Below are 72,089 nucleotides of genomic sequence, written 5' to 3'. Positions count from 1 at the left end.
CCAAGAATTGCATTAATATTTTCAATATAGAAGTTACATTAATGTTTATTTTTATTGAAAAAAAATTCAGCCTCCTCCCAGCCTCCCATTACCCTCCCCCTTCCTCTGCAGTCCAAAGAGCAGTCAGGGTTCCCTGCCCTGTGGAAAGTTCAAGGTCCTCCCCCCTCCATCCAGGTCTAGGAAGGTGAGTATCCAAACTGGCTAGGCTCCCACAAAGCCAGAACATGAAGTAGGATCAAAACCCAGTGCCATTGTCCTTGGCTTCTCATCAGCCCTCATTGTCTGCCATGTTCAGAGAGTTCGGTTTTATCCCATCTTGGGGTTGGCAAGAGACTTGAACATAGAGGGGCTCCCAGGTGCCCAGGGCGATGTCCCCAGTTAGTTCCTTGGGCAGCTGAGGATAAGGAATCTGAAATGGCCCTATCCTATAGCCATACTGATGAATATCTTGCATATCACCATAGAACCTTCATCTGGCGATGGATGGAGATAGAGACAGAGACCCACATTGGAGCACTGGACTGAGCTCCCAAGGTCCCAATGAGAAGCAGAAGGATGGACAACATGAGCAAGGAAGTCAGGACCATGAGGGGTGCACCCACCCACTGAGACAGCGAGGCTGATCTATTGGGAGCTCACCAAGGCCAGATGGACTGGGACTGAAAAAGCATGCAATAAAAACATTAATGTTTTACATTAATAAAAGATCAATTAATATATTTAGACAGAAAAGGGGAAATGATGTGGATTCTCCTCTGTATGCTGTGAATATGCTTTATTATCATTGGTTAATAAAGAAGCTATTTTTGCCAAGGCAGGAAGAGATATATAAAGTGAGTAGGCAGAGTCAGAAAGATGCTATGTAACTGCTCAAGAAACAAGATGTAACAAACCATGAACCTTGTTGTAATATATAAAATAATAAAAATGGGTTAATTTAATTTGTAAGAGTTAGTTAATAAGAAGCCTGAGCTAATAGTTCAAACACTGTTGTCATTAATTGATGGAGGAAGGTCATTGGTTAATTAATAAAGAAACTGCTTGGCTCTGATAGGTTAGACCATAGGTGGGTGGAGTAAAGAGAACAGAATGCTGGGAGTAAGAGGAAGTGAGCTCAGATGCCATGCTCCCCTCTCCCCGGGCATACTCAATGAAGCTCCAACCCAGGATGGACATAGGCTAGAATCTTCCCGGTAAGTGCACCTCGGTGCCACACACATTAATAGAAATGGGCCAGGCAGTGTTTAAATGAATACAGTTTGTGTGTTGTTATTTTGGTGTATAAGCTAGCCAGGTGGCTGGGAGCTGGGTGGCAGAAACACAGCCTGCAGCTCCCTCAACAATTAATATAACTTCTGTGTGATTATTTGGGTTTGGGAAGCTGGAAATGAAAGTGCAGTCTCTAGCTACATATTATCTATAATAAGAAATAGAAAACTTGAAAACTTGCATTGAAGAGCTTGCATCAACAGTTAACAACAGATTTCCACTAGGAGAAATATTATATGGTAAGGAGCAGTATAAAAGCATTAAATAACAAACATTTCATGACCAGATAGTATTTACCATAAAGCTGGAGTATTTAACAGAGTTTCAAAGAATTACCTCCAATAGTACAAAGAAAATATTCTTTAAAATCCTGCTTATAAACTTATTTTATAGAGTGAGAACTATCCTGACACCAAAACTAGATAGATTAACAAAAGAAACAAAAATTCATCCTGATGTATACCAACATCATTGATGAATGTAGATGAAAAAAATCACCAACAAAATACTAGCAAATTAAATTAAGCTTACTTCAAAGAATCATCACAGTCTTGTTGGCTTTTACCAGATATGCAAGCTTGTTTCAAAATACATAAAGCAATATATGCAATCTATCACATAAATGAGGCAATGAAAAAATCAATTAGTCCTGCCAATAGATGTTAAAATTGACTTTGACATGGAGGAAGCAGGCTTAAATATGATTCCATTATAATATGACAAACATATATTATACTATTATAAAGAGAAAAATATCAGCACACTCTCATAAAAATCGAGAGCAAGACAAGGTGTCTACTTCCTTCATTCTTTCTGAATATTTGAAGTCTCAGCTAAAGAGAAAAACAGAATTTTTAAGAGAGTCAAATAGAAAAAACATAAGTGAAAGCACTTCATTTGAAGATTTTGATCCAGTGAATAAAATCATAAAACTCCTCCCAAAATATCCTTAAAACTGTAAAACATATTCAGGATTCTAAAAAGTGGTAGGATACAAAATTAAACCAAAAAAAACAAGTAAGCTTTCTGTGTAGCAATCAAAGCATATTCAAATAGACATCTGAAGCTAATCAAATTAACAAAGTACACACACACACACACACACAGAGTCAAATGAAATTAACTAATGAAGTGAAAGACAATGAAAAGTCTGACACTAAAATAAGAAAATTGAAGAAAACACTGTGATATGCAAATATCTTACATTTGTATAGAAGAGAAGATTTTGAATTATGATACATTCTATACAAAACAACCCACAGATTCAATGCAATACTAATAAAAAATCTCAGACCTTTTTTATTCACGAATACAAAAAAATTTACAATGTACAAGAAAACACATAAGACACCAGATAACCAAATTATTCCTGAAGAAAAGAACAGAGCCATAGGCATTAAATTAGTAGACCTCAAATTGCACTGAAGAGATATATGGATATTAAAACAGAGAACTCATATGAAGATATGTACACAGATTTAAAACATAGAATATGAGACCCATGGATAGGAAAGTAAAACTCTAGCTCCATGATATTTTAGAAAGATGCCAAAAATATTCATTAAAAACAGGAGGATGTCTTGCAGTGGTGTAGCATGTTTTTAATCCGTGCACTCAGTAGGCAAAAGCAGGCAGATATCTGGAAGTTCAAAGCTAGACTGGTCTACAAGAACTATTTCCATGACAGGCTCCAGAGCTACAAAGAAACCCTGTTTCAAAAAAATACGAACAAACAAAGAAACCAGGGAAACATCTTCAACAAATTTCAGTACTAAACCTAAATATTAACAGACGGGAAAATGAAACTCATTCCTTATCTTTCACATTGCATGAAAATGAACACCAAATGGATCAAAGACCTCATCATAAGACAGAATGCTTGACATTTTGAGGGTAAAAATAAAGAAACCATATTGACATATAGCTACAGAGGAGATTTGTAAGTACCATTTCAAAAGCACAGGGAATAAACAAACAGCAAATGGAGTCTCATCTACCTAAACCTTTCTTTACAACAAATGAAACTGTCAAATGAATGAAGAGATAACCCACTAGGCTTTAAAAAATGGCCCAATTAATGAGGGATTAGTTCCTTCAATACATAAGTGTAGTAATAAGAGCAGCGGGGCTGCATCCCCAGCACCCCGGCCGCCTGGCTAGATTATGCCCCAAAATAACAACACATGAACTGTATTCTTTTAAACACTGCTTGGCCCATTTCTATCTAGCCTCTTCTAGGCTAATTCTCACATATTAATTTAGCCCATATCTAATCATCTGTGTGTAGCACCCCAAGGTGCGCTTACCGGGAGGATTCTAGCCTACGTCCATCCTGGGTAGGAGCTGAATCACGTCTGTCTGCCCAGGAGAGAGGAGCATAGCGTCTCTCTCTGAGGCGTCTTACCTCACTTCCTCTTCCTCCCAGCATTCTGTTCTGTTTATTCCACCCATCTATGTTCTAAGCTATGAGGCCAAACAATTTATTTATTACTTAACCAATGAAATCAACAGATTGATATATGACACTCCCACATCACTTCCCCTTTTTCTTTTTAAACAAAAAAGGAAGGCTTTAACTTTAACATAGCAAAATTACATATAACAAAACAGTTATCAAGTAAAAATTACAATAATCTTTATCATAACCAAGGAAAACTATAACTATAACTAACTATTCTTAACTCCATCAAAGACTCCAGAAAGATGCAATACTACCTAAGCAAAAAAGAAAAAAGCAATTTTCAAACTCTAGAAATGACAGAGACATCTCGCTGTCTGGACAGTCACCCAAAGTTCCTCTGTACAGCTGGGGCATCCATCATCAGCCTTCAGGCCCATAGTTTCCAGCAGACATTTCCATGAAGCAGGAAAATTCAAAGTCAGTTCAGTCACTATTGTTGTGTCCTGCAGAATGTCTTGCAGACTCCTTCATGAATCAGGAACCCTGAAAGATCATCTCACCTTTAAGCAAGTTCAGTAGTCCTCTCTCTGCGGGTTCTCTGTTTCCAGCTTATGCAATAGTCCAGGCAAGAGAAGTTTCTTGCCCAAATGACTATCAAACTCCATAAGGATCCTCTTCGATGCCCATCTTCTTCTTGAAGTAGATTGGTGCTGCCAGGAGCAGAGTGTCTCATTGTCATGAAAAGTCCTAAGTTATTAAAACATTAAATGCCATATTCTGCAGTCTTTGAAAGATATGAAGAATGTCTATCTAACTGAAATGTATCTCTATATATCTAGAAAATCTAACTAACATGATTATAAGCTTGACTATTACTGATGATTATCCATTAACCTATATTTCTTAATTATACATTACAATTTTTAATGAACTACACAATCACAATATCTTAATCAATAGCAGAAATATGCATATTCATATAACAAAATTGACCTTAAATCTCTATCAATAAAGTAAAATCTATACTAATACAAATTATTCATATCTATATCATATCCTCCTTTAAATGTTAAAGAGCATTTATAAACCATATTTGGGAACATGGGTGCAGTTTTTTCTCTCCAAACTGCTTCCTGCTGAATAGGGGTGTCGTTAATTAGGTCTTTCATGGTATAACCTCTGTGCTAGTTTCATCTCAGTTGGCAGTTGAGTGAAGCAATTTTCTGAAGATGTTCACAGCAACCCTTCAGGAGGGCGTGGTCCATCATACCATATAGGAATAGAAGAAATAAACAGGGTCTCATCCTCTGTGAAAACAAAATAAGAAACTCCTTTCCAAAGCATCAGGTCCTTAGATCCAAATTTCAAATTCAAGGCATTTTCAAAATATCTATGTAGGATTAGTTCAGCAGCATTTATAAACAAATACCTTTTAGCAGCTGTTGCTCCTTCCTCAGCATTCAAACAATTCAAAGAGAGCATAATAGCATACAGTATCAAGATTCTCTGTGTATTTTCCATCTTTGTTTGTTTTATTTTAACCTCTATTTTGTTTATTTTTATTTTTTGCTTTTTGAGACAGATTCTCTGTATCTTTGACCTGGAATAACTCTGTAGACCAGGCTGTCCTTGAACTCTCAGAGATCTGCCTGTCTCTGCCACCAAGGCATTGGGATTAAAGGCGTGTGCTACCACACCTTGAAGTCACAGAGGTCAATCTCCCTCTGCCTCCCAAGTGTTGGGATTAAAGGTGTGTACTACCACACACAACAACTCTCTTCCTTTTTTGTTTTTTACTTTAAGAACTTCAACTTTTAGTCTGCATATATTTTTAACACTCTTTAAACCATTTAGAAATTTTCTTTGTCTTTGAATCTCTCTTTACTGTATATCTCTCTTTTTCTGACCACACCAGCCTTTAAATTACTGAGCAATATGGGTAGGATTAAAGCCGTGGCTTTGCCAGCTAGATCCAGTCCATTCCTTAGCTTTCCAGCCCCATGGCTGAGGTACTGGCTGTAGCCATGTTTACTGCTACAACTCTGGCATTTCAAGGTCCCTGCCAGCAAGTAAGTTGCAGCATTATGTCTACAGACAACACACAAGTCCTTTCTCTGTAGTCGGCCCTCCTGCCTCAAACAGTCAGAGTTTGCCCTGGCAGGATCGCCCAGAAAGCCAGCATTTTAAAACAGTCAGTTTTTTCCTGCTGCTGAATCAGGAAAATTTCAAAATGGAGGACGTACCATTTTGTGCTAGATCTGGGGCCGCCAGGTAGGAGCGGCACTCAGCACTTTAATTCTGAGACTGAGCGTGCAGCACAGAAATTCTTTTCATCCAAGTTACAGCCAAATCTGACAGGCAGAGCACTGCGCAGTCTGAAAACACGTCTCTATATGGAGGCAGGAATCTGCCATGCTCTTCTGCCTGCCTAAGCCTGATTCGGCAGTCTGCCCAGGTGCAGGCGGGAACACTGAACCACCAGCATGGTCTCAGAGCCCTCTCCTTCCTATCCCAAGTGGGAACACAAACATCCAGTCCCAAATGCTTTAAAGCCAGAGTTTACGCTGGCAGCACAGCCCCAAGAAGCTGCGCTTTAAAATGACACAGCGTTTTTTCTGCTGCTGTTGCCGAATTAGGAAATCTCTCTACAGCACGCCACCAACAAACAGCAAAAATCTGTGTTAAACTCTCTCTCCCTTATTTTTAAGCCTTCTCAGGTTTTTAAGTGGATTTGCTAGCCAGGCGGCCAGGGTGCTGGGGACGCAGCCCCACCGCTCTTATTACTACACATAAGGAACTTTAAAGACTAGATGACAAAAAAGCAAATTACTTATGTAAAAAAAAAATAACAAAATCTGGTCCTTGAAAGAAATAATATAATTACAAAAAGAAAAGGAATAAAGAAAAAGTCAACATCCTTAGCCATCAAAGAAATACATTTTCAAATTACTCCATGATTCCATTTACCAGTCAAAATGGAGATAACTAGCAACAGCAATGATAACAAATGCTGCCATGGATGTGAAGGAGGGAAAAACTTATACAACTGTGTGTGGAATGTAAACTTCTTACAGTCACTTAGAAAATCAGAGAATGGAAACTGTTCAAAGAATAATATATGTCTACAACATCCCCCCACCCATGTCAGACCTTGTTTTTGTGAATGTATCTAAGTGACACTGTATGATACAACAGAGAGTGACCTGCATATACATTTTCTTTCCTTCCCTATTTACAATAGCTAGAAAATGGGAACTGAGATGCTCTTTAACCTATGAATAGAAAATGTAAATGTGTTATTAATTTGATATTGCAAAATACTGGTAAATTAATAATGAGAAAACTGTGGGCAATAGCAATTTCAAATTAGGAACATAATATATTTTTAAAATATGTCACTCAGAAAAAGGAAGTGGACATCCTCTGACAGCTGACCTCCTTGGCAACAGGAAGTATTTTTAATGTATAAAAACAAAAAAATGGATGGACCAACATTGGCCAAAGGATAGGTTGTGCTGAAAATATGTTCAATTACTTTTTTTTTTCCTTTTGGTGAAATACGACGCAAAATCACAGTATGAGTAAGAAAGATACAGTAAACCATGATCCACAGCATGAGAGATTCAATGACCTACAAAACTGTCTCATATTCAAGCAACATTTAAACACACTGGGGTCCTCTTTGCTACCTAGTTTCCCTAGAGCTATGGATTGTAGTCTAATTATCCTTTTCTTTACAACTTATATCTACCTATGAGTGAATACATACTGTATTTGCCTTTCTAGGTCTGGATTACCTCACTCAGGATGATTAGTTTTTGTTCCATCATTTACCTGAAAATTTCATGATGTCATTGTTTTTTATAGCTTAGTAATATTCTATTGTGTAAATGTAATACATTTTCTTTTTCTATTCTTTGGTTGAGGAACAGATAGGCTATTTCAAAGTTCTGGCTATTACAAATAATGCTGTTATTAATATTGATCTGGCTTTTTGAAGTTCATCCCTATGATGGGATGCCTTGCTCAGCCTCCATTCAGGGAAGAGTGGCTTCAACCAGCCCCAACTTAATATGCCTGTCTTTGTTGATTCCCCATTGGAAGCCTTTCCTTTTTTGACCAGTGGATGAGCAGTGAACTGGGGGAAGGGCTGAAGATTAGTTGGAAGAGGGGAGTGAGAGAAAACCATGGTTGGTTTGTAAAATTAATAATAATAATAATAATAGTAATAATGATAATTACCCATAAAAAGAAAGGCAACAGTAATATAGCTGATACTGCTGAAAACCAAAAATAAAATAAAATAAACTCACCGTAAAAACTTTTATTTATAGCAGATATTTCCAATAAGTAACTTTGAACTGTATGATTTTATCTAAGTGGAGCTTTGAAAGAACATCTATAATTCCGATTATTCAGAGATAGTTTACCTTGAAATCAATCAGTGAGTCTTTGAAATAATATTTAACACTAACATTTTAATTTTACTTTCTAGAACCCACTCTGGCCAGAAGTGGCCAAATTTGTTTTTATAACCAGAAGGGTAAAGAGAAATAGTAGTTAATATTATACTACAACTAAATTCATTTTTGTTTGATTTTTGAAAAGGGGAATTCTCAAATTGCTAATCACTGATTATTTAGAATTTCATCTTAAAGCCGTATCTCATGATAAGGCTTTATGACATTCCTGTAGTCCCAGCTGCTTGGAAGGTTAGATAAGGAGGACAACAAGTCCTGAATGAGTTCAAAAAGTTCCTGAGTGATTTAGTGAGCACTCTCTCAAAAACAAAAAGGAGAAAGAGACCTAGAGATTATATCTCATTGTAGATTGCATATCAATGAATTATAAATTACTCTGCTGAAGGACCACACTCTTTCTTTTTCTCTCTCTGTTTCTCTATCTTTTTCTCACTCTCTCTCTCTCTCACACACACACATACAGACACACACACATACAGATACACACATATACAGACACACACACACACACACACACACACACACACACACACAGACAAAGAGAAAGAGAGGAGCCAAATTACAAAATACCAACTCATGCTTTCAATTGACAGCAAAGCTAAAGAGAAAACATAACAATAGATGCTATTATTTGTTCGTAGACAATTGTAGCAAAACCTGAATGCTAAACTGATGTAAATAAATTTCCTTGGCCGACTCCTATTGTAGATACCTATTAAGTTTGAAACAAAGTTAAAATAACAACAGTGGGATTAAATTAATTATTTTTTTTCCTGAATTGAATTGAGCATGAGAACTTGGACCACTTTTCATTCTTAAAGTTCAGTTCAATTTGTAAAAGACACAGATTTCATTCTTTGCTTAATAAAAACCACAAAATATTTGGGTTCTTTCTTCTTTGCCCACTTTGCCCCTTTGCTTTCTTTTGAGGAATATTTTTCTTTGCTTGAACTCTAATTTCATTAGCAGTATTTTTTATTACCTCTTTTGAAAATTGAAATTGAATTACATAATTTTTCTCTCTCCATTTTCTCTTTTCAGCTTCTCCAAGCTACTACCCCAGGCCTTTGCACACTAAATTTGATAGACTCTTTTCTTCCATTATTATTGTTGCTTACATAAATAAGTATGTATGTATATTTATGTACAAATATATAGAAAATACAACCAGCAGATTCTGTTTTTGTTGGTATGTAAACAATTTTAAGGCTGACTACACTACCTGAAACTCCTTCTCCTCATAGCAATCTTTTTTGGGATCAATATTGGAATTCTATCTCATCTATGTTAACTTATCCATTGTTATTGTCATTGTTTGGTCTCATTTGTGCAGTCATTCATAGAAAAAATTGTTTCACAGAAGACTTCCTAGTATTCTGATGCTTACAATTTTTAGACCCACCCTTCTGTTCTGTTTCCTGAGCCATATAGGCAGAAGGCATGATATGGACATATCCATTAGGACAGGATTCCCTGTTGATCTCTGCATTTTGTCCAGTTGTTTATTTTGGTAATGGTCTCCACTTGCTGTAAGAAGAAGCTTCTTAGATGAGGTGTCATATGTATGTTTATCTGTATATGTCAGTATGTTTTAAAATGCACTAAGGGTTTATGCTGATTCAGCAAAGTAGTAGATGCTTCTCTAATGTCTGTGACATCACTATCCCTGGAACATATTCTAAGTGTCCATTACCAGGCATGATTTATCTCCTGATGTGTGTGCCTCCAGTCCAATTATGCACTCACCATTTGCTAGTATATGTGCAGTATGTTTATAATTCGATAAATAAATATTTACTAACCACTAAAAGAACACCAATAATTGCAAATTTAGTGGTTTTAAACAATCCAATAAATTTATTACAATGAATCCTTAGGCAAGATATTTTCTTGAATTCATAATGCAAAGATCATAGCATTACCATTTCCATTAATTTCGGGGGCTGGAAGAAAATATGTATTTCCTTGCTTTTCCTAGATTCTTTAACTACCTTTTTATACTCAAATCCTCTATATTCTTTATAGCAGTGAATCATAGTATGACATTTCCTATGATTTGATTGAACACCTTCTTCCACTTATAACGTAATCATATACTCAAAATCCCATATGTTGTATGAAGCAGCTTCTGAGGATAATGATTTTAATCTTTCAGGATCGATTATCAGATCTTTCACAGGCCATGATATGCCCTCTGAAAATCATGGGGTATTCACATGCAAATTAAGTTTGCTCTACAGGAGATTTTAAAGATCTCAACCCTTATTGAATCCAATCAAAGTACATTTTATGAATTGTAAAGTTGAATTCATATCCTCAAAAATTTTTAAATTAGACATGATGGAAACAAAGAAGGGTATATGTGCTATTGAAGAGATTCATTAAAAGTGGGATTCTTGATATAATTAAAAAAAAAAAAACTGATCCCCACATACAATGGTAAGAAAGGTTACAATTGTGCTCATCTTAAGATATTAACAAAGTTTTTCATAGTCACACTTTGAATATTTCCTATAGATTAAACATTACTGGCAAAAAATCTTAGTTTCTTATGTCAACCAGATATACTGAAAATTTCCAGAATTATCAGTTAGTAAGAAACCAGTATTCACTTTTGATACTTTACTTCAAAATATTCTTGGTAAATTTTCTTAAAAGTTGTTTACAAATCCTACTGTTCATTAACTGAAGAACACAGATCTGCTAAACAATTTGCTAATGTATAATGTCTTTTTCCATCACTACCATTTCTAATAATCTCAAATCCCTTAGAATTCTCATTAAAATACCATTAGTATATATTAACAAACAGCTGACAAATATTTCTCTCATTTCTTTATTTTGAAAGTTCAATGAGACCATTTACTATGTTTTATCCAATACATAATAATTTAAAGTATTTTTTCTTAATTTTAAGATTATATTATAATTATATAATTTAACTTTTTCTTTCCTGTCTTCAAATCCACCCATATATTTCTTCTTGATGTCTTATATTTTCAGCCTTCTTTTTCATTTACATTTTTGTATGCACATATCCGTATATACATATTCATTTATGTGTATGCATATACAGATATACATTCATATGTATGTCCATAAATACATAATTATAACCTAATCAATATGTATAACATTACTTTTATATATGTGTTCAGGGCTAACATCTTGGAATTGGATAATCAATCATTGAAATGCAAAACTAAACAGAATTTCTCTTAATCTTTAACAATTGCGTATAAGTATGATTCAGTATTAAGTTGTCCACATAGGTTTGCTTATTATTATAAAAATACTGTCTACCGCCGGGCGGTGGTGGCACACACCTTTAATCCCAGCACTCGGGAGGCAGAGGCAGGCGGATCTCTGTGAGTTCGAGGTCAGCCTGGTCTGCAAGAGCTAGTGCCAGGACAGGAACCAAAAGCTACGGAGAAACCCTGTCTCGAAAATCAAAAAAAAAAAAAAAAATAATAATAATAAAATAAAGAATACTGTCTACTCAGTTTGAAGCTACAATGTTGATCTCCTGCTACTGAGCAAATACTCTCACAATTCATTTTCTTACAGTAACACAGATGCCTGAGACTAGGACAAAGCACACCTCTCCAGTCTGTAATCAAGAATCAACCTAAAACCAGTCTAAATATGGAACCTACATTTTTCTGTAATTCCAAGGGAAATCATTGTTTTCCATGTCCTTTTCATATTTTATTTGTTCTCCTTAAAGACAAAGCTTGTGAATACAATGTACATTAATTCTGATTCATTTCTCCTTTGTGTCACTTTTTACACATATTGTTAATCCTAAAGATAAGAGGAGAAAGACCACCCACCCAAAATAAATAAAACAAGATTTTTTTTTATTTTTATGCATAGACTATCTCTCCCTAAGGCAAATGTCAAGAGATGAGCAATGGACAAAAGGAAAGATAAATAAGCATTTCTGAATTGGGAATTTGGAAGACAAATGGGTAGAGTTAAAAAGTCATAACATACATATGAATAAAAAAGTTGCTCATAAGTTTGCATTCCCACCAGCAATGGATGAGTGTACCCCTTTCTCCACAACCTCTCCAACAAAGGCTATCATTGGTGTTTGTTATTTTAGCCATTCTGACAGGTGTAAGATGGTATCTTCAAGTTGTCTTGATTTGCATTTCCCTGATCACTAGGGAAGTTGAGCATGACCTTAAGTGTCTTTTGGCCATTTGAAGTTCTTCTGTTGAGAATTCTCTGTTCATCTCAATGCCCCATTTTATAATTGGGTTGATTAGCCCTTTACGGTCTAGTTTCTTGAGATCTTTATATATTTTGGAGATCAGACCTTTGTCAGTTGCGGGGTTGGTGAAGATCTTCTCCCAGTTAGTGGGTTGCCTTTGTGTCTTAGCGACAGTGTCCTTTGCTTTACAGAAGCTTCTCAGTCTCAGGAGATCCCATTTATTCAATGAGGTCCTTAATGTCTGTGCTACTGGGGTTATACATAAGAAGTGGTCTCCTGTTTGGAAAGCAGTATGGCGGTTTCTCAGGAAATTTGGGATCAACTTGCCCCTGGACCCAGCAATACCACTCTTGGGAATATACCCAAGAGAGGCCTTATCATACAACAAAAGTATATGCTCTACGATGTTCATAGCAGCATTGTTTGTGATAGCCAGAACCTGGAAACAACCTAGATGCCCTCCAATGGAAGAATGGATGAAGAAAGTATGGAATATATACATATTAGAGTACTACTCAGCAATAAAAAACAAGGACTTCTTGAATTTTGCATGCAAATGGATGGCAATAGAAAACACTATCCTGAGTGAGGTAAGCCAGACCCAAAAAGAGGAACATGGGATGTACTCACTCATATTTGGTTTCTAGCCATAAACCAAGGACATTGAGCCTATAATTAGTGATCCTAGAGAAGCTAAATAAGGAGAACCCAAAGAAAAACATATAGGCATCCTCTTGAATATTAACCTTCATCATCAGGCGATGAAATAAGACAGAGACAGAGACCCACATTGGAGCATCGGACTGAAATCTCAAGGTCCAAATCAGGAGCAGAAGGAGAGAGAGCACGAGCAAGGAACTCAGGACCGCGAGGGGTGCACCCACACACTGAGACAACGGGGATGGTCTACTGGGAAGTCACCAAGACCAGCTGGCCTGGGTCTGGAAAAGCCTGGGATAAAACTGGAGTCTCTGAACATAGAGGACAATGAGGACTACTGAGAACTCAAGAACAATGGCAGTGGGTTTCTGATCTTACTGCACGCACTGGCTTTGTGGGAGCCTAGGCAGTTTGGATGCTCACCTTACTAGACCTGGATGGAGGTGGGGGTTCCTTGGACTTCCCACAGGACAGGGAACCCTGATTGCTTTTCGGGCTGGGGGGGGACTTAATTGGGGGAGGGGGAGGGAAATGAGAGGCGGTGGCGGGGAAGAGACAGAAATCTTTAATAAATAAATAAATTTAAAAAAAGAAAAAAAAGAAGCTTGGGTGAAACAGCAAGAAAAATTTCTTAATAGGACTTCGTTCTTGACATGCTTGAAGATTAAAGAAGAAAATGTGACCATATTTCATTTTAACAATATAATTTTCTATGTTTATTCAAAAAAAAAGTTGCTCATAGTAGCCTGCTGAAACAAAGACATGATTGCAAGGTGGTCATAACAAGGTAGTCATAAAAAGGTGGTCATAACAACTTCCTGACTCAAAAGTAGAGTTACAAAATGGTCATAACAGCCTCATGAAAATAGCTGAGATTTCCTGAAAGTCCACAGCCATTTGTAGTTAAGGTTACAAGTGGGGCATGAGGCTGATCTGATCCTGGAGAAACTGATTTAATCATAAACAGGTGTGAACCTAGTTTGTCTTCATAAAATGGTTTTTAAGCCCAAGATGGAACCTGGATGTTAATCTATATGAAGACGATTGTAATTACATTAGGCATATTCAGACAACCCAATATGACTTACCATCTTACATTTCTGTCACAATCACATTTTAAAAATTATGGTACCTTATAAAGTAGTATATAAGTGAGGTCATGTGTTGGTGATGTTGGCATACTTAAGGGAAATGTTGTTAACTCTATAACGTCCCTTAAAAATTGTATACCTGATTTATATGACAGATAGATATGTAGACCTTGCAAGAACTAGAATATCTGATTTTACTTAAAAAAAAACTATAATCATCTTTCTATAATTACTTCAAATTTCTCAGAGCCTATATCTCTGCTATAACTTTGGTCCACATGCCATATATCCCAGATATTACTCAAATGGAATATTTTGCTTTACTATTAGAAAAAAAAATCTTACAGTTTGGTCAACATTACTTATATAATGACTATATATAGTTATTTTAAATAAATAAAGCATAATGATTTAACTGTCATTGGCAATATCCTGTTATGTTTAATAGTTTATAGGACCTCATTGGTCCTAAACTACCAAAAACATAATGCTTTACTGACATTAAGCCTTTGGTTTGTATCTAAGAGGGGGAAATATTTTTTTTACTAGATAGTTATTCTATTAAAAATCCTTTTATACATTTTTGTATGTATTTTAGTATGTTTATAATTCTTCCATTTTGAAGGCAAGGAATAGAAAGGAGAGAGTACTGGAAGAGATGATTGGAATGGGGGGGGGCATTTTAGGAGTGATGTGAAAACTTAGCACAATGGAAACTGCCTAGATTATCCAAGGATCACCCTATCAGTGACTCATATTAATGAGTATTAGAGAGACTGGACTAGTCATCCTCTTCTGTTACTAAGCAAGTCTTCTAGTGATGGGACAAGGACATCAACCCATCTACAGACTATTTCATCTACAATTGCTCCTACCTGCAAGATATGCTGGGGTAAAAGTGATTCAGAATTTGTGGGAGTGGCCTACCAATGACTGATTCAACTTCAGGCTTACCCCAAGAGAGAAAACCCACACTTGACTCTGTCTTGAGAGACAGGAACCAGAGGCTAGATAGCCTGAAAGTCTAGGATAGAATCATTTACAGCTAACAACAACAACAACAACACAAAATTAATGAAATGATTCCTTACACTATTCTGCTATTACACTATTCTCACAGACCAAAACCCAGCAAAAGCATTACTTGAAAGGTTTCATTCAGCAAATGAAAGTAATAGATACAGAGACCCACAGTCAAGCATTAGACAGAGCTCGGAGAACTCACAAAAGAGGGAGAGAAAGGAATATAGGGGTCAGAGGGGTCTAGGAAGCAACAACAGCATAGCTGACAGAATCAAGTAAGTAAGAATCATACAGTCTCCCAGAGACTACAGCAACCATCAGGGAGCCTGTATGAATCTGAGCTAAATCTTCTGCATATATGATATCATTGTGTAGCTTGATGTCATTGTGTGATTCTGTGGGACTCCTAACAGAGAAAGTAGGGCTTGTCTCTGACTTTTTTGCCTGCTCCTGGGACCCTTTCCTTCAGTCTTGACACAAAGCTAGGTCCTTAGTCTTATTGCAAGTTAGTCATGATCAGCTGATATACCTGGAAGACCTACTCTTTTCTGAAGGAAAATGGAGGAGGGGTTCTTAGTTCTGGAGGAGAAAAGAAGTGGGGAGAGTTCTGGGAGGATTGGAGGAAAGGGAAACTGCTGCTGGAATTCAATATATGAGAGAAAAATAAAACGAGTGAATGAATAGATAGATAAATGAATGAATAAGTAGAAACAAAAATAGTTAATAATCTCTTATTTTATTACCTTCCCTACTGAGCACCCTATGCCTCACATAAAATAATTTGATCAATTATTTCTATTTAAATTTTATAGCAGTGCACTTGGTTATCCATGTGTTATAATGGCAACCTATGGCACCTTACTTATTTACTGATCTATATGACTATCCCAAATGTAACACAAAAATCTCACACTTTGTCCAACCTTAACAAATAAAAAAATGTGATATTTTTCTGGTGTAGGAGGTTCTTCTGTCTATGTGTTGCTTTCATTGGTTGAATAAAGAAACTGCCTTGGCCTTTTGATAGGGCAGTCCTTAGGTAAGTGGAGTTGACAGAACTGAACACTGGGAAGAAGGGCAGACAGAAAGCCACCATGGAGCTGCCAGGTCAGACATGCTGACTCTTTCCCAGTAAGCCACAACCTCATGGTAAACACAGATTATTAGAAATGGGTTAAATCAAATTGTGAGAGTTAGGGCCAGACAGTGATTTAATTAATACAATTTCTGTGTGGTTATTTCGGGTATAAACTAGCCGAGTGGCCAGGATGAAAAACAGGCCTTCCTTCCATCAACAATTTTTCTTTTGCTTCTTGTTTTGCCTTAAGGATAATATTTTTTTTTAGTTGCATACATTCTGTTTAACTATGAATTACATGAGTTTCTTAATATCCAAATAATATTTCATTGTGTATAATACTATGCTTCTGTTATACACTATATTTTGATAGAATCTACACACTTTCTGTCCCTGGTTATTGAGAATAGAGCAACAAAGATTATGGATTAGCAGGTATCTGTAAAGTCCTTTCACTGTATGTCCTAGAAAGTTATAGATGGGCTCTCTGGTAAGTCTATCTCACATACAGCCAACTTCTACACTTATTTCTTTAGGGGGCTACACTAGTTTGCACTCCTATCCTCTGCGAAGAAGTATTCTTTCTCACATAGTGGCAGCATTTGTTCTCACTTCTTTTATTTTTATTATTGTGTTTGTTGGTTTTGTCTTATATTAGTCATTTTGAATTTAGTAATATGAAATAAAAGTAGCTTTATTTTGTATTTATATAATGGCTAAAACATGTTTATTTTATTTTTGATATTATTATTACAGCATTTCTCCCCTCCCTTTAGTCTCTCCAAATACTTTCCTAAATCACTTTTGATTATCTTAAAATGCATGCCATTTTCTTCCTTAAATTTTATTGCATGCATGCATGAACACACAAACATGCAAGCACACAAATACATACATTTTAAAATATGCCATAATCAGTTTGTATAATGTTACTTGTATGCATGTAACAACTGATAATTTGGCTTTTGGACCTGACAACATTTTTTATTTTATTTATTTAATTTTTTTTACCATGAAATTGAGAATTTTATTTATTTATTTATTTTTTTGTTGAAAAAACTTTCTGCCTCCTCCCTGCCTCCCATTTCCCTTTCCCTCCTCCCACTCCTCTCTTCCTCCCCCCACTGCTTTCCCCCTTTCCTCACTCCTCTCCCCCTCCCCCTACTCCATTCCCCCTACCTCTGAAGAGCAATCTGGATTCCCTGCCCTGTGGGAAGTCCAAGGCCCTCCCCCCTCCATTCAGGTCCAGGAAGGTGAGCATCCAAACAGGCTAGGCTCCCACAAAGCCAGTTCATGCAGTGGGATGGAAACCTAGTGCCATTGTCCTTGGCTTCTCATCAGCCTTCATTGTCCACCATGTACAGAGAGTCCGGTTTTATCCCATGCTTATTCAGTCCCAGTACAGCTGGCCTTGGTGAGCTTCCAATAGATCAGTTCCACTGTCTCAGTGGGTGGGTGCACCCCTCGCGGTCCTGACTTCCTTGCTCATGTTCTCCCTCCTTCTGCTCCTCATTTGGACCTTGGGAGCTGTCTGGTGCTCCAATGTGGATCTCTGTCCCTATCTCCATCCATCATCAGATGAAGGTTCTAAGGTGATATGCAAGATATATGCTTCTCATTTATTTGAATTTCATCTTTTGATAATTCTACTTACATTTATGATTTATTTTTAAATTAACTTTTTATTTTATTGATGTAAACTTTTATGTATTTCTTGTGTGTTTGAGAGGCAAACACTCTGATAGAAGTAAGTCTGCAAATCTTTATTGTTGTTGTTTTGTTTTTTCTTCTTATTCCGGATACTGCCCTTCAATTATGGCTTTCCTTGCTGTGAAAAAGCCAAAAGTTTCAGGATGTCCCATTTGTTAATTGTTCGTTTTTATTCCTGTTCTACTAGTGTCCAATACCATATATATTTTATTTAATTATTTCCTTTCTTTCTGTTTTTCCAAGTTTTCCTTGCAGCATTTTCTTAGGTCTTTTTGTGCTTGTATTTTGAAAGGTAGAACTAAATCAATTCTTTCAAAATTCCTGCCTATTATCTATATTTTGTTTTCTTTTATAATTGATTTATTGACTTTTTTGAGATCCAGTCTTACTTTCTAGCTATGGATTTGATGGAATCAATTATGTACACCAAGGTGACCTGAAACACATGGAGGTCTTCTAATATCTGCTTTTCAATTGCTGGAATTAAACATTTACATGAAAACACCCAGATGTCTTATAGTGTTTTTCAAAGACAGCTTATGTTTAGGTATATGTATCATTGTGTCTTTATATATGTGAATATGTTGCATATTAGGCACTTGAAATATTATTATCTGTAGAATTCACACTTTTCCCCCGGGCTTTGAGGTTTCATTATTGTTGTTGTACTTTGTTATTTATGCTAGTCAGTTTCTGTAACTCTCTGGTCTTCATAAGATTTTCTTTCAGTTCAACTTGTATAATATCATTCTACTTGTATTTTTATTCTGTTTTCCCAATTTGTGATATATGGATTGGAAAGAGGAAAATGGTTAATAAGGATGGAGATAAAGAACTATTCCTTCCTCCTGAAGCTAAATTAAGTTGGAATAACAATAAGGTAGCTACAACTCAATGTCACCTTTCTTTTTGACACTGTGTGAACGAAACTAAATTGATAATACAAGGACAGTGGTCCTTGATATTTGGAGGACAAGAGGCTCGTTTTTGGTATTCCCAACATTCACAAATTCTGTGTAGGTATTTTAAAGGACACATGAGTAGCTGCATTCCTAGGGGAGAAAGGCAGGGGCTATGTAACTGCTTCTGCTTCATGACCTCAAATTAACCAAGGCTAACCTCAATTTATCATCCAAGATTTCACCTTGTATTTGTGAGCTATTAGTAGACTCAGAGTTGCAAACTTATCAAACATGACCAATGTACTTTTTCACTAGATAACAGGACAGAAATGGGGGTATATCTGATCTACAACATTTTGTTATTTCAAGAATTAACTCTAAGAACTTCATTTTTAAAGAATTACTATTAATTTATTTTTATTTCTTTTATAGTCAGAAATGCTGCTTTATATTTGCCTACCTTTAACATAAGATTTCCCTGCTGGATTTAAAATATTTACTTTTTTAGTGGTAAATAAAAAACATGAATATATCAAATGGAATAAATAATGATGGGACAATTCCTAGAAAAACCTATATTAGTCTATTTGTGTTTATAAAAGATAATAGAATACATCTAGATTCGTATTATTTTTCTTTCATAATCATGCTTATGCATAATAATGTAGATAATACATAAGCAACAAAATAATTTAAAAAATTGTATTCCATTGAAATTTTATTCATTTTTTCAATTTCTGATTATACCTTTATGCTATTATATCTTTCCAACTACAGCTAGTATATCCAACTAATCTAGCTACCAAATTATTGGCATCTTTTTAATTTTAATTTACAATCCTAAGCACAATTAGTGCTGTTCATGCATATATTAATGTATGGCCATCATTTGGTATTGAATAAAGGACTAGATGGCATATTCTCTTTTTAAAAAGTATAACTTTTTTTAAAACAGAGGATTAAGAAAAGGGATTGACAAGGAGATTTGCTCAGCTATGTTCATAGCAGCATTATTTGTCATAGCCAGAACCTGGAAACAAGCTCAAGTTCTCTTGACCAAAGAACGCATAAGAAAAATGTGGTACATTTACACATGGAGTACTACAGAGCAGAAAAGAATGACATCTTGCATTTTGCAGGAAAATGGATGGAGCTAAACAAAACATCATTTTGAGGGAGATAACCTAGACACAGAAAGACAATTATCACATGTACTCACAAGTAGTTTTAAATATAAAGCAAAGAAAACCAGCCTACAAATCACAATCCCAGAATTTAGACAACAATGAGACATACATACATCGAATCTACATGGGAAGTGGAAAAAGACAAAATCTCCTGTGTAAAATGGGAGCATGGGGGGAGGGTTGAAGGGCTGGGGATAGTCAGGGAGGGCAGCAGAGAAAAATGTAAAGCTCAATAAAAATTAAAAAAAGAAAAGGGATTCATCAGGTATGTGAAATTAACAATTGAAAAAAATATAGTTGAAATATTGAAGATTCACAATCTATATATAAATACATCTGAAAAGGAAAATGTAAACATAATGTAGAATGAACATCATATGTAAATCTACTTGAATGAAATGCAAAGAACATTATGACGTAGTGTCAGATAATTTAAAATTTTTAAGATTAAAAGTTGTCTATGTTTCAGTTTCAATGAGTACCCCATTTTGAATAAAATATTCATTATTTTAATAACAAGCAGTACATTCTGTAACTAATATAAACATATACACATATATTCTGTATATCGATATATAATAGCCCACATATATACATATTAATATATATACAATGAGAATAATGTAAGTAAAAACAACAGCAAGCATAATGAGGTGAAATTATAGTTAATGAAGTACTGTCTTTATGATCCAGTACTGGGTGAAGGTGGGGAAAAGGGTAAAGAAGAATAGAAGAAAGACTAAGAGGCAGCATAGCAACAAATGCATGTGATAAGTTGAGTAGAAAAAGGAAAAAATTAACTACTGATAAAAATACTGAATATGCATCCTATAATATACATATGAACATTTATATTATGTAAGGAAATTTCATAAGAAAACCATTTTCAGCAAAATATGAAATTGATTAAAATATGAAGGAGAATATTTTAAAATACATAGAAAATTAAAAATTATTACCAAAGGGTGTCATTTCTTAAAAGCAAATATTAGATATTTATGTTCAGTGGCACAAATATGAAAAGGTTACTGAAACAGGTACACATAGAATTGTAAGTTAATGACAATAAAAGCACAAAGGAGCTTTATATCTCACATTACTCAGTCAGTATCTCAGCAAAATGTAAATCAGCAAAGTGATAGTGGAGTGGGGAGGGAGAAGGAGGAGCATAGAGAGACCATGAGGGATCTGGAAGGTTGATTTGGCTGAAGAACAGAGAGGGAAAGCAAGAAAGAGATATCTTGAAAGAGGAAGCCATTAAGGGGTTAAGGGGTTAGCGAGTAAACAGGCACTAGGGAAATTCCCAGGAGTCCACAACGATGACCCCAGCTAAGAATCTAAACAATAGCAAAGAGAGTACCTTAACTGCTCTTCCCCTGTTATCATATTGATGACTCCCTTGTCACCATTAAAACCTCCAATCAGTAACTTATGGAAGTAGACAAAGAATTCTGAAATTTTACATGTGTCATTTTGAGCATATGTTTATTGGCTGTGGAAAAAAAATCATTAACTTTCATCATACTCTAAATGGTACACAAACCCAGGGATGTTTAGACTATGAGTTAATGGATGATTTTAATATAGAATTTACTTATGACTATATTTTGTCATTGTTACTTTAAATATTTCATGAAAAATAGGCTTACAATAATGTTAGTATAGAAAAATTGTATTGGGAAGTCTGTTGGAGCAAATTTAAGCTATGGATGCCATTTACTGAGTAAAATTGTGTATGAACATAAAATAAACTAGGAACAAAGAATACACTTCACAAATTGATTAACAGGCCGGGCGGTGGTGGCGCATGCCTTTAATCCCAGCACTCGGGAGGCAGAGGCAGGCGGATCTCTGTGAGTTCGAGGCCAGCCTGGTCTACAAGAGCTAGTTCCAGGACAGGATCCAGAACCACAGAGAAACCCTGTCTCGAAAAACAAAAAAAAAACAAAAACAAAACAAAACAAAAAAAAGATTAACATCCAGATTATCCTTTGTTGTAAGCTAGTATCCACTTATTAGTGAGTACATACCATATTCATATTTTTGGGTCTGGGTTACCTCAGTCAGGATAGTGTTTTCTATTTCCATCCATTTGCATGAAAAATTCAATATGTCATTGTTTTTTACTGATGAGTATGTAGTACTTGATCCTAGAGAAGCTAAGTAATAAGGAAAACTCTAAGAAAAACATATATTGATCCACCAGGAGAGTTGAAATTGATAAGATCACCTGACAAAATTGGGAGGATAGGGGTGGGGTATTAGGGAGGGTAGAAGGAGAAGAGGAGGGAAGAAGAGGAAGGTTGAGGAGAACTTGAGGGAATGGGATTGTCGAGATGGAGTAAGGGTAGAGATGAGAGCAAGGAGATACCTTGATTGAGGGAGCCATTATAGGATAAGCAAGAAATCTGGCTCTAGATAAATTCCCTGGAATCCACAAGGATAACTCAAGCTAAGACCCTAAGCAGTAGAGGACAGGGGGCCAGATATTGACTTGTCCTGTAATCAGACTGATGAATAACTTAAATATAACCATAGAACCTTCATCCAGCAACTGATGGAAACAGAGGCAGAGACCCGCATGGATGCACTGGACTGAGCTCCCAAAGCCCAGATGAAGAGTGAGAGGAGTGAGAATATGAGCAAAGAGGACAAGTCCATGATAAGGTCATCCACTGAAACAGTCTACCTGAGCTAATGGCAGCTCACCAACTCCAGTCTGACTGGGAAGGAAGAGGCATAGGACCATATTAGACTCTCTGAATATGGGTGACAGTTACAAGGCTGGGGCAGACTGCGAAGCCACTGGCAGTGGCAACAGGATTTATCACTACTGATTTTATAGGCTTTCTGGAAACCCATTCTCTTTGGGTGGATACCTTGCTCAGCCTGGATATAGTAGGAAGAATCTTGGACCTTCCTCAAAGCAATGTGCTTCACCCTGTCTTGATGAGTGGATGGGGTTGGGTGGGAGGGGGAAGGTGGAGATAATGGGAGGAAAGGGGGGAGTGGAAACTTGGATTGGTATGTATAATGAAAAAGATAGTTTTTTTTAAAAAAATATAAATAGATAAATAAATCAATAAAGGGAAAAAGGAACACCACTTCTGGAATATTCACAAAATTAAAAGATCCAGGTTATATTGTTTTTCCTTTTGGTGTCATAAAATATTCTAACATAAGATACTCAAGTTAGAAAGACTTCATTTTTACTCAAAGAGTAAAGATAAAGTTCACCAGTAAAGCAAATTTATTTACAGGACCATGAAATAGCTGGTCACATTGTATTCACATTTATACAAAAACAAAGGCCAATGGATCCCCAAACTTGCTGGCTTTCTCCTTTTAATGCCATCCAAGACCCAATCTCATGAAATAGTGACAGGTACTTATAGTGTGAGGAATTATTTTATAATAAAATATAGATGATCTCTTGTTTTGCATACACCCTTATCATCTAGATGATATACTAGAATTCGTTCTTATGTTTAGTTTTCATTTTTATTTTTTCTCTGTAAGGTCACTGGCTATATGAAACTACTCGGTATAGAGAGTAACACATCTTTTACAGGTTATGAATGCTGAGCCACATACATCATACTAGTAGGTTTTTTTATTAATACAAAATAAATATTTAACGTATCATTCTCTCTGTAAGGTGAAAGTCATCTTCACGTGTTTCCTGATCAATGAGGAACTTACTCTCAAAATTGCTTTTCTTTGCTTGATATATCTACGAGACTGAATTTACTACTCATTTTCTTAAATTTGGTCCATAAATATTAAGAGGAGAGGGGAGGAGAACTTGAAGGAACAGCATTTCTGACATGGGGAAGGACAGAAATAAAGAGCAAGGAAAAAGATACCTTGATTGAAGAAACCTGACACTTGATATATTTCTAGGAATCCACAAAACTGACTCTTGCTAAGACCCCAAGCAATTATGGAGAGGGTACCTGAACTTCCCTTACCTTCTAGTCAGATTGATTGATGGAGGAAGGTCATTGGCTAATAAAGGAACTGCCTTGTCCCATTTTATTGGTTAGAGCATAGGTAGGTGGAGTAAACAGAAAAGAACGCTGGGAGGAAGAGGAAGTGAGCTCAGACTCGACAGCTCTCCTCTCGGGAGCAGACACCTCAGCAGAGACGTCACGCCCCACTCCAGGGCAGACACAGGCGATGAAGCTCCGACCTAGAATCTTCCCGGTAAGACAGGTGCTCACAGATTATTAGAGATGGGTTGATCGGTATATCAGAATTAGCCAGTAAGGGCAAAAGCTAAAGGGCCAGGCAGTGATTAAATGAATACAGCTTGTGTGTTGTTATTTCGGGGCAAAAGCTAGCCGGGCAGGCGGCTGGGATGTTGGGGACAGCCTGGCCATCCTTATTACTACAATTGATGACTATCTTAAATGTCATGATAGACCCTTCATCCAACAACTGATGGGAACAGATAGAAGAGATCCACAGTTGAGCACTGGACTGGAGCTCCCGAAGTCCAGTGGAAGAGTGGGAGAAGTGATAATATGAGCAAAGGGGTCAATGCCATGATGGGGATACCCATTGACACAGCTTACCGAAACTAATGGTAGCTCAACGATTCTGACCTGACAACAGGGGTACCAGGATAGGACCAAACTAGGCCCTCTGAACGTGGGTGACAGTTGTATGACTTGGGGAGAGTGTGGGGCCTCTGGCACGGAGACCAGGATTTATGTCTATTGCTTTTAATCAATTTCTCAAACACATTTTCTTTGGAGTGATAACTTGCTCAGCCTAGATGTAGTGTGGATGGCTTTGGTCTTGCTTCAAGGCACTGTGCTACATTTTGGTGACTTCCCACAGGATGGCTTATCCTCCCTGGGTTGAGGGGAAGGTAGAGAGAGTGGGAAGACAAGAGGGAGTGGAAACTGGGATTGGTATGTAAAGTCAGAAAAGGTAGGTTTTTTCAAAAAGATAATTAATTATAGTATTCTCATTTGGAAATAAGGATCACAAAGAACACAAATGTATGGAATATATACACACTAGAGTACTACGCTGTGGTAAAAAACAATGACTTCTCGAATTTTGCATGCAAATGGATGGAAATAGAAAACACTATCCTGAGTGAGGTATCCCAGACCCAAAAAGAAGAACATGGGATGTACTCACTCATAATTGGTTTCTAGCCATAAATAGGGGTCACAGAATCTACAATTGGCGAACCTAAAGAAGCTAAGTAAGAAGGTGAACACAAGGAAAAACATATCGTTATCCTCTTGGATAAGTAGACAAAATTGCCGGGGAGAAAAGTGGGATCTTGGGGGTGGGGTGGGAAGGGGGTAAGGGGAGATGGGGAGAGAAAAGGTAGAAGGGAAGGAGGGGGGACTTGGGGAAATAGGAGGATCGGGATAAAGGAAGGTTGGATAGGGGAGCACGGAACCACAATTCTTAGTTAAGGGACCCACTTTAGGGTGGGCAGGAGAATTGACCCTAGAGGGGCTCCCAGGTGCCCAAGCTGAGGTCCCCAGTTAGTTCCTTGGGCAGCTGAGGATAGGGAACCTGAAATGACCCCATCCTAGCGCAATACTGACGAATATCTTGCATATCATCTTAGAACTTTCATCTGGTGATGGATGGAGATAGAGACAGAGACCGAGACCCACACTGGAGCACTGGACTGAGCTCCAAAGGTCCCAATGAGGAGCAGAAGGAGGGAGAACATGAGCAAAGAAGTCGGGACCGCGAGGGGTGCACCCACCCACTGAGACAGTGGAGCTGATCTACTGGGAGCTCACCAAGGCCAGCTGGACTATTACCAAAAAAAGCATGGGATAAAACTGAACTCTCTGATCATGACGAACAATGAGGGCTGATGAGACGCCAAGGACAATGGCACGCAGTTTTGATCCTACGCAATCTGCTGGCTTGGTGGGAGCCTAGCCAGTTTGGATGTTCACCTTCCTAGATATGGACGGAGGGGGGAGGACCTAGGACTTAGCACAGGGCAGGGAACCCTGACTGCTCTTTGGACTGGAGAGGGAGGGGGAGAGGAGTGGGGAGAAGGGGAGAGGGGTGGGAGGAGGGGGAGAAGAGTGGGAGGAGGGGGAGGGAAAGGGGAGGCTGGGAGGAGGTGGAAATTTGTTTTTTTTTTCCTTTATTCTTTTATCAATAAAAAAAAAATAATCAAAAAAAAAAATCAGATCTGGCCACAGAATGCTCTGTGGGTTCTCTCTTTTTTGTTCCTTTTCTAATTCTCAATAACCTTTAATTTTCTCTGGAAACCAGAAGAAAGTGAGTTGAACTGTGTTTATGATGTCATAGCTCAATCACTGCTAATATAAAATAATATTCTGTAATTTTTATGAATGGAAAGAATTTTTTATGTTTTATAAATCACAAAATTGTTATTTTCCTCATGGACTGTTTAAAATATCATAGGGTATAAAACATTTTTTTGTTTGCAATATCTACATATGAACAAATTGCAAAGAAAATAAAATCATTGACCTTACCTAATCAAACTGGTTCCCCATGTTTTCTTTTTCTTTTTCTTTTTTCTAAATGGTGACTTTGGAAGGGACAACGACCTGAGCCACCTTCAGTTTTTCATTTATCATATAATTTATATGTTTCCATCACTGGATTGTTCTCTAATTTAGCAAAATAGATTACCCCCTGCATTCTGCAGAATAACTTCACACACGTGTTCAAAAGTTCTAGGACTGTTCACTCATTCGATTGTGATGTCTTGGTGAGTTAAGAAGCTTACTATGCAGGACTGAATACCTGAGCTCAATGCTCAGACCCAAGGAAAGAATCAAATACATAAGCTTATCTTCAGAGCATCACACACTAATTATCACACCATTATCTCTTTATATCTCTCACTCTTTGCCCCTCTCTCATACATAAAAATAGTGAGTTGTACTTTTAAAAATACATTTTATTAATCAATACAATGTCGTTTTAATCATGTGTCCTTTGGCTTTTTTTCAAATAACATTTTAGTTGAATAGAAAGGTGATAGTTGCTATTGCTTAGCACCTGCAAGGATAATCCAAAATTGTAACAAAAAACAAGAAAGATTTCTATGTCTGTTTATGGAATTAAGCAGGTGGTTCTCCCCAATGTTTATCCTTTGTTTTCCTTTCCTGATACTCTGCCATTTTCCTCATTCCTAATCTTCAAGCTTCACTTGGAGGAGTGAGAATAAAAGCATGGCAGGATACAAAGCCCACTCTATATTTGCAGTGCACTGGGCCATGGCCAAAGCACTCTAGCTTTCAATAAATCAAAATGAAACTTATCCCCAGGTGCTTGTGCTTCTCATCCACTTGTGGATGTGAAAACTTGTCTGACAAATTGATTCTGTTTAATACTTGAACATTATGAATGGGTTGACATAGCCATTTATGGCACAAGTGCCATTAAAACAGAAAAATGTTGGTGGATTTATGAGAGTTTAAGATTATATAATTAAGATTACATATCTTAGGTAACAGCATTTCCATTCTTATTCATGCAATGGAAGCAGAACTTCTTGTCTGAGCACAACAGAAATATGCTAATTTGTATTTGGATGAAACATCTAAAATCTAAGAAAGAGAACAATAAAATAATGTATACTTTCATCTTATTTCCTTTGGATGCTAAATCTGGTATGGGATTATTTTAACTGAAAAAATTACCCCAGAAAAATGCATGTTTGCAGAGTGAGTGAAAATTTTTACATTGATTAATAACTACCAAATTCCCATAATCTAAAAATATAAGAAACTATTTCTTGTAAAGACAATACAATTAGTATTTAAAAGCCAAATGATTTATTTACAGCATTTAATATAGAATTTAAAGCTCAGAGTAAATTACTATTTAAGAGGAAAACTGAAAGGATTCACAGAGAAAAAGAATAGCTTTCTGTAAGACAGTTATTTTTGAAAGCTAGAATAATGACTTAACACAAACGCCACTGTACTTTGTGGTTTTAAACTAATTTAAAAAAATCAGAAAAAGAAAAAATAGCCAAGCAATTACATTCCAGAGACCCAGTTCCACAAATACAGAGTGTACTTCTGTAATGGTCAATTTCAATTTTCAATTTTATAAGATCTTGGAGTTTAGGGAAGCTTTTAGGAGATCTTCTTTATTAAATTGCTTGAAACGCTAAAGCCTGTACACTGTGGGTGGCACCATTCCCTGGGGTGGGAACCTAGCTCTATAGGAAGAAGAAAGCAGTCTGAGTGTTCACATTTAACATTCTTTTATCGTTCCCTATAGATGCAATATTTTTTCCATCTCCCGTTACTATGTACATTCTACCATGATGAAAAACAAATTCAAACTATGAGCTCAAGTAAACCTTTCATTCATTAACTTTCTTTTCTCAAATTATTTTTATGATTCCAACAGATGTAACAAAGAAGTTACGTTTTTGAAAAGAAAAGGGAGGGAGAGTGGACCTTGGGGTAAGGGGAACTAGTGGGGAGTTAGAACGACTGGCAGGAGAGGAAACCAATTGGGATGTATTGTATGCAAGAAGAACCTATTTTAAATTTTAAAAATTAAAAATAACTTGTATGGCTTACTTTAGGAAAGTAGAATAAAGAGAAATTAAATACAAATTAAACAGAGAAAAGTGTATTAACAATGGACAACAAACTGCTAACAAAGAAAACAAAAATCATTATATTCAACTGCAATAATAACAATGAAAAACAGTTGCCTTGACAAAAAGTAAGGATATTCTAACTAAACAAAATAGGAAAAAAGTCAAAAATTATTGACACCATAAAAGAAAATTGTAGAAATATTAAAGATCAAGATGAAATTGGAAGAAATTGGAAGGAAAATCAAAACTACCTTGTATAATTTTGGTGCTTAATTCTTCTTCTTCTTCTTCTTCTTCTTCTTCTTCTTCTTCTTCTTCTTCTTCTTCTTCTTCTCCTTCTCCTTCTCCTTCTCCTTCTCCTTCTCCTTCTCCTTCTCCTTCTTCTTCTTCTTCTTCTTCTTCTTCTTCTTCTTCTTCTTCTTCTTCTTCTCTCTCTCTCTCTTTCTCTCTCTCTTTCTATATATATATGAGTGTGTGTGTGTGTTTGTGTCTAAGGAGGGTATTCTTTAATTTATTTTTTGTCTGCACATAGGAAAACTTTTACTTGCCTGCTAATTGCCTGAATGTGTTCATCACAGTAGGAATATATTTTATAAAATCTGTTTTGTGTTGTATGCATAGAATCACACATAATGCAAGGATTCCCTCCTTTCATTTTTCTTTTATTTATTTACTCTTTACTTGTTTTACTTACTTTTTACTAGCTAAGATGTGCAGAAATATGTAGAAAGGGAATTAGGGGTATGAACAGTCTTTTCTTGTTTTTTATTTAACACATATGTTTTGAGTATTCTCCATTTATTAAGGTGATGACTGTGTACTTTCTGTTTATTGTCTTACTATATTGAAATAGTTCCCTTGTACCTCCACATACTACAGTGTACTTATGATAAATACATGGTGAATTTTATTAAAACCTTTTCTGAGTCTAATGAAATGATCAGGTGATTCTGTATTTTGTTTATGGATGACATGGATTATTTTATTAGTGTTTATGTTAAGTCATTCCTCTATTTATGTAATGAAGCAAACTGATCTTGGTGGATAATCATTTTACATGTTTTTAAATTCAATTTGCAAATATTTTATTGCTAGCCTTTATGTCTAAGCTCATTCTAGATAAAGGCTTACAATTTGGTTTTTTGAGGAGTCTTTTTTTCTGAATTTTGTTAGTAGTGTAATGCCAGTGTCATTAAAAGAATTGGGAACTGTTCTTTTATATTTTATTAAATAATAGGTGTGATGGTGGTAGTTGTTCTTTGAAGGCCTTGTAGTTTGTGTTGAATCTACTCTTCTTACCCCAGTCAGAATGGCTAAGTTCATACAACAACAAATGGTGTTGTGAATGTGGGGGAAAGGGAACATTTATTGAGCCTGAGTGGGAGTGCAGACAGGTCCAGAGACTGTGGAAATCAGTGTGGAGGTTCTTTAGAAAGCTCCAAATATATCTACCATCTGATCCAGCTATACCATTCTTGGACATGTACTTCAAGTACTCTATATCCTGCTATAAGAGATATCTGCTCATCCATATTCATTGCTGCTGTAATGAAAATAGTCAGGAAATGGAAACAGCTTAGATGCCCATCATCTGATTAGATAATGAAAATGTGTTGTAAATGCACAAGGGAGTTTTATTCACCTAAATGGTTACTGATTTATGGAAATCTTCCATTATGTCTTGTGTTTGAAGTAGTTGTACTTCTTTACAATTTCATTTTAAATTTTCCTTATTTTTTTCGTAATGCATTCTAGATTGACAGCTGGTGAGATGACTAAACCTGACCACCTGGATTCCATGCCCAAGATACACATGACAAAAGAAGAGAAACAACTCTTACAAGTTGTTCTCTAATTTTCACACCTACATTTATACACATATGCACACTAAATAAATAAAAAATCAAAGAAAAATTACAAATTATCAATATAGTTCTATAAACTCTTTACAGTTATATGTGGAGAATCAATTGTTTATTGTTATATAATCTATTTAAAGAATTTTATAATTTATGTTTCATTCATCCACTAAATTGGCATGTGCGTATTTGCATGTAGACTTTGTAACCAAGCAGATTTTATCGACATAAAATTGTGTGGTACACTGGATGATGAGAAGCCAAGGACCATGGCATGGGGTTTTGATCCTACTTAATGTGCTGGCTTTGTGGGAGCCTAGCCAGTTTGGATGTTCACCTTCCTAGACATGGACGGAGGAGGAGAAGGGTGGGAGGAGGGGGAAGGAAATGGGAGGCTGGGAGGAGGGGGAAACTTTTTTTTTCCCTTTTCTCAATAAAAAAAAACTGTGTGCTACTAGAAAATTATTTATAGTGTTACTTTTGATATTACTGGGCTATAGAGAAAGAATAGAAAATTTATTAACTTTTCAAAGATAAAACTGTACAATATAATATCAATGGCAGCTTATGCATGTAGAATTGATGTCTCATTTTACAGTGTTTTAAATAACAGAATATCACTCCACAATTTAAATGATTTAACATGAATTAAATCTTTGCATATAATCTAAAGACAAAATTAGATGGGTGGAATATATTTTGTTTGTTTGACAAAACTTCATATAAATTATTAAGATTTAGTTGAACACTGGACCCTTGTGAAAAAGCTGATGTTTGATTTTTTTATTATTGTTTTTTGGCTTATTGTCTAAGTGGAACTTCCTGGGAAAGCATTCTTTTTAAGACAAAGATGAAGTTTTCATATTGTTGATATTAATTGGATTTCACTTTAAGTTATGGCATATTAGAAGATCTCAGTCTTACAGAATAAAATTCAGGAAGCAAAGATGAAAGAAGGGAAATATAAAGGTTTTCATATTAGGTGAGATTTATTAACCAGAGTAGGTAAAATTAGAAATCCACATTATATTAAAGAATTAAGAACATGACAGATAAAAAATAATTGTTCATATATTGGAATAAGTACATGAAATACTGTGGTGTAATTATTTTTTGACAAAGTTAGATTTGAAAGGCAAATTTCAGAAACATTTATAAATTCAGTATTTTTAACTGGTCATGTTTGTATACAACTGTTCTCCTTGGTAGAGGGGAAAGAAACAAATGAAGCAGGAGTTAAAGTTCATTTATAAAAAGGGGCTAATCTGAGTTACATTACACCTTATCTCAGTAAACAATAATACTGCTGTTCCAAATATTTGGGTGAGTGAGGCTTTTTACATAATTATTATTGATACTATTTATTTGATTACCTGAAAAACAATAAAGGCATATTAATTCATAATTCTTTAGAATACTTAAAAGTTAACTTTGTCTAATTACCAAATATTTGACAAATTATTACAATTCTCATTCTCCATTCTACCAATTTCTTTTTTATCTTACTGATAGTCATGTAGCAAAATGAGATGTTTGACAATTCCTTGTGCATAGATATATCCCTTAAGGGAAGATACAGATTATTTCTCTAATGTGTTCTGTATGTATCTAGTTTTTTAGAGAAATTATAGAAGAAAGATTATTGACAATACTCTATAAAATATCTTAAGCACAATAAATGATAAGTTTTAACTTTCACCCTACACAAAATGTAAAAATTGATATTTACAAATATTGACCTAAAAAGTAGATGCCTTTTATCAAGATTTGTAAGCAGTAATTGTTCAATAAAGCCATTATGATAATTATTTATTTTACTATGGGAAGTAAAATACATACACCTTTAACTCTTGTGCTAGATATTGAATATTTTGTAGTTCTTGATATTCAGGGATTGTTCTGATGTCTGTCTTAAATATATTATAATACATTTATATTTATATTACAATAATATTTACTTAATGACTCATAATCAGTTTTAATAAGTATGTTATTATGTCTTGTTTTTGCTTTTTATTAAATTCAATATTTTATTGTTTATATAATAAATTAAAGTTATGTCTTGGATCTATAAAATGTTTATATAAATTTTGGTAATGTTTAACAGAATACATGTATATACAGAAATAAATATGGAAAATACATTATCAATTGGCTCTGTAAATAGTATACTGTTACATCGACAAAATTAAATAATTCATTGGCAATCTAGTTATATGAAAATTTTTTACTTAATGTGTCAATGATAGCATACAACACATTATAATTCGTACAAATGGGCTAACAAGGTTGAAATATACATTTGCATCTTAGAACATTTTACATTTTAAGATTATGAAATATATTAAATAATCAAAAAAGAAAATAAATTGTAAGATTATGAAATTTTTTAAAGTAAAAAATAATTTTAATGATTAAACTGATCCTGTCACATAATGGCATTGAAATTTAAAATATATGTGATCAAATTGAAAGACTTATTCAAGAGAAATTAAATTGTATATTACATTACATTTTTTAGAGCTATTGCTATATTGAAGAACTAAAATCCTGTCTAACATATTTTCTTATTTCAGACAATAAAAGTAGAAACATAAAGGTTACTTAAAAGTACTACATGTGATATACTTTAAATGGATAATTTTGTTAAATTTTGGTAATCAAAAACTTAAGTGAAGTATTTCTAGCAATATTTAAATTTTTATTAGTTTTCCTTGGATTTTTTTACTGGCACTTAACATCGTTCCTTAAAGTAATTTAAATTACAAAGTCAATTCTTAACTCCTATTTTTCATACCAACCCCATAAGATTATAATGAAATATGAAATTATGTTACATGTTCTGTTAAGTTTGTCTTTAAATATAGTACTTTCAGAAATTTTCCTGAGGAAAGTAAAATAAAATAAAAGCAGACATGATAAAAAATAAACTTTTAGAGCTCAGATGCATCAGTAAAAAAGTGCTTGCTCTACAGCCATGGGAACTGTCATTCAGCTCCACAGCAACCACAGAAAAAATAAGTGTGGGTGTATGTGTCTGTAATCCCAATTTGGGGTCAGGGACAAAAGAGTGTCCTGGATTCTCATGGGTCAACTAGCATGATGGATATGATGCACTCCAGGATCTCTGAGAAACTTAATCAAAATTAGGTGAAGAAAAATACAAGACCCTTGACCTTGACATCTCGACTCTAAACTGCACACATACACACACACACACACACATACACACACACATACACACACATATGTTAAAAGTATAAATAAATACAAATAAAAAGGATGGTGAATGCCAACAAGAAAATGTGTACTTATTTATAAACACACTGTCAATTTTTTTAAAAGAAAAAGTACCACAAGGACATGTGTTCAACCATTTTCACAGCAGCATTTTTCTCATAGCCAGAACCTAGAAACAACCTAAATGCCCCTTGACCAAAGAATGGAGAAGGAAAATGTGGTACATTGAGACAAGAGAGTACTTCACAGCAGAAAAAAATAACGACATCTTAAAATTTGAAGAAATGAATGGAACTTGATGTGGGATTCCCCTCTGTATGCTGTGAACACCATTGGTGAATAAAAAAAAAATACCGCCTTGGCCTGTTGATAGCACAGAACTTATGTAGGTGGAGAAAACTAAACTGAATGCTGGGAGAAAGGAAGCTGAGTCAGAAGAAGCCATGTAGCGTTGCTGGAGACAGATGTCAGAACTTCCCCCGGTAAGCCACTGCCACATGACAATAAGCAGATTAATGGAGAAGGGTTAAATTAAGATGTACGTGTTAGCCAATAAGAAGCTAGAGCTATTGTGCCAAGTGATGATTTAATTAATATGGGTTCTGAGTTATTATTTCAGGGTTGAGCAGCCAGGAATCAACAAGCATCCTCCTATTACAACAGGAGCTAGAAAACATCATATTGAGTGAGGTAAGCCAGGCCCAGAAAGGCAATTATTATATGTACTCACTCATAAGTGGTTTTTAAACATAAATCAAAGAAAGCAAGACTACAAATTACAATCCCCAGAGAACCTAGATAATAATGAGGACCCTAAGAGAAACATATATGGATCTAATCTACATGGGAAGTAGTATAAGATAAGATCTCCTGAGTAAATTGGCAGCTTGGGGACCATGGTAGAGGGTTGAAGGGAAGGTGAGATGAAGGGTGAGGAACAGAGAAAAGTGTATAGTTCAATAAAATCAATAAAACAAAGAAAAAAATGCTATCTTACAAAATGTTGCAAAGAGAAAATAAATTACACTGTTTAGGATCATTCTATCAAATTGTCATTTCCATATATTAATAATTCAATCTATTTTTAAATATATATATATATCCCATTGATAGTACAGTTCTCTGATTTTAAGGAAGTGATTTCCAGTTTTATTAAATACCAAATCATTTCAGGTAAAATATATACATTTCATGGGAATTTTTCCAGTAAATAAATTTGCAGTTTCAATCTTAGTTGGTACCACTGAAGTAAAGGAAGCTAGTAAAATAGTACCAAACTCTATCCCAAAAGATGCAGCTGTGTACCTCTTATGAATCTCTCTATAAGACAGCTAAACTGCCAAGTGCAGGCTTCTGTTCCCGGGCTGGGCATCAAGCAGAAAGGCTGTTTCTGTCTTTCAAAAGTCACTATTGCTCAAAATATTCCATCTCATGGGGAATGTGATGTCGTTTTTGGGAATCATACTAAATTCTAAATTTTGTCACTTTAAGATTAAACTCTGCTTTAAGAGATAGATATTGGATGGACTATTTTGCTAATCTCTTCTGTGTGTATGCATATGTTTGTTTAGTGTTTACATATTTATCATTTCTCTATATTGAATGATCTTGGAATTAAATAGCATTAAATTCTCATAGATGAATCAATTATAATGACTTCTTATGTGATTTCAAATAAGAACATCAGTTCTTCATAGTACCGTGGACAATTCAATTCAATGTTACTCGATAATAAATTTAAGAGTATACTTAATAATATGCAACTGTATAAAACACTTTTCTCTCATGTTAGATGGGTAAAACATATGCATGATTGTATTTTTGTATTGGTCTTATTGAAATTTACAGATTAAGAATTTTTCTAATAGACTTGTGCAAACTCAAATGGCAAGATGCAATGTAAAAAATACTTTATGAAAATTAATATATGGCCTGAATTATTCAAAGAAATAATAAATAACACCAAGCTAGACCTGACCTATCATGATCATTCTGAGAAAGCCAAATCTACACATTTCCAGCAAATATTCCCTACAGTTTGGGACTATTTATAATATTTGGTCCATTAACAAGAGTCAGTCTGTCTTCAAATCATACATTTTTAGCGGTTGTTATTTTTTACATTCTTCAGTGCTTAGTTCCTGTACAGATTATAAATTCCACAGTATTTCCAAAGTATTAAATTTCTCATTTTAAATGTTTATTGATATTTATAATCAAAATGAAAATTCTCTAACTATCAATTATCAAGTACTAACATTTTTATTAGTTTATAACTTACTTTCTGAAAAAAATAAAGTTTAAATGAGGCTTGTCAAATTAAGACTATATCTGGTCATTGTCAACTACACAAAAATTTTGATAAGCCTAATGGATATACTCTTCTTTTAAATATCTATTGCTTGTCCATTTATCTTTACAAAAATTATAAAAGTGGATAATTAATTGCAAAATATGATATCTAGTGCTATTCATCAATAAGCAATAATATAACTGCAGTCAGGACTTGATCATAATTCTAAATTTTCTTTAGGTCTCCATAAGATTATCAGTGCCCCCAAACAACAGGAAGTAGCCTGGAAAACTATGCCCACATTCCCAAAAAAATGGACTATGGATATTTGCCTTTGTTCTGTATTCTGTCAATCATATTTTGAATAAATGCTGATTGGCCAGGCAGGAAGTATAGGCAGGTCAACCAGACAGGAAGTAGAGGTGGGGTGATGAGAACAGGAAAATTCTAGGAAGGAGAAAGCCCATTTCTCTTACTCCTGCCCAGACTCCGAAGAAGCAAGATGTAAGATACGCTGCTGAGAAAGGTACCGAGCCGTGTGCCTAACATAGATAAGAATAATGGGTTAAAATAAGATGCAAGAGTTAACAAGAAGCCTGAGCTAATGGGCCAATCCATTTTATAACTTATGGAGATCTCTGTGTGATTTCCTTTGGGGCTTATTGGCTATGGGGTACCGGGTGGAATGGAAACCCCAACAATCACCCCCCTCATGTTACATATAACCACATATACAATGTTAGAAATCAAAGCTTGTCAGACTCAGTAATTATTGTATTTGTGCTCTCTGAAGTTAGTAGCTTAAAGCTCTAAACAAAGCATAAAGGGATATGTCCATGCTCTCATTTTCCCCCCAAAGTATCAGGTTCTTTTGGTGTAGGTCTTTGATCCCAGTTACTGAAAATTCTGTGACAGTGGGGCTTGTAAGTTCATGGTATTCCTGGGTGATGGAGCTGTTAGTGGAACCTGAGCAAATCAGCATTACAGCCTGGCATGTCATTGTTTTTAATTAAAGGATCTATAAAAATGCAAAACTACTTGTAGTTCAGTGGTGAAGCACTTGACTAGCGTGCATGAGCCATCTATTTCAATCCTCAGGACACAAAAGCAAAAGTATTAGACAGGGGAGAAAAGGCTAAAAGAAAGACTGAAGGGGGCAGTGCGGTATGGATGAAGAAGTAAAGTTTGGTTATTGAGGTTTGAAAAAAATTGTTAACACATAAGCTGTTTGCTGTAAATCCTACAGGCTTATCTAACTTGTGAGTATTAGTTTGGAGAAGATAAAAAAAATACTAAGTAATAAAATGAAAGTTGAGAAGCTTTGATTGGTCTAAGGAAGAAAAACAGCCCTGGATAAAGAGATACTGATCAACAACAAAAAGAAAGAAACTGTGCATGTCTGCAAAGAGAGCTGAGAAACAGTTCAACCCAAAGTTGAAACTCCATTCCAAAACTTGTTCTTACATAGCTTTAACAACTAAATGAAGTAATTTTAGATTTTTTTAAATGAATTCAGACATAATATTGTATATAAGTAATTAAAATTAACATTATCCATGCTAGTTAAGGAACAATAAATGACACTTAGTTCAAGTATGAGGCTGGAGTTCACAAGTGAACAAATATTGCATTACCCAAACCTTTATGTTTGAGTTCATGTAAGGATGATGGTACTTGCAGGAACTTTCCTTAATGTTTCCAAGAACTGTGCAGTTCAACCTCTATATGCTTAGCTAGCTGAAGGGACAACTCTTAATAAGACAGTACTGCTTAGAAGAGAACACACAGAGATATTGACACTTGATAAAAGGGTAATTACAATCACATGACAGGAAGAAAAAAAGTAAATTCTGTACCAGGAAAATTGGAATTTTGAAAAATTAAAGGCACAATGTAAAATTAAAGATGCTATACTTACAGTGGAAAATGATAACTTACTGGATGATAATGACAAATTGGTGAATCTATTTGACCATACACAAATGTCAGTCAAAAACAAATTATTTTGCATTCTATGTTCAACTTAATTGGAAATAGCATATATGTCAGCATTAATTTCAGAGATCTCTGGACCTATATTTGAGTTTTTAATTTAAAAGAAAATATCAATGAGAGACTACACAGATACTAAGGTAAGTTTCTTAATTAAACAATAATTTAGAAAAAGTGATATTTGCTAGTTGGCAATATGCCTATAGGCTCCTTCCACTTTCTGTTTATAATTTTTACTTTTTCTCTAATAAAGAAAGAATAGCCTTTAAAAGTAGTGATATGTAGTCCACTGCATTTGCTCATTCCCCTCTACAACAATCTCCCTAGTGTGGTATCAACTATGTTATGTCTGCCTTGGGGCTATGATAAAGGAAAGAGGGAAAGAAAAAGGACTGTATAGAACAAATATATATTGTAAATGCTTGCTTCACTGTGACTGATGATGTAGCCTATTAAACTTAAGATTATATAAAGGGTACAATTGTAAAATGGCTATTAAGGGAAATGTAAACAAGGGTTGAAGACATGTCTTTTTTGGATTCAGAATGGTTTGAATTTCTCGTTTTGTTATATACATCCTTGGGGACTGTATTTTTTTATCTATCTATAAATGAAGATAATAATGGTACCATTCTAGAATTTCTGTGTTTGTACTGGAATTGAATCAAAAGTATTAGTAAAATTCTTTAAATAGTAGGACACTTAGTCCTTCAATTCGGTTTATTTTAAAAGTGTATATTTTAAATGTGATTTGACTTGGAATTTTCAGTGACAGAGAGCTCGACTGCCATCTGGAAAACCTTTGATCCAGTACCCAACCGCAGAAAATTAAACTTTATTATCTAAATAACTGTCAACTGCAAGCTGGAATATAAAATAAAATTGAAGTTGTTATGATTAATCTAATTTACATCAAGTAAATCAATGTAAATATTGTATGTATGAAGCATAATTTGTCTTGAAAAATATACTTAGATAACTACATTTTATGATCCAAGATGATCTTTCTGAGTTTTTATGTTTAAACTTGTGTTAAGTATATTATTTAAGATAAAATGTATGATTTACAAAAACTATTATTTTATATGTGGTGCTAATATTTGCTACATGTCATTTGCATATACTTTCTAGCATGCAAATAATCAATAATATATAATACTTATAAATTAAATTGTGTGTTTGTTATAATATTAAGTAATCAATGATATAATGAGCACAAACTTAAGCTAACTGCTATTGTGATATTTATAATTGAGCTTGGAATATAGTATGAGTTATTACTTTTAAATAACTATGATGCTAGGTAAAATTCCTTATAACATTCCAATTATTTTTCTTCCTTATCTTGTTTAGATTTCAAAAATTTTAAATTGTATGTTTTTGTGTAATTATAAGTCATACATACATAGTAATTACTGTAATAGTGCATATAAATAGCAAAAATTACATGGACTTGTAATGATCTGTGAATTTCCATAATCAACATTACTGGCTTATGTGCTTCTCAAAATTATTTATGGAAAACACTCATTAACAAGCAAAGAACTTTATTATGTAGCTATAAATCATAAGTGTTTATGAGAAAAATTCTCTCTATTTAGAAAGATAAGAATATATATATATATATTATCAGTAAAAATAAAGTTTTTACTAATATATGAATTATAAGATATAAGTATTTCAATTTCCTGAATAAATCATTAATCAGATATATTTTAGTATCAAGAAAAGCAAGTTATACATTAATAATTAAGTACTTATATAACTACAAAAACCTAAAAACATATTGGCTTGAATAAGATCATGAAAATTATTTTGCATATTTTCTACCTCTGCTTATATGGAACTGCCTTTTGAAGCTTGAGGTCAAAATGAATGACACCGTGAGAAATCGCAAAATTTATTGTAGTACCTTTCAATATAATACTTAAAGTATGTATTTCAATAAAAGAGTAGTAATTTTCATTGTTGATCCATGTAGTGTTCAGCATAAGCTCATTCAAGTTTTTTTCCATAGCTGCCAGGGGAGTCTGTTTTCACTTTCTTTGCCTTTAGCTATTTTTCTTCCCTTTAAATTACAAGGATATGTATTTACCTCAAAGTTAAATATACCATCTAATTTTGGAGCCTTCCTACTTTTCAAAAGCTGTCTTAGTCCTTCCTACATCACTATCTGTGACTGTCACTTTCTACCTGGAATGCTAAAACCCTGTATGTGAATTTAACACTAGACAAAAAGCATTCTCTAGCTGCTTTGAACAGAATCACTAAGGATGTAGTGTCTTGACCATTGGAGTTCCTTTGCCCTTGGTTCAAGTCTGTTATATATCAATGTATTTTTTTTTTTAGTCTTGTCCAGATTGCAACTATTTTCTGTAAATAGATAGATGAATAATTGATCATAACTCCTACAATAGATAATTATGGGTCATAATTATCTGAAATGTGATAATTTAATATCAGTACCATCTTTTACATGGATGTGGTTCTTTTATCACATAAATTGAAACTTTAAGAATTTAGCTTGTCTAAATTTACTTTGAATTAATTTTGTGCAAATTAATTTAAGATAGGTATAATAACTACACTATGTGGTAAATGAAATTTACATATATAAATAAAGAGCTTCAGAAAAGTAAGTTTCCAAACTCTTCATTTCCTTCTAATAAATAGAAAAAATCTAAAAGAAGCAATCATTATACTTATACCTTTTATTGACAGATAAAGAAATGGATCTGGAGGTGATGAGAGGTGGAGAGGAGAAATGGGAGGAATGGAGAACAGGAAAAGTAATTATGATCTACTTCATAAGTAAGAAATCTATTTTCAGTAAAAGAAAAAGACATTAAAAACAAAAAATAACTTTTGAATGTTTCCACATGCTAGTTAGAAAGAACCTTTCCTTGTTAGTATAGTGAAAAACAATTTTTATTTTTTGGTCTTCATTTTATAACTGCAGTCTAGAAGTACTGAACCATCTAGGCACCAGAATGAAGATTAAGGCTTTGTAAAATAAATAAATAAATACATACATATATACATACATACATACATAAAGTAAAGTATACCTTTAATTAGAGGAAATAGCTTTATAAATTTATTAGTAAAATGTTGGTGGAAGTTTCTTTCCTGCCTGCCAGTTCCCATATAATCACTCTGAGGCTCAATATAAATTAAAAAATACTTAGCCAATAGCATAAGGTTGTCACTTTGTAACTTAAACCATATTTCTCATCTATGCTTTGGCATGCGTCTCATGCCTTGTTACCTCCCTCTCTACACTTCCTGCTTCCTTGACCGCTAATGACTCCTCTGACTCCACCTTTGCTCTTCCCATCATTCTTCTTGTTTGATTGTCCCACCTATAATTCCTGCCTGGCAACTGGCTAATCAGCTTTGTTATTTAACCAATCTGACAAATTTTTACTGTGAAAATTGTTATTTCACAGTACTTATTGTAAACTGTAAAAGATAATTCTTTTAATTTACTGAGTAAAATGTATGTATATTCTCTTTCAATGATTATTTTTCACCTCTGTGGTGAAGTGTTAATAATAGATTTTGAGAGAAAGTAAAAGAATTCAAAATATTTTAAAATAAATTTTCTTTATGATGCTTGTACTAGAAAATTTACATAAAAGAAGTATTACATATAGAATTCAAGTCCCTCAATGTTTATAACATTCATGACCCAAACAGAAAATTAGCAAGTTATCTTACCATAGCACGTACCAGTTTTAAAAACCGTAGGCAATATATCATCTTCCATACTATCTTCACTTTCTGAAAAAGAGTATTGATATTTACAATAATATTGGGAAAATACATTAATATGACTAATTAGCTCATAACCCTTACTTAAACACAGCTTAACTAGAATGTACAACGAAGAAATAAATCAAGTTTTATCTTAACACAATTCTGATATCTTGTAGTGGCAGAGTGTTCATTTAAAGAGAAGACATATACATGCATTCTCTCTCTCTCTCTCTGCTTCTTTTTTCTTCATTTCTTTTAGTTCTTTCCTTCCCTCCTTCATTCCATTCTTCCTTCCCTCCTTTCTTCTTTTCTCATATACTACTTCCCGATCACAGTTCCTCCTCCCTCAACTCCTCCTACTTCCTCTACTTCATCTCCCTCTCTCCAGATCCTCTCTTCCTGTTTCTCTTTCAAAGAAGACCAGGCCTCCCAGAGATATCAACCAAACACTGTAAAACAATTTCCAATAAGATCAGGGACAAACCCTTATATCAAGGCTGTGCAACACAACCCGGTAGAAAGTAAAGAGTCCCAAGAGTAGTCAAATGAATGATAGATGGTCCCTACTCACACCATTTGGTGCACAAGAACACTGAAGTTTACAACCATAACATATATCCAGAAGACCTATCTCAGACCTATAAAGTCTCCCTGGTTTTCCTTTCAAGTCTTGTTGTATCCCTATGATTTTTCTTTAGTTGATTCTATGAACTCTGTTCTTTTGATGTCCTGAAAATCATTGAATCACTGATCCTTCCTTTCTGTTTCCATCTGGTTCCCTGAGCTCTGCCTAATGTTTGCCTGTGGGTCTCTGTCTCTGTTCCCATCAGTTACTAAATGAACCTTCCATGAAGATGATTGTACTAGTATCCAGTCCATGTGTGTAGGAAAATATTACTAAGAATCATTTCACTTACTTTTTAAAAAAATTGTTATTATTGATTTATTTTACATCCTAAACTCAGTTTCCCCTTCCTCCTGTCCTCCCAGGTCCCCCTCTTCTCTCTTCCACCTTTCCCACTCCCATATATTCTGCATTCATTTTAATTAAAAAAAAATGGAAGATCTCTCATGACTGACAAAATATGACATAAAACATTTGCTGTTACTGGTCTTTGGTTCTATCCTACATCTTAGGGCTTTGGGTGATCCAACCTATGAATTCTGGCCATCCAGATAGCATTAGACTGGGTGCCCATTTTTTTTCATTGGCCTCAGTTTGAGCCAGTCATTTTGTAGCTACTCCCACAAGCTCTGAGTTACCTTAACAGCACATCTTGCAATCAGTAAAAAATGTAGATCAAAGGTTTTGTTACTGGAGTGATGTCCCAGTCTCTCCACTAAAAGACTTGCCTAATTGGAGTTGATGGCTAGTTCATGGTCCATACCCCCTATTACTAGGTGTCTGCCTTATTGTCATCCTTGTAGAATTCAGGTTGTGTCCACTGCATTAGTTTTCCACAAGGTCACAGAAATACTTTCCAATTACAGTTGTCTTTTCAAGTACTCTCTTCCTTTATCCCTTCCACCCTCCTATTCCCACCTAATACAGCCTTTAGTCCACCTGTGAAATTTATTCTATTTTATCTTCCCAGGGAGATACATACATCCCCACTTAAATCCTCCTTGATATTTAGTTTCTCTGTGTCTGTGTACTGTGGAATTATACTTTACTTACATTTATTTCATATGGATTCTTAAGTATTTTTTAATTTATTTCAAAGCTAAGAAAATCCTAAATTATTGTTTATCATATGTATATTGTAAAAATACCCATTGATTCCTAAATATTTTAGAATTTATATTTATTTTTAAATCAGTACCTGTATATCTATGTGATATCTGCTTTGAAACCCACCAGGTTACTGAAGTTAGAATATAGCTTCTCAAAAGTGGTACTCAATCTGCAATGTAACATTTTAGGATGAGAGTCTTTCTCATCACTCTAGATCTGCCGTTGACACATCCACTAATCTTTGAAAATGTTAAAAAATTTTGAAACCACCATCTGTATTTTAAACTCTAAATATTTATCTCAGGGATTTAGGTTTTTACCTTCTGAAATGTATTTTTAATCTTGCTTAATTGAGGCATAAATAAAGTTTACAGATTGTAATGTAAGAAAAATAAAGGTTGCTATGGAAATTGAATATGAGAAATATTTTCTCTGCTATTCTCTTAATTCTTGGACTTATAAAAGTTTATTTGTAATCTTAAATGAAAGACAGACAAGGCTTAGATTTTTTAATAAGTGTTGCTATGGAAATTCTTGTTGAATTTATGTGCTCTGGGTTTACTTTTCTATCTAAGCAACAAAGAAGAATTCTTTTCTATTTCTCAAAACCCACAAGTATTTTCTAATTTTTTTCTTTTCAAGTTAAGTTCTTATCATGGAGGCCTCATTTGATCTCCTACTTGTTTTGTTTGTTTGTTTGTTTGGTTAGTGGTTGTTTTTTTTTTCTTGGCCTTATTGGCCTCAAATTAAAAAAAAATCTTCCTGCTTCTGCCTCCTAAGCACAGGAAATAGAAGTGTCCACTGCCAATGCAGGGATCATGTGTTCTGTTACTATCCAACTAAGTCCCTTGTTAATTCATCTTTCCATAATGGAAGATGTCAGAATCTATTATTGCATGTGTCACTATTATTGCTTTTATTTTTTCATGGAATATGAATGACATGACTAAAAGACATGACTAAAATAAATACAAACACATGAATGTGTGCAGAGAAAACCATGAAATCATCTTATCATCTTTCTGGGGATAATGCACTACACTTATGAAAGATATTTTCAGGTGGTAAACTACAATAAAGGGTGCTGATGATCTATTTGCATTACTCCTTGCAAATGCAGGTAAATCTTTATGTCAAGATATAAAAATTGAAAATTTTACATTTTAATATGATCATAAGTAAACATAATACAACAGCAAAGGAACTGAACCATTTACTTTAAAAAAATAAATCAAAATCAACAAAGGAACAAAACTTAAAGTTCATTTGTATTGGCATAAGACCTGTATTGGGTTATGACTTCATCTCAGAAGGCTGATTTTCCTTTCACCAGAAGGTATGAATTGCAAGTAGCTTCTTAGTTAGAGGAAAACAAGATTGAAACCTATGTGAACTCACAGAGACTTTAATGGCTTGTACAGCATCTTCACAAGTTCAGATCTGCACTATAATTTCTTTCTTTGCAGCTTTCTTTTTCCTCCTGCCATGAGAGAAATTCTATAATATATGACGTGCATTTGGCATTGGGCTGTAATTTAGTTAAGTCCCTTGATTGATCACCAAATTGACCAAACCAAGTAGGAGTTGTTTTACTGGTATATAACAAGACAAATGTTGTCTACTGCTTATAGGAAAATTAATATTCATTTCAAGAGCTTTGGAATATGGTAAAGGTATATTTTACTACTTGCATATTTTTAATTGTACTTTTATTAAGAAATGAAAGCCCGTTCTATGTAAATGAAGTTTACACTTTATTTGAAAACAAATTAATATGCCTGAGTTGTAATTTTGTTTTCTAAATTAAAGATATAATATTCACATAAAATAAATGTAATAGAAATGGCAGCATGTCAGTCATTAGTAAATCATTATTATTATGTTCTTAAATTTATTCTATTTTTATATTGTATATTATGACACTAACTTTTTAATTATTTCAAAACTTTAAGCGACAAAAATGTATAACCATATGGTAACACCAATCTAATCTTATCATCTGAATATGTAATATTCCTTCTATTCCATTTTCATGTATAATAAATATGCATTCATATATTTTATGACATATCACATCTCATTTATGAGAACTTGACAAAAATAATTAAACCTACATTAGGAAGATCTCAAACTTTCTTCATCAAATTTGTTAATACAATTTTTCCATAATTCTCTAATCAACTATGAAATCCATCAGCTATTAAATAGCAAGTGTTCAGATGTTTAAGTCTGAACAATAAAAATAAACAGGAACTGAGTTCTATTTCAGTCTAACAGCATCTTGTCTCTGTCAAGGACTTCACTTTAAACATTTATATTTTACATGTACCATTTTGGATTTTATGTAAAATAATGTTCTACCAATTCAGATTTAGAAATTATCTTCCAATTTTTAAAAATAAAGCAATGGACTGCATAAATCTCTAGTTGGAAATTTCCAGTATATTTGGAGATAGAATCTTGCTCTGTGGCTTTGACATACTATGAATACAGTTTGTAGACCCTGCTGGCCTCTGCCCTCCATCCTGCCCAAATGCTGGGATTACTTTGTAAAATAAGTAAATAAATAAATAAATAAATAAATAAATTCTGGACTTTCAGTTATTTTGCAGAATTTGCATTTTATGATTCACTATGGTTTATTTAGTTATTATGTTTTTATATCTTCCCCTTTGCTTCTCACCCTTCTTTCCTCTTACTTCCTAATCTGTTGAAGAAAGGGCCTTTTGTTGGTCCCTAACTTCTTAGCCCCAAAATAATCACACAGAAACTGTATTATTTAAATCACTGCTTGGCCCATTAAGCTCTAGCTTCTTATTGGCTAACTCTTAGATATTAATTTAATCTATTTCTATTAAACTGTGTATCTTCACATGGCTGTGGCTTATCTGCTAAAATTCCATCCAGCATCTTTCTCTGGGGGGGGTACAGGACTTCTCTCTGACTCCACCCTTCTTCCTCCCAATATTCAGCTTAGTTTTCTCTGACTAGTTAAGTTCTGCCCTGCTATCGGTCCAAAGCTGATTCTTTACTCATTAATGGTAATCAGAATATACAAAGGGAAAACCCATATTACCTCCCCTTTGCTGTTTAAATAAAAAGGAAGGTTTTACCTTTAACATAGTAAAATTACATATAGCAAATCAAATACAGTTACAATATTTATATCTACTTTATCTTTCATCGTAACTAAGGAAAACTATAATTATAAATTCTTCAAGTCTATCAAAGATTCCAGAAGGATATAGTATTACCGTAATCAATAATACATTCATTATAAGCAACTTCCAAAACTCTAAAATTGACAGAAACATCGCACTGCCTGGACAGTCACCCAAAGTTTTTCTGTACTGCTGGGGCATCCATCTTCATTCACATATTTCTGTGTCCTGCAGAATGTCTAGCATACCCTTTAAAAAAAGAAGGAACCTCAAAGGACTTTCTCACATTCGTTAGGAAACTTCAGCAGTCATTTTTTTCTGTGGGTCTTGAATGCCCAGTTCACTAAGCAGTCCAGGAAAGAGCAGTTTCTTGCCCAAATGGCTAACCAACTTCATCAAAAGCCTCTTCAATGCCTCTTGTAGTTATTGTAGCTGCCAGGAGCAAATGTGTCTCATTGTCCTTGTAAGTCCTAAATTCATAAAACATTTTAAATGCCACATTCCATAGTCTTTGAAAGGTTTGAAGAATACCTATCCATCTGAAATACATATCTGTTCATCTAGAAAATCTAACTAACAAGTTTGGTGATTATGACTATCTATTAACCTATATGTCTTAATTATACATTGCATTTTAAAATGAGTTGGACAAACACAATACATAATCAAGAGCAGAAATACATATACACAGTATAACAAAATTGACCTTAAATTTTTATCAATAGAGCAAGATCCATACCAATGCAAATCTCTATATCACTAATCTATCTGTAGTGGTTAGCTGTAATATTAATAAGGGACATTTTTTATCCCATATAATTTAATAAGTCCTTAATTTTCATGACTTTACAGTCAATTAAGACTTAATATTTATTGTTATGTTTCTAAAATATATACAAACTTTTACTTGCCAATTCAACTTAAATGCATCCTATTTAAAATTATTACCGAAAGTGTACTTAATTATTTTGTGATATTAAAATTAACACCTTACAATATATTCTTTTTATTTCTACAACTTTTTTTTAATTTATTTATTTCTTTATTAAAGATTTCTGCCTCCTCTCAGCCACCACTTCCCATTTCCGTCCCCCTCCCCCAGTCAAGTCCCTCTCCCTTGTCAGCTCAAAGAGCAATCTGGGTTCCCTGCCCTGGGGAAGTCCAAGGACCACCCACCTCCATCCAGGTCTAGTAAGGTGAGCATCCAAACTGCCTAGGCTCTCCCAAAGCCAGTACGTGCAGTAGGATCAAAAACCCATTGGCATTGTTCTTTTTTTTTTTTTTTTGTGGTTTTTCGAGTCAGGGTTTCTCTGTGGTTTTGGAGCCTGTCCTGGAACTAGCTCTTGTAGACCAGGCTGGTCTCGAACTCACAGAGATCCGCCTGCCTCTGCCTCCCGAGTGCTGGGATTTGGCATTGTTCTTGAGTTCTCAGTAGTACTCATTGTCCGCTATGTTCACGAAGTCCGGTTTTATCCCATGCTTTTTCAGACCCAGTCCATCTGGCCTTGGTGAGTTCCCGATAGAACATCCCCATTGTCTCAGTGTGTGGTTGTACCCCTCGAGGTTCTGAGTTCCTTGCTCATGCTCTCTCTCCTTCTGCTCCTGATTTGGACCTTAGGTGAACCCAAAGAAAAACATATAGGCATCCTCCTGAATATTAACCTTCATCAGGTGATGAAAGGAGACAGAGACAGAAACTCACATTGGAGCACCAGACTGAAATCTCAAGGTGAAATTTCTGCAACTCTTAAAATAGGACAATATCTTATGTTATTTTAAGTCTTTTCATTGATTATATCTCAAATCACACTTTGCCACAAAGAAATGGAGGAAATTTGTCAATATCAAACACTTTCCAGTTTTTCTAGAAAAGTGAGGTAGAACTTATGAAACTCCAAAGAGAGATCTAATTTCAAATGTTTATGGTGAAGGAATTAGTATAGCTACAGTTGAATGCCTATATTAAGTTTTATATATACATATACATATATGTATGTATTTCTATAGATATAGCTGTTGTGTGTATATGTTAAGAACAGATGAATTCATGGTTACATATGTCCAAGTACATGAGTTTGGAATCATTTGTTAGTAAGTATATGTGTGCATATTTACAGATAAGATGCTGATAGTAATCATTTTTCTTAATAATTTTGGATAGTGTTTATTTAATCAGGTTTGTCACCTGAGAACACGATTTATGAATCCTACTAGTCTAGCAACCACCCAGGCCCAGGTTACACCCATCTCTGTATCTAAGATTACAAGTGTATCAAAATGGCATGTATATAGGATTTGATAATCTAAATGTTGGTTCTTGTGCTTATATACCAAACATTTTAAGAACTGAGTCATCTTTCTAACCCTTCCCTGCATTTTCATTAATCACTTTTAGTTATTTGTCTACGTTTTCTATAATATTGTGAGCCAGACACAACCACACAATTCATTTTCTAAAAGAGAGAGAGAGAGAGAGAGAGAGAGAGAGAGAGAGAGAGAGAAGGAGGAGGAGACGAAGAAGAAGAAGAAGAAGAAGAAGAAGAAGAAGAAGAAGAAGAAGAAGAAGAAGAAGAAGAAGAAGAAGAAGAAGAAGAAGAAGAAGAGGAGGAAGGAAGAAGGAAGAAAAAGAGAAAAGGCAGGAAGGCAGGAAGGCAGGAAGGCAGGAAGGCAGGAAGGCAGGAAGGCAGGAAGGCAGGAAGGCAGGAAGGAAGGAAGGAAGGAAGGAAGGAGGAAAGAAAGAAATGGTGTTGTTTTATACAGATATTAAATTTTCATAAGAGTTATAGAAATTATACTTTGTATAGTTTAATCAGTTATTAGCATTTAGAGATAAAAACTTTCTAATCATTTTTATTGTGCCATTTATTGTGAAATTAAAATTATAAAGTGATATGATTTTGGGCTCCACACCTATCTAATCATTAGCATACACTTAGAAATCCAAGGAGGTACATCTATATATCTGTCATCTACTACCTATTATATATCTGTTCATCTATTACCTACATACTGAAAAATCACATAGAATAGTTATTTATTTGTGTTCTTATATCATTAAAAACTTATTTATTTTCATATTAGAAGTCAGTTTTCTAAAATACCACCTAATGCCTGAACATCATACTATGTCAAATAATCCTCACTGAAAATAAGATTTATTTCTCTAAAATAAATCTAGTGTTGATGAATCTGAGTTTTGATCTTTATTATTTACTGTTTTATAAAGGTTACAGTAAATCTGAAATGAGAAATAATAACAACAAAGAAACACAGTCTTTCCAATTTACCAAACATTCATTTACAGAGCTTACAACTTTCATGTCAATTTTATCTGTCTTTTAGTCTTTCTTCATCTCAATAAGCCTGATTGGCAAGGCTGTGAAGGACTGTAACAGGAGAAACAAGATTTTAGCCAATCTTTCAATTTACAGTACATCTAACCAAATCAACAAAAGAACATAACTTTTGAAATTAATTTTTCCTTACCTATTTTCTCTCCATGTGTTTGTCTGGGGATTTTTTTGTTTTGGTATTTTTCTATAGTTTTAACACTTTTTCTGTCCTTTATGATTCTCATTCTGTCTCCTTATTAATAATTATTAAAATAGTCATAAATAATTAATATAGTTCAGGTGAAGGCTGATAGTTTTATTTTTGAAAATTAAATATATATAGTTCCTATGCTGAAAATCTTCATACTAATGATAATATATAACTATATATGTTACAATAAGTTTTGTTTTATAGAAAGACATACTAATGCTGCTGTTAATTTGAAGATAGCTTCTAGAATTGTTTTTAATGAAATTTTATATAATGTTATTTTATTGCTCATTTAAATATTTTAAATAACTTATAAGGTTTTGGATAAAAAATACCTCCCTAGATCTCTATCAGTGAGTGAGTAATTAAAATTAAGCATAAAAAAGTCACTATATTTTTTAATCAAGATGCAATATTTTACTTCTTTAAACATATTTAAGACATTAGTTAATATTCATGGATAAATATAAATTCATATGGTGTCCTGATTAGTTTTTGCTGTCAGTCAATGTGACTCATATAGAACCAACTGGGAAAAGAGTCTCATTGAGACTGAGGTATTACTCAGATAAGGTCATCCTGAGTTGTACTTATTTGTCATTGTCTAGATGCTTATTTGATGTGGAAAGAGGAAGGTAATTGCAGATGTCACCATTCTCTAGACAGATGGTAGACTATAGCGTATGAGAAACAATAATTGAAAACAAGTAAACAAATCAAGAAAAGATTCATATATCTTCTTGCTTTTATCTACTGATGAGCTATATCAACTTTAATTCTTGTATTTGAGCTTCCAAAGCAATAGACTGAGTTACTTGTAATTGTAAGCCAAATAAACCTATATATACTTTTTATCTGAGTACTCAACAAAAGAACAGAAACAAAATAAAAATATATAGAATGTGTTTCAAACTGGGTATTCTAAAAAGCATTAAAAGACAGATTTATTTAACTGCAATTAACAACAACAACAACAAAACATTATACAAGCTATTGAGATGGCTCACTGGGTAAAATCTTAGCTGCCAAACTTGATGTCACAACTTGATCTGTAGTACCTATATGGCAAAAGGAGAGGAACAAGTTCTACCAATGTTTTTTTTTCTCTGACCACCACTGTGCCATGGCATGTATGAGCACTGCAGACACATACAGAAAAAATAAAAGTGTTAAAACTTGTTCTTTTTACAGTAAAACTTTACCTTGTTATAAATAATTATATCTCTTGATATTTCAATTAATCAGTAGAATTAAAATCTACAATTTTGCTTACACAGCCAAAAGAAAGTGATAAATTGTCATTACCTATTAAATAAATATGTGTAGGATACTTGCAAAGAATTCAGATCATGAACTTAAAATCTGCTAAAATGTGGTCATCTATACTTGTTGCTTGACTCTAATTTTCAGGTCTATTTCATAAGGGGTTCTGTAAGAGCTTTTAAGAAAACAACAGTGAGGAACGCTTGACTTTACAGAGCCAAATCTACTCTGCATCTGATTCACTATATCATCTGCATAGTTTGTGTTCAGGAACAAATATAAAACAAAACAACAACAAAGGTACTGCAAAAATTATTTTCTATTTTTATTTTTTTATTTTTTTTTAATCATCACATTTTTTTTATTGAGAAAAGGAGAAAAAAAACAAGTTTCCACCTATTTTTATTAAACATTTCAAGACTCTATGACTTTTACAATCTCTTACAAAGAGGAGAGTGGGAAAATGTTTAGGGATTTTCTTGCTTTCTTAAGAATATTTGTTTTCAAATTTTTATTTTTTACTGTACTTCTTATTTAACATATTTTATTTAAAATACAACTCTATAATTTACCCTACCTTTTCCCCTCCAACCTCTCTCATGTCACCTCCATTTCTATTTCAATTTAATGGCCTATTCTTTTGATAATTTTTGTTATAAAAACAACATACCTATTATATATGAAATATAAATTGTATTTGTATATATAAAATATATTGTATATTGTATATATAGATATGAAAAATGAAGTGTTTAAAACAGAACCATGTTGATGTATTATATAAATCTCTTCTGTATATTTATTGGATTCTCAGATTGTCTTTAAAGAATGTTGACAGTTCTTTATAAATAAATATGAGAGAAGAAATCTTAACTTTTATTAAAATCTTCCAGCTATAACAACGTTAAGAGGATGTAATTTCTTTTTTTGTTTTTTTTTGAATGCTTAAAACTATTTTATAAAAACAAAGTGATTAGTTCCAATTTGATAAAGAAATCAAGATCATAATGTTTAGTACTCTCCGTGATAAAATGGGCTTTATGAAAATGCCTTGTCACCTTCACCTCATTCTACTCCTAGGGTTGTGAAATAATTTAACTGTTGGTTGATGTGACAAAACCAAATACGAAAGCTTGATTCACTCCAGGGAATGTTGTTAAGTTTCCAAATAACAAGTCCTTCCTGCAAAAAAAAAAAAAAAAAAAAAAGAGCTATGTGTCAGAATCTTTTTTTAAAATTTTTATTGAGCTCTACATTTTTCCCTGCTAGCCACCCTATCTCTTCCCCCCACTTCAACCCTCTTCCAAGGTCCCATGCTCCCAATTTACTCAGGAGATCTTGACTTTCTACTTCTCTGTAGATTAGATCTATGTATGTCTCTCTCATTTCTTGTTCCTTATCTGTTTAACCAAGTTGATGTTTGTCAACAAATGACTGCTGAGTTTAGACTTGAGAGCAAGAGTTCATTAGGACCATTGGAGATGGTGAGGAAAATGTACATGGAATTGTGTCTCTAAAACTTCTGAAAATCTCATTCTATATCCTCGGTCTCTGAGCCATTCAGTTTTTAGTCCTTTGACAACCAGTCAGTGTCAGTCATGAGCTCCTTTCATGTTTGGTCCTCAACTTCAGTGTTTGGTAAGCCACTCCCACAGTTTATACGCCATCATTATGCCGGCACAACTTCCTAGCAGGACAAATTGTAGGCTAAACTATATTTTCGTCCCACCACTGAACATGTTGTCTGGTTACAGAAGATGGCCAGTTTAGTCCCTGTGTCCCCCATTACTAGGAGTCTTTGTGAGGGTCACCCTTGTGGACTCCAGAAAGTTTCTACTGTAATAGGTTTCCATATAAAACACCAAATGCTCCCCCAAATACTCCTCAGATTCGAGTCCTCTCTCCTCATACTCTGGCATTAAATCAATCAATTAATTAATTAAAATGAAATAATAATGAAATGATGTCTAGAGATATTCTTCTGTATTCCAAAATTAGTGTCTAGCCAAATCACCATCAGAGAGGCTTCATCCAGCAACTGATGGGAGAAGATGCAAAAACCAATAGTGAAACATTAGGAGTATCTCAGGAAATCTCTAGCAGGGAGAGAAGGATAAATTATAGGAACCAGAGGGGCCAGGGACACAATAAGAAAACCAACAGAATTATTTAACAAGGCTCATAGGTATCACAGAGACTGAAGCACCAATCAATGAAACTGCATGGGTCTGCACCAGGTAGATTGTGGTTGTGTTTCTTCATAATCTACTAACATGGATAATAGGGATTGGGGGTTGTCTCTGAGTTTTTTGCTTGCTCTTGGACCCTTTTCCTTCTACTGGATTGCCCTTCCCAGTCTTTTTTTTTTAATTTATTTATTATATTTTTTTTAAAAAAGAGATCCAAATTCCCACCCCTCTCCTCATCCCATCCCCTCCACACATCCTCCCATCCCACACCCTCCAGTCCTAAAAGAGGGTAAGGCACTTTGCTTTGTGGAAGGCCCAAGGCCCACCCTAATACATCTAGGCTGAGAAGCTATACATTCAAAGATGATAGGATCCCAAAAAGCCAGTACATGTGGTAGAGATAACTCCCAGTGCCACTGCCCATAACCCCTCAGTTGGCCCCAGCCATACAGCTGTCAACCACATTCAGAGGGATTAGTTTGGTCCTATGCTTGTTCCTTCCCAGTCCAGATGGACAAGGTGAGCTCCCATTAGCTCAGGTAAACTGTTTCAGTGGATGAACCCTTCATGGTCTTGACCTCTTTGTTCATATTCTTATTCATTCTACTCTTCAAATGAACCTTTGGAACTCAGTCCAGTGCTCTGATGTGGATTTCTGCCTCTGTTTCCATCTGTTGTTGGATTAAGGTTCTATGGTGATATTTAAGATGATCATCAGTCGGGCTACAGGGCAATGCCAGTTCGGGCCCCCTTTCCTTTACTGTTTAAGGTCTTAACTGGGTCCATCCTTGTGGATTCCTGGAATATTTTTCTAGAGGAAGGTTTCTTGAAACCCCAAAATGCCTCCCTCTATCAAGATAACTCTTTTCTTGTTCTTATATCTGCCCTCCTCCATCTTTACATCCCAATCCCTAAAGTTCTCCTCAACCCTCCACTTCTCCCCTCCTCTTAAAAAGAGGGGCACTAAACTAAACAGAGAATTCTCAAAAGAAGGATTTCACATGGCCAAAAGATACTTAAGGAAATGTTCAACTTTCTTAGCTATCATGGAAATGCAAATCAAAACAACTCTGAGAAACCATCTACACCTATCATAATGGCTAAGATCAAAAACACTAATGATAGCTTATGCTGGAGAGGATATGGAGTAAGGGAAGCACTCATCCATTGCTGGTGGGAATGCAAACTGGTACAACCACTTTGGAAATCAGTATTGTGGTTTCTCAAAAAATTGGGAATCAATCTACCTCAGGATCCAGCAATACCACTCTAGGCATTATACTCAAAAGATGCTCAGTCATACTACAAAAGCATTTGTTCAACTATGTTCATAACAGCATTGTGTGTAATAGCAATAACATGGAAACAACCTAGATACCTCTCAACTGAAGAATGGGTAAAGAAAGTGTAGCACATTTGCACACTAGAGTACTACTCAGCATTAAAAAACAATGATATCTTGAATTTTGCATGCAAATTGATGGAATTAGAAAACACTATCTTAGTGAGGTAACCCCGACCTAAAAGAATGAATATGGTATGAACTCACTCATAAGTGGCTACTAGATATAAACAAAACAAATGTGCCTATAGTTCATGATCCTAGAGATGCTAAATAATAAGGTAAACCCAAAGAAAAACATATATAGATTCACCTAGAAATTGAAAACAGACAAGATCTCCTGACAAAATTGGAAGTGTGGGGGCAGAGGGTAGAAGAAAGGGGAGAAGAGCCTTTCACAGTCTGAATAAGAGGGAAGGTGCCTAGTCTTCTTGAAACTTGTTATTCAGTGTAGGATGATATCCCTGGGAGGCCTTCTCTTTTCTGAAGGCAAACCAAGGAGGAGTTGATGTGTTAGGGGAAAGGGAAGGAGGAGAATTATGGAGGGAGGGAGGAAAACTGCTGTATGTATTGTATTAAAAATAATAAAAATTGTTTTATTATTTAAACAAAATATTTCTTTGTGAAGTGAATGTGATCATTGACATTAATGATTTACCATATTTAAGGGAAGGTTTTGAAGACTGTAATAATTTCCATTTTAAATAAAGAAGCACCACACATATTCTACCTTTACAACTCTGTAGTAAGGGAGAAAGAGGTCAGGAGATGAATATGTTCAAATCTGCATGATGTCCCCAAATGAAAGTGTCTTCATGAACGGTATCACTGTGTACAATGAATATGGGTACATAGAAAAGAACAGTTTTAAATAATAAGCTATAACTATTATTTTTATTTTCCCGTGAATATAAGTTTCAATTGTCCAGAGTATTTGAATTTAAAAACACTGCATTATATCAAAACAAGACAATAAATAATAATTGATGGTCACCAGTAGTGAAGATGTTAGTAGAAAATTGATTAATATTGTTGATCAGACGTATTTTCTCTAATACAGTGAGCATTAATACAGGATGATAGAAATAATATAAGAATCTTAATTCATTCATAATATTGACTAGAAAGGGTATCATGGCAATATTCTAAGAATTGAGTTCTCATACTAGTAAGAAAAATAAGAGAAAGATGGTAAATAGAGTCACTAAAAATAGAGTTCTGCGAGTTTAAAAAGAAATTACTTCGTCACAAAAGGTCAAAGGTAGTGAGAATTGATGAATAACAGGACAAAATTGAAATTATAGAAAATAGTAGAAGCTCTATAAGAAACTGGAATGGGCATGTGGAAAGTAAATAATACACATAAGATTTTTAGAAGGAAAAACTCTTTGTCTTTTTCTCTTCTTTTTTATGAGGAGGGTTACAGGGAGAGGTGGTCACAAGTAGTCTAGGCTGAGCTCAATTCCGTATGTATGGAAAGAAGACCCTGAAATTTTGACTTGCCTGCTTTTACTGTGTTTATATTTATGCAGTATTCTGTATCAAATCCTGAGGTTCATTTAGGCTAGTGAAAGCACTTTATATATCACAGCTCTCTCTCTCTCTCTCTCTCTCTCTCTCTCTCTCTCTCTCTCTCTCTCTCTCTCTCTCTCTCTCTTTCTATCAAGATTTAAGGTCTAGTGTGGTGTCAGGATTTCCATTCTTTATTATTAGGACTATACTATAAGAATATTTAAAAGCTTATTGTTAGCTTCTTGTTTCAGGATCTAAAGAGTTATTTTGACCGTCAGTCACTCATGTGCTAAATATCCTTTGAGAATTTGACATCAAATAAACAAATATTACGTAGTATTTGACTTACCTACACCCTACAAGTGATCTAGTGATAATGGTATGAGGATTGCATAACCTTAGAGAGAATATTTCTTTTCTTGAGACATTAAATTCTTACAAGCTAAAGTTTTCAGTTTTCAAGTCTGGGTTACTATGGCAATGCTATATCTTCCTACAGTTTCTAACTTAATTTTAGTTTAAAATTGACATGAGGTAATTTAAAGACGGATTCTTAAGCTAATTGCATAAAAAGGATTGTTTTGAATTTTTCTCTCTTTTAAAGTTCATGTAAAGTGAATAAGGGGCAACTGATTAATTTTAGTTTCCAAATGAATAGATTTTATTACTTTAAAATGCATTTATTCATTTTCATTTTTGATCTATTTAATATAGGTTATTTAAGGATACTAAATATTTTGAACATAACAATTATACACAAAATATTGCCTTTTCTAATTATCTTACTATATTATATTTCTCTTTAGACCTAGAAGCTTCTAACACTTGTGGTGAATATCTATGAATTTTTTTTCACAAAACAATCTTTGTAAGCTTTGACACTCATTTTTTTCATGTCAGTGACACTCAAATGTTAAAGATTTTCACAATATGCTATTTAGAATGCAATATATTCACCATCAATTAATCTCACACTAGTGTAAATATGTAAATAGATTTGAAACTAAGAATATTTTAGCCATAATTAATTAATAACTTCCTAAAAATTATTTTTAAAAGGCATTTTTCTGTATTAGGAGAATAGAAGGAAGGAAGCTCTTATTAAGACAACGCTTGCAATGTTTTATGTGAGAGGTTTTTTTCTTTTGTTCTCTGAATAGTCCCAAAAAGGTCTTTACAGGTTGCATTATCTCACAAAAGAATATGTTTATAAAATTTATTGCATATATATAGATAGATAGGCATCATAATGTACATATCTATACACACATAAACAAGATGAATCATTTTATAGAATTGGGATAAAAAGTATATCTTTGAGAGATATATGTATATATGGGAGTGTTTAGAGAGAGTAAAGCAAATGAGGAAATGGTGTGTTCATATTGAAATATCAAACCAAAAATATTTTTTAAATAATTAAATGAATATTATCTAAAATAATAAAAAATGTTTTTCAAAACTAAATAGAAAAATAAGCCTTTAATGCACATCTTTAATGGACATCTATTGCACATCTTTAATGTACATCTACTGCACATCTTTAATGGACATCTATTGCATGTGCAATGCAAGCATGATAAGAAATTTGGAAAACCACATATGTGGTGTCAGATATCTTGGCCTCATTACCCTTACTATTTCCTTTGAGTAAACTAGATTCTTATCCACTGCTGCTAATTCAAGTTTTCTGACAGTTTTGTGACTGTCTGAAACTAGATTTTATGAACTGAGGCACTTATCATAACAGTAACATGCAATGAAAGAATGAATGTTAAACCTAAAGAAATGTTTTTTTTTTTGAAAATTGTTATTATTTCAATTTTTTAGTTGTATTTTGAATACTCAGAAATACTTACCACAGTTTAATAATAAGTAATGGTTAATTTTATTTTAACCAAGTCCCATGGTGATGGGTTTGTCCACAACTTAAGTCATTCTTGTTTAGACCTAGAACATATAGGTATATACAAACAGATCACTTGCAAATTAGCCACATTAAAATTGAATCATAGAGTTTTCAGAATAGTATATTCACATTTTTAAAATTTTATTCAGAAAGCAAATATTCAACAAAAGTTCAATGGCCAGGAACGTGATAAATTATACTGAATAAAAAATTAGTCAAAATTTGTGTGTAGGAAAGATGTTTTTCATTTTCTGTTTTAATATTGGATAAATACCTAACATACACATACCATTTCATATTTAATACCTAATGGAGTACTCACAGCTATCCTGGACATTTTAACATTGCTGTAATCACTTAATAAAGGGGTAAATTAAAGACCAGAAATTCTAAAGAATTTGCCAAATAGTATTCAGCTAGTAAGTAGCAGACTTGGGATTGAAGCCTGAGCTCATCAGCTGCCAGAACTAACAACTAAATCCAGTCTTTGCCAAGGACCAGAGAATCAGAAGCCAAATAGGAATTGACCTTGCACAAAATAAAATGACTAAGGATTCAAACAAGATGAGATGATAAAATTCATTCTCTCTTTTTTTTTCCCTCCAACATACATTGAAGAATTTAATGACTTCAGGTAAGATGGTTATTTTGGTGCATATATATATATATATATATATATATATATATATATATATATATATATAAAATTGAGGAGAAGAACATAGGTGACCTCTCGGCATCATGACCTTGTGACTGGGACTCCTCAAGCAGCAAGATTCAGAAAGTGGAGGTAAGGAATAAAGGTATTCTTCTTGTATTTCTCATTTTTATCTCATATTCAGCCTAAGACCAAAGTTTATTGAGTGATATTGCTCACATTCATTCAGGGTGGCCCTGCATACTAAGCAACACTTTTTTTCCAGTTTTCTGCTAGTATCTTCAGCAATTTTATATCATGCGATGATCAAGTGATTGCTGTTTGTAGAAGGCAAGATGAAGAAAAATCATCTACATAGTATGATGTTTTGATAGAGTTCTATTTCTAAAGCTAAGGTTCATATTATTGCCTATTTAAGATATCACGTTATTTAATATGAAATTTATGACTTTCCTATCAGGTAAATGCTACCTCATCTTTGGTAAGTTGCCTGTTTGTAGATATTTGTAACTAATATAATTTAAAATAAACCTTTATTAGTTTTGTTACACACACATTTGCCATAAAAATACCAAAAAAATGACATGTTCACTTTTTATACATTAGCCAAACTTTGAGATATTCAGATATGCCATCTGTAAAATTAAAATAAAGGTACAGCAGAAACTGATAACATTTCAAATTTTATCCTTTTATTCCTCAGAGAGTTTCCTGGGTGCCTAAGGTATCAAGAACAAATTGCAGTGAGTTCTCCTTTGCTCTTGAAGAATTTTACGATGAGAGATTAGTCTCAACTGAGTGCCAAGGGCAAATTTGAAGGGGAAAAATGTACAAAATACACTTCCTAAGGAGTGCAAAAGTCAAGCTTACTACATTCTCATGTCGTGTAGATAACATGATAAAATATATGCATGGCAATCCAAATGTCCCCTCAAAAGTTACTCTATTCTTATTACCAAATCGTCTGTCAGAAAAGTAATACTTCATATAATGTGGTAAATTACACATACACATACATACACACACCTGCACACACATTAACACAAGTACATACACACATACACACTAACAGATAAATACTACTGAATGATTAAAAATTATATATTAAAATTTTACTATTATCAACACTAACAAACTTCCATTTTAAGATTTTTTTGTCTTTATAGGCACCATTTTAAGTTTCTGAAGTTTGGTCCTACAATCTATATATCACAAATATATATCATAATTCTATATTCCTTTTTAAACGCAGTAAATGTGAGGCTTCAGGAGACTTTCATCTTTGATTAGTTTGGATAAGGGTTTATTTATCTTGTTGATTTTCTCAAAGAACCAGCTCTTCGCTTCATTGAATCTTTGTATTGTTATAGGGTTAGGGTTAGAGTTAGATACTCTATAGTGTCTTCGACAATTCAGAGTCTTCTTTCTATCTTTTGTATTCTGTTGGCTATGTTTGCATCAGTAGTTCCTGTTAATTTACCCATTTTTTTCCTGTTTCAGAATTCCCTTGGTTTGTGTTTCTTTATTGACTCTATTTCAGCTTTAAAGTCTTGAACTGTTTACTTCACCTGTTCAATTGCTTTTTCTTGGTTTTCTTTAGTTTCTTAAAAGATTTATTGATTTCTTCCAATTTTTTTGTTTGCTTTTTCCTCCCTTTCTTTAAGGACATTTTTCATTTCCCTTTTAAGGGTCTCTATCACAATTATAAGCTTATGTCTAAGATCATTTTTTTTAAAGTTAGGATCATCCGTTTTCCTGTTATATGACCACTGGGTTCTGGTATTACCATGCTGATTTTTAAGTTGCTGAAGGAATTCTTTCATTGCAGGTGCGAGCAGTGTCTTTGCCTCTTGGTCTCATCCCTGCAACTGTTGTCTGTGTCTCATGGAGCTGCTCTTAGTCTACTCTGCAGTCACTGTTTATCTCGGGGAGCTTCTAAAGTCTCTCTTAACTTGCTGTCTTGGTTTGGTCTGTGCAGATGCAGCCTGTTCTTTGGGATACTGCTGGGTGTGCAGGGGATAGATGGGTTTTTAGGTGCAGTTGATCTTGTAGCTTAAAGGGTCCAGTCAGTGTGGGAGGGGGTTGGAGCAGCATAGCTGCAGGAAGCTTGCCTACAGGCTGGATAGTGATGCTGAGGTAGCTGGTGGAGGGACCCAGCGTTTCACCCCTGTACTGAGGGCCTAGAAACTGAGGTGTCCAACTGACTGTATGAAAATTCACCTCTTATTCAGCTCTGGGCAGTTGCAGTCTGTGTTTCAGAGTTCCTCGGAGGTGGCAAGGGATGTGTGGGTTTGGGGTCACAGTGGGTCTTGATATATAGATTACATGGTTTAGTCAATTAGGGGGCTGTTGGAGCAGCCATCCTGAAGGAAGCTTACCTGCCGGCTGGTATAAGACCCCAAATTTGAGAGTTCTCATAGGTTATCTCCAATCTGATAAAGCATTCCAAGTAATAAAAAAAATATACAAGAATATATACTGTGCCTATTCCAACAATTCCTAGAAGCACATGGCAAAGAGTCACAGCTATTAGAACTAAAACAAAGAGGAAGGAAGAAACTGTATTTCAATTTGTCCAAGTTTAGTACTATCCTGGCAAAGCATGGATGGTACTGTAATAATCCATGAAATTTTGCCAACAAACATTTTTACATTTAAAAATATAATGACATAAGAATAATTGTACCTGATTACTGAGAATAAAACAGATCATACAGATCTATAGTGTCAGCATGTGTTGATCTAGAGGAAAATTCGTTTTTAATCATAAATCTTATCTGCTCTAGAATTTAATGTGGCGATTGCAAGTCTATGAGAAAAGATGATACACATGGTCACTAGTCTAATTTTCATTTGTATTTCTGTATTGTGAAACCATATGTCACTGGTTTAAAATATTTTTTATTGCTTGGGTCTGATAGACTTAGCCAATTGAGAATAACATAGTATTTCTACACAGAATACTGAATTCAATCTTCAAGTTTATAACAGATAGAAAGGTTTATATGCCCAGCTTCTTTTAAAGTATTTATATGTGTTCCAATTATTTCAAAAAACCTTCTTCAAGAGTCATGTTTGCTTAGATCAGCATCTTCCTATTTCTGAAAGAAAATATCAACAGAAAGAATGTCAAATACAAGAAAAACAGCAGCAATGAGAAAAAAGGTCAGTAAGAGTTTAATTTTTTAAAAATAAGAATTTATTATTTTAGGAAATAACAGGTAGGCTGAAAACAACTTCAGAATCTATAATCAATGCAGGAGCTATAAAATTCAGGATATCAATTGAAATATTGAATACTGGACTAAGACTCTGGTCACATCAACTTACAAACCACAAGGATTTGGAGTGTGAGTAGGAAACATTAGGAGGTATAGGATCTCTGCCTACAAAGCAGAATGTGTACTATGTGCAACAACGGAGGCAGTGACAGAGACTGAAGGAGCTGATGAGCTTGCTATGTGTTGATGGCTTCATAAAGAGTCAAATAGTATTCACAAAGTACAGAAACAGCAATAAAATCTCCTCACCCTCAATATTCATATGCAACTTAATAAAATAATTGAAAAATGCTAGGTTGTGTACTTATTTCATAAATGTTCATTTATAATTTCATTACAAAATGTACTTATTTTATTATAAATAAAAAAAGTTATGTGAACATACTAAAATGGTTGTTTTTAAAGATGTTTCTGATAGAGACTCACATGGTAGCATAAGATTAAGAACATTTATAAAAATCTGTTGCCAAACAGCAAGAGAAATTAAATAATCAAGCATCTCCAACTACATAGCACATAAAGCAAGAGGATTAACAATGACTGTTATATGTTTAAAAACAATAATCCAGAAATAAATAAAATACATAAAGCAGTTATTAAGAATGACCATGGAACATACCTAACATAATGACTGACTCAAAGGATAGCAAAAAAAAATCCTATACAGTATCAAATTATCATTCATGAAAAGATACATCAAATTAACATTATATAAGCTGCTCAGGTTGTACTGCAATATATGTATGTATATACACATATATATGTGTGTGTGCATGTATATATGTATGTATATATATATATGTATACATATATATATATGCACAATAACCACCAGTTAAAATAAATTATAAATTTTAAGTACAGCAAAGACTGGTATAGGTGGGGGGTTAGAAGCAGGAAAAAGAAAAGGTAGGGAGATTCTTGACCTCTCCAGATGCAGCGGGATTGGGAATAATAGATCCAATAAATGGGGTGAACAAATGTCTTGTGCAAAACCAAACTTTTGAGTTTCAGTCGGTTCATTCTCTGAGTATTATGGGGAGTCACATGAGTAAAGTATACAATCACAAGGACCAACTGCACAGGAAAGAGAAGCTGCAATAGTCAAACAAGCCACATGTGGCCAAAGCATGTTTTTCCATAAAGACCTATAAACAAATAACAAAAGCCAGTTGTAGTGAATAATCCGAAGTAAACTCATTCTTATCTGCTTCACCTTGGAGGGTCCGAAAAGCCTCTCCTGTGTTCTCTTCATGGTGCAATGCCTCAACTTTTTTACATGACCCCTTCTCTCCGGGGTTCACCTACTACTCAGACTGCACCTTCACCAGTGGCTTTTCCTGACCGCTCACAGTAGCAAGCCTCAGCTGCTTCCCATGACCCCTTCATGCTTACAAAACCAGTAGTCTCTGGGAGATTCTTTTTATTTTATTTTATTTTATTTTATTTTTTGTTTTGTTTTGTTTTTTTTGAAACAGGGTTTCTCTGTAGCTTTGGGGCATGTCCTAGAACTAGCTCTTGTAAACCAGGCTGGCCTCAAACTCAGAGATCTGCCTGCCTCTCCCTCCCTAGTCCTGGAGAGATTCTTATACTGCCCTCTTCTGCTCCAAGCACGAGAGAGAACCTTGACTCCCCGTGGAAGACAGCTTTTGTAAACTAACTCTGAGGAAACACTTCCCAAAAAGGCTTTACCTCAAAGATGCTGAGCTTTTCTTAATCACCACTAGTTTCTCAGCTCCAGCTGACCAGCAGCAATTGTGCATGTCAAGCAAATGTTTGACAACGACAGCCCTGGGTTCTTATAAATCCCGGGTAACTCTTTAGCTGCAGCTCAGCGGAACCACAGAATTTTAATTTACAAAAGCAAATACGCAACAGCCCCAATCAACTTTATCTAGTTCTCAAACTTTCATCCTGAACATAACATGCCAGAAATTAGATTTATATTTCACAAAGTTTAGAAAGAAACTTAAAGAAACTATTTATAGCATTTTCTATTTTGTGAATAATTTTAAAATGAAATATTAAATAGTATATTAATATAATGTGTTGCTTATTTACTACTTGTTTTTGCAATGAAACTAAAGTTATATTAAGCTATAGATATGAGGTGTTTCCTAACAGGTACACAGAGCTAATTTCAATGAGAGAGTAAAAATCTAAAACCCATGTAAATTACACTAAAACTAAATAATAAAACTCCGAATTCGCAGATAAAATATAAATATAATTATAAACATAGTGTTGCTTACAAATAGACTAAATTGCATTATACCTTTTACTAATATTGAATGAAATGATATAATTAAATGGATATATTAAAATGATGTTGGACACAAGGAGTTGGATTTTGATCTTTCAAAGATTTATTTATTTTATTTTATGTGTATTAATGTTTTCCTGAATGTGTGCATGATAATTTTTTGCTTGCCTAATGCTCAATGATAACAGAAAGGGGAGTCAGCTTCCTCATATGTGGCATTACAGATGATTTTGAAGCATTGTGTGGGTGCTGGAAAGTGAACCCATATCCCCTAAAAGAGCAACCCAGCTCTTAACGACTGAGGTGTTTATCTATCCTAATTCTGTTCCTTATATTATGAAAAGTTCTCTATCCACATTTTTAGCAAGAAAAATATAACTTAAAATAATTCATCAACTGAGTAAAATATAGAAGCTTAGAAACACAATTGGTTGGTAATACATACAAAAAGTAGCTATTTTCACATCATGTCAAAAATTGCCACAACTAATGTTCAGAACCCATCAGCCAAACCAGTAAGTAGCCATGAACGTTGACATGAAACTCTATAATAGCTAAAAGATCATGGTTACTGAGGGCTCACTTGATTATTCAAGAACCTAATGATAACTTTGTTTATTAGAAGCATATTTTATATACAATGTGATGCTCTATATAATAGAATATATTATAAATATGGCATTTATATCCACTAGGATACAAGAACAAAGTACCTCACTTTGAAACCATTTATTTATTGATCCTAGTGATCAAAGTAAAGTCTGACACATGCTTGTCAAGTTCTCTCCCACTGAGTTGTATCTCCAGCTCCAGTAGCTCACATTATTGAGACACTCACTTCATTGCAGTAATCTATAGCTAAGCCTTCGAAGTCTTCGAAGGTATACCTGTGCTTACATGTAAATAACACATAATAAATTTGCTTGCAAGTGCACTGACATATTTTATAAGGAATAATTCTTCTACAATATCAAGAGAGTTAAAATACTCCTAGAAGTCAATGCTTTTTCATTGCCATCATAATCATCATATGCATATTAGAGAGATGTTGTTGTTTTTACTTTTCTGTTCTTTGAGGAGTCCACCACCCAGCTGCCAAATAAATGCACAGAGTCTCTTAACCTTGGTTTGGCTTGATTCTAGCCAGCTTTTTTAACTTGAATTATCCTGTCAACCTTTTTCTTCTTGGCTTTTATATTTCTCTATTTTTTATTATTATCTTTACTTGCTGTGTGTCTGTGTGGCTTGCCTCTGGAGTCTTCCCCTCCTTTTCTTGCTCCTCGATCCTCATTTGATTCTCGATCCCTCCTCTTCTCCTTCTATTTATTCTCTCAGACTGCTCATCCCCCATATCCTCTCTCCTGCCTTGTTATTGGCTGCTAATCTCTTCATTAAACCAATCAGTTGTTTTAGACAGGAAAAACAACACAACTTAAAGGAGTTAAACAAATGCAACAAAAAAGAATGCAACAAATCTTTACATCATTAAACAAATATCACACAGCATAAGCAAATGTAACATACATGAAAATAATATTCCAAATCAGACCACTATTCTATATGTATATAAATATTTAGTGCATAAAGACATTACTTTTCAGCATATGTCTTATAAAGAAATGAACATCTAAACCCAAGTTATTTTCCTTTAAGTTGTATATATTTTAACATCACATAAAAAAAATAGGCAAGGCAAGCAGAAACTTCAAAATTTCTAGTGACTTCACTTAAAAAGAGCCATCCTAAAGTATTATAAACTACTTTTCATGATATATTTTAATTTCTCCTATTACATAGCTAAAATGGAAGACGTTCATCAAAAATGTATAGAAAAATCTTGCAAAGATACTTTTCATTACCTTCATAGACATTTTTGTTTACAGGTTTACATTAATAACCTACTATTTTTAGGATTAATTATGCTTTAAATACTTATATAATTAGCAGCTCATAAATTGACCAAATTCTCTAGATGTTAATTCTTACTATGGTATAATCATTTTATGTAGAATGGATGAATTCATAATTTTCTGCCAATTATTTTCACTTGTTCTGCAATACCATCTTCCCTGAATGTCTGTCTTAAGATACTTTACACAAAAGAACATCTTTAATTTATGAATGCTCTTGTGAGCAAAAGAGGTTAGATCTTTCCTAAGTGGTAGACAGTAATTAGGTGACCTGATTTACCCTTCAATGTCAGCATCATCATGTAATTTTCTCCCCAAAGCAGCCATTGGGTCCAAACGTATCATAAACCTTCTTGGTCTTATATAATTTCCTTCTTTGAAATTAAAAGCAGGAAATGTTCTCTTTACTTAGTATTAACTAAAAATTCCATTAATGAGGTTGTTTTCTTAGCCCGAGTTCCCTGAAACTAGGCCCCAAGGAAAAATTACTGAATGGAGTAGTTTATTTGCAAGGTTATATAAGGGAATGAAAATGTAGGGCAAGTGAGATAAACAGAATCAGACAAAGGTAGTGAAAAGATTGCCTGCTCAGGCAGTTATCCTACCATAGAGAGGAGTCATATAATCATTTTTATGAATTGTTCACTGAGGAAAAAGGAAAGGAAAATCATTTTTCCATTGGTCCTCATCACTCATCCATCAGGACCAATCACACCCCTACATTTTCAGGCTGTGCTCTTTAATCTAATGCAAAGAGGATGCTCTTAGAGGCCTGTTCACACACCAGTCTATAAAGGCATGCAGTCTGTCTGGAGTAGAGCTTTTTTCAATTAAAACTCTTTGCCTTAAAGTGCAACTGTATTATACAGACCCACTCACCATGCAAGCGTGTATCAAGTGCAAATGGAAAGAGTAAAGCAAAAATATTTGAAACAACTCTGTGTGTTTTTCCATGTAGATATATCTCTGTTTGTGTTTGTATATGTTTTGTGGGCATATTTTTTTTTTCTTTTCTGAAACCACTGTTTCAGAAAGACTGAAAAACATTTGGAAATAAGAGTGAGGGACTGGATTTGTTTTGCATGTGCAACATCTTGAACTTGATCCCTAATACTGTAGTGACAGAGAGGTTGAGGAGGGAGCGAGAGAGCAAGAGCTAAAGAGAGGAGAGAGATACAGAGAGAGAAAGAGAAAGAGAAAGAGAGATTCAGAGAGAGAAGGAGGAAGGGAGAGAGGGAGAAAAAAATGAGAGAGGGAGGGAAGTTGAACTAGATTTTAGAATAAGTGGGGAAATTTATTTTAATGTTAGGACAAAATTTAATCAAATTTTCTTTACACAATATTTCTTGATTGTGTACAAGAGCAAGTGAGCAGTTGAAAGTCTTCATCATATTACACTAATGCTATCAAGCTCTAATATTAGGGAGCTGGGAGTGAATAGCTTTATGATCATCATAAAAGAAAAAATACTTAATTTTGACTGTCAGATGAAATAGCAGGTGGACTGTATATTAGCTGATTCTGGTGACTTGGAGGATTATTTTAATCCCCTCCCCCTCTTTAGTGAAGGTTTCTGGAAGCATATCTAGAAGAAATATTTGTGAGTCACTTTCAGCATCTCAAAAACCTGGCCACTTAGAGTTAACTTATGACATTATAGTCAGATTTAAATTTATTACTGAAAAATTTAAATTTCATTAAAGCTGCGCTCACAGCTTTTCATAGCCTGAAAGGAGCTGCTGATCTCAAAGAACTTCTGAGTCTAAAACTCCACAAATGCGAAATAAGATATACTTTAAATCTACCTTAGGACTCACTTTCTATTTCATTTCTATTTTGCTTTTTCAGAGGAAAAAGCCTGGGGCCCATGCTATTTTGTGCTCTTGGTTGGTAATTTTAAATAATAATTATAAATAGATGAATGCTAAATTTATGCTCATTCTGTCCATTTGTCATTTGAAAACCATGCTTTCCATTGACTGTATCCTTCAATTCAAATTTTACAATAGAGTAATTGAAACTGAAGTTTTATTCTAATAGTGTCTCCCTCATCCTTCTGCCATCAGATCAACATTAAAACTTTTATTCTACTTCTGTCAAGTCACATCCTGATTAAGGAGGAAGTTGGGCATTGCTCATCTAAGCAGAGAGCTTTTGACATTTAAGGTAATTGGAGCAAATGAATATGATTTTTTCTAATGTCTCATATATATTACCATTATTTAAAACCCAAACTGCTTATAGAGGGAGAAGCTTAAACATTTTGTGAATACTAGTTCAAGAAGATGGTGGAGTGTGGCAAGTGGAAAATGAAAATAAAATTGACTGAAATTGCAGACCTTTATGTCACTCAAAAATTAAGTGACACTTAAATTTTAGGACAAACAAAAAGTTTTTCTTATTCCCTCATCTCTCAAAATTTACCTGATCAGTTAAATCAAAATGACATTTTTCCCGAAAATATTCTGAATACTTTATTCAGTGTGCATTGCTGAATGTATGTGTGGGTCTCTCCCACTTGTGTTTTCAAGGTAATCCAGGAAAACTCACCAGTAATGAGATTTTAAAAAGCAAAGAGTTTTTAAAAATAATCAGACTTTAGTTGGACGTAAAAGATATGGATCTCAAATTCTATCAAATCCTCAGTTTTAAATATTAATATGTTTACAGGGTTTGAGACACTGCTACAGTACATGTGCTCTGCAAATATTTATTGGAGAATTCTTTATCATTCCACGTTTAATTTATTAATCCATGCATATACACAAAGTGGTCATTTTGTGATTTCAAGGTTCCGGCAGATTTCAGAAACTGAAAGAGTATAAAATAAAAAGACTTTAATGTTAGTAATCACAGTATAGAGATGAGATTGGTATATAAATACTTGTTATAAGTGATAACATAATTACATGTTGTTCTTCAAAGTTCTTACATTATCATACTAAGCATAAATAAAAGGCAATGGTTGACTTGTGTTGCTACAAAACATCAGCGAAGAAAGTCTGTGCAGCAGACTGTTTTCCAGGTTGTATAAAAACAGCAAAAGAGATTGAATGGAAGATTGTGGAGATAATAAAAGACCTGATGTCTTAGTTATTTTTCTCATTGCAGTAAAATATTCCTGAAAAAAAATCAACATTAGAAACAGCTTTTGCTCATGGTTTCAGGGTGAAACTAATTATGTTTGAAAGGTCTTGAGCAAACAACTGAGGTTGCTGGTTACATTGCATCAGCAAGCAGAAAGTGGAGGAGATTAATGACAATGCTCAGTCTACTTTTTCCATTTGGCTCCCTGTGGGCCATATTTTATAGAAAACTACTGACTATGCTTAGGATAAATATTCTTTCCTTATGTGAACCTTTATGTAAGCCTCCTCATATACACATTCTGAGTTGTGTTTCCATGGCAATTCTAAATGTAGTAAAGTTGACAATGACTGATAACTATCACAACTACATTTTTTAATTGAGCAATCACACAAATCATTTAAATAAGAAGAATTATTGAAACTGTCCCCCTAAAATTTCAGGTCTGTCTCTAAATTCTAAAGGCATTTTATCAATCTCTCAAGGGCCTCATAGTCTTTAATAGCCTTAACACTCTTCAGAATCCTAAATCTATTCTACCAATCAAGACGATGTCTGTGCTGACAGTTCCCAGAGTGGTGTTTCTTTGAAAGAGGTATATTTTCTCAGTGGCAATTATGTCTCTTATAATATCTGTTTTCCTTTGGAATGAATCTCCAGTTTTACAAGTCTAAAATTTCAATAATTGAAATCTTTCCAAATTGTGCTGGCCTTTTGGAGATCATTCCCTATGATGTTCCACCTAGGCTAAACATCTTTCTCAGTCATGATGAAAAGGTGAAGGGCTTTCTCCTGGATCAACTCAAAATGTCCGACTTTATTGAAGAAAAGTGGATGGAGTTGGGTTGGGAGCAGATGGGGGGAGCAGGAGAAGGGGAGTGAGGGCAACTGAATAAAAAGTTAAAAATAAATCATGCCATTTGGATAACATTTACTTTATTCAATCAAAGTCCATGATGTATTTTTTTTTCTTTAAGAATGCTAGTTTCTTAGAAGTTTCATATGCTTTGTCTATGCTCTGTGGTTGACTCTAAACTTGTTAACAAGTATTTCTTACCAATCTGTACCATTTTGCATCTCTTTGCTCTTTTTCAGGGTTTATGTTAATAAGAGCAGAGTTGAGTAGTCAGTGAAAATTCTGAAAGTAAGACTTCACAGGTAACTATTCTTGAATAAATTTCTCCTGAGATATTAGTCCATTAATTTTGAATTGTCTCTCATCCATCAGATGAGAAACTAACACAATGCTAAAACATAACAAAAACAGGTTCTATTTCAGTTCCCCAAATCATCCTTATTCCCCTCTAAAACATCATAACCTAGATCTTTACTGTCTAAATTTTTAAGTACCTTGGTTTTCCAAATTCTCAACTACTGTTTCCTTATGCTCTGTATATAGCATTCTGATGTTTTCTTAGTTCTCATTTATAAACTCTTCAAAATTATTGGTATACATTAATCCCAAAACATAAGAACTATGTGGATCAGGTTTATCACAGCACAGACTTCAACATTTAATATCAATTTTCTATATTGGCCAACTTTCTTGTTGCTACAACAAAATAACTGACAAAAGGAAGGGTTTTTTAATAGCTTATAGTTTGATGATAAAGTCCACCAAGTAGGTCAAAGATAGAAATAGGTTACTGAACAAAATTTAGTGACTGTACATAAAATAGAGAAATCTCAGCTAGCTCTTTATTTCTGTTTAGTACTGTATTGAATTTAAGAGATGGTATTATCAATGTTCAGGGGCAGATTTTCCTTCATCAATAAGCATGTCTCTAAATACTTTTATCAATTCACTCAGGTAAATATTTCCACAGAGGTTTTAAATTCCATGGTGTTGACAATAGGCCAGAGATGCTGTACAGGATATTGTGAGATGTGGGAGTCACCTCTGTGTCTTGTGATTACCATTAATGAATAAAGAAACTACTTTGGACCTATAACAATGCTTTTTATTGGTCATGGCATCTTTTTACAGCAATAGGTGGTACCTAAAGCACACTATTATCATTTTTGTATATATATAATAATGCTGAGTACATTGTTTCCTTGACTTAAAAACTTAAAAGTAATTTTCTTCTAGTTATAACTAATTCCTGATTTTTCACCTAGAAATTAGATTTTTTTTTTGTTATTGAGACAGGTTTCCTTTGTGTAACAATCCTCGCTGTCCTAGAACTAGACCTGTAGACCATACTAGCCTGGAACTCACAGAAATCCACTTGTCTCTGTCTTCCAAGTGCTGGTACTAAAGTTATGTGCCACCACAAAATGGCAGGTATTTTTTATAATCAAAATAAATTTGGAATTTTATGTCCATAATATTTCTATAAAATTAGACTGAGTCATGCATATTTCATGCTGTTATTAAAATGAATTTATATTTTTTGCTGATATATATCAACATATATACTATGTATAGATATATATCACATACATTATACATAGATATATGTATGGGACCACACAC

The sequence above is a fragment of the Microtus pennsylvanicus genome, chromosome 1 (assembly GCF_037038515.1).
Source record: "Microtus pennsylvanicus isolate mMicPen1 chromosome 1, mMicPen1.hap1, whole genome shotgun sequence".
Classification (NCBI taxonomy): Eukaryota; Metazoa; Chordata; class Mammalia; order Rodentia; family Cricetidae; genus Microtus; species Microtus pennsylvanicus.
This window is presented reverse-complemented; position numbering follows the sequence as displayed.